The sequence below is a fragment of the Nicotiana tomentosiformis genome, chromosome 6 (genome assembly GCF_000390325.3).
Source record: "Nicotiana tomentosiformis chromosome 6, ASM39032v3, whole genome shotgun sequence".
Classification (NCBI taxonomy): Eukaryota; Viridiplantae; Streptophyta; class Magnoliopsida; order Solanales; family Solanaceae; genus Nicotiana; species Nicotiana tomentosiformis.
In genome coordinates, this window is record NC_090817.1 from 16,112,496 (window position 1) to 16,184,584 (window position 72,089).

The 72,089-nt window shown below is 36.3% G+C and overlaps 4 protein-coding genes across 8 annotated transcripts; all 4 read left to right on the forward strand.

Annotated features, from left to right (window-relative positions):
* The first annotated feature begins 1,569 nt into the window (after nucleotides 1-1,569).
* Nucleotides 1,570-2,560, forward strand: LOC104100539 (ethylene-responsive transcription factor 3-like). Its single transcript, XM_009607794.4, has one exon. It carries the CDS (start codon nucleotides 1,785-1,787, stop codon nucleotides 2,349-2,351), a length of 567 nt encoding a protein of 188 aa, XP_009606089.1. The 5' UTR covers nucleotides 1,570-1,784; the 3' UTR covers nucleotides 2,352-2,560.
* A 2,813-nt stretch (nucleotides 2,561-5,373) lies between these two features.
* LOC138893612 (uncharacterized) lies at nucleotides 5,374-5,973 on the forward strand. Its single transcript, XM_070178256.1, has 2 exons — nucleotides 5,374-5,524; nucleotides 5,717-5,973. The coding sequence occupies exons 1-2, from the start codon at nucleotides 5,374-5,376 to the stop codon at nucleotides 5,971-5,973; spliced, it is 408 nt and encodes a 135-aa protein (XP_070034357.1).
* Nucleotides 5,974-8,830: 2,857 nt separating this feature from the next.
* On the forward strand, nucleotides 8,831-23,518 carry LOC104107618 (E3 ubiquitin-protein ligase COP1-like). Of its 5 annotated transcripts, none has more exons than XM_009616475.4 (14): nucleotides 9,212-9,349; nucleotides 12,923-13,036; nucleotides 13,289-13,326; nucleotides 13,677-13,836; nucleotides 14,199-14,558; nucleotides 16,559-16,716; nucleotides 16,820-16,885; nucleotides 17,235-17,313; nucleotides 18,531-18,686; nucleotides 18,772-18,870; nucleotides 21,573-21,677; nucleotides 22,525-22,704; nucleotides 22,869-22,979; nucleotides 23,050-23,518. In XM_009616475.4, the coding sequence occupies exons 3-14, from the start codon at nucleotides 13,316-13,318 to the stop codon at nucleotides 23,218-23,220; spliced, it is 1,656 nt and encodes a 551-aa protein (XP_009614770.1). In that variant the 5' UTR covers nucleotides 9,212-9,349; nucleotides 12,923-13,036; nucleotides 13,289-13,315; the 3' UTR covers nucleotides 23,221-23,518. The 5 variants fall into 5 exon arrangements, with proteins under 5 accessions (XP_009614766.1, XP_009614770.1, XP_033514956.1 ...); XM_033659065.2 differs by having other exon boundaries at nucleotides 13,681-13,836; XM_009616471.4 differs by lacking the exon at nucleotides 13,289-13,326 and having other exon boundaries at nucleotides 8,831-9,349; nucleotides 12,959-13,036; nucleotides 13,681-13,836.
* Nucleotides 23,519-48,023: 24,505 nt separating this feature from the next.
* Nucleotides 48,024-49,863, forward strand: LOC138893613 (uncharacterized). Its single transcript, XM_070178257.1, has 5 exons — nucleotides 48,024-48,074; nucleotides 48,167-48,694; nucleotides 48,783-48,914; nucleotides 49,668-49,769; nucleotides 49,858-49,863. Exons 1-5 carry the CDS (start codon nucleotides 48,024-48,026, stop codon nucleotides 49,861-49,863), a joined length of 819 nt encoding a protein of 272 aa, XP_070034358.1.
* The last annotated feature ends 22,226 nt before the right edge of the window (nucleotides 49,864-72,089 follow it).

Genomic DNA, 72,089 nt, shown 5'->3' on the forward strand with positions numbered 1-72,089 from the left:
ATTTTTATCGATATTTATATAGTGGAATAAGGGAGGATAATGTCGTACGGTAGGATCGGGATTGCGCGGCGCAACAGTTTATGTGTTTTCTATTCCTTATTGTATTGTGTTGACCTCGGTGCTTTCGTATGAGACTCTAAGGATTGATTCTCTGGTATTTACTGTTTTTTCCTCGAGGATTGAGTTATTTCTATGAGTTAACTACCTTATTTCGTTTTCGTATTTTCCTTTCCTGTCAATATTTTATATTGCGTACAAGTTACTGTAAGTGACCCGCCTTAGCCTCGGCACTACTTCGTCGAGGTTAGGCTCGACACTTACAGTACATGAAGTCGGTTGTATTCATACTATACTCAGTACTTTTTGTGCAGATTTTTGAGTCAGTCCCAACATCGGTTCGTAGATTGCTCGGGTTGGCTATCAATACAGAGACTTGAGGTACAACTGCTCGGCGTTCACAGCCCTCAAGTCTCCTTCTGCCTTATTTTAGCTGTGTATTTTCATTCAGATAACTTTATTTTCATTCAGACCTTTATCTGTACTATTTTAGTAGCTCGTGAACTTGTGACGCCAGATTCGGGGATGTATTTACATATTTCAGTTGTTATGGTTTTTCGCATTTTATTTCAGTTCCATCTCAGTTATTTTAGTAATTAGCATCATTTAAATTTGATTTGTTTAAAAATGGCTAAAAATTTATCTAACGTTGGCTTGCTTGGCAAGTAAAATGTTAAGCGCCATCACGATTCCGAAGGTGGAAATTTCGGGTCGTAATAATACTTTAAGCCGAATATCAACAACCAACCACCCTATCACCATCAATAACCATAGTCGGTACTGCCCACCGTTTATAAACTACCACCATCCACCATCACCTTCATCAATCACAGCCACAACCACAACCACAACCACCACCATCACCCGCAATTATAAACTATCACTATCTACCATTACTATCCTCAAGTATAATTGCTATCGCTAACGATCACTACTGGCTACTAGCTAGAACCACCACCATTAGATTAATTAGTATTTTATTTGAGTTTTAAGTTTATTAACTTTTAAATAAAGATTTTTTTATATATTTAGATGTTAAAAAAATAAACAGTGCTAATCATTTAATATTCAGATCTTAATACACATCTTAATATTTATATATGTATTCAGATTCAGATGTCTTAATATTCATACACGTCTTCACATTCAGATATATATTCAGATCCAAACGTATTAATCTTAAATAAAAAATAAATGAGGCCGAAGTATAATTAGTATTATAAATTGAACCCAAATAGTTGGTGATAGAGAATAGTTGATTGGTTGGTAATACTATTGACATCATGAGATCAAGTATTTTTTTTTATTTTTAATCATATTTGACCTAAAAATGAAAATAGAGTGTTGGCTTTGATAGAAAGCATTTTAGCCCTAAATTAATTTTTTTAATAAATCCATATTAATTGATCCTCAAAATTAACAACGAACACATAAGAAGTCGCAAAAAACTATTGGCATCATATTTCGAATACTCTAAACATGAAAATAGAATCTTGGCTTTGATAGGAAACATTTCAGCCCTAAATTAAATTTATTTAGGGAATTCAGATTAATCAGCCTCAAAATTGATAACAAACATACAAGAAACCTAAAAAAACTATTGGTATCATCCTTCATAATTCTGTATCCACCAAATAAAGCATTTTCAGAAAACTAAAATAAAAACCAAAAAGAAGTCACAATGCGCATTTTCGCTTCTCAACTTCTTCTCCCCCACCCACCTTACCATGCCCCGTCGGAAAAATTCGGAGGCTAATAGATCGACATCCGCAGCTTTTCGACACCCTAAAACCGACCCGAATCGTTATCGGGGCGTCCGTAAACGGCAGTGGGGCCGGTTCGCAGCCGAGATAAGAGACCCGATAAAAAAAGCTCGGGTCTGGCTTGGCACCTTTGACACGGCGGAGGATGCTGCACGTGCTTACGACGATGCCGCACGCGCCTTCCATGGACCCAAAGCGAAAACCAATTTTTCATTTTTGCCTCCGTATGGGCAGAACCAGTTTGAAAATTTTAACCGGCCGGCTTCCAGTAGCCTGAGCAGTACGGTGGAGTCATCCAGCGGGGCGCGTGATTTGCACTCGCGGGTTGAAATTACTCGCCGGATTACTCCGCCGGTGGTGGAGTGTTACAGTGGTTGCGATTCGTCATCGACTGTGGTGGATGATAATATGGACGGCGATTCGTCGTCGTTTTGTAAACAGCCTCTGCCGTTTGATTTGAACTTGCTCCCTCCGTCTGATGACGTGGATGATGTTCGTGTTACCCCTTGTATTTTTAATTATGTTAATTAATTTGATTATGATGAAAAGAAAAATAACTCTTTTTTCTATGTTACTTGGGAAAAATGTATCCATTTGGTGGATGTTGAGAAATTAATAACCAAATGGGTTTTTAAATTATGCATAGATTAGTTTACCGAGTCATGATGTTATCTAAATCAGAAAAGAATGTATTTTTGCTATAGAACGTTGAATCTGATGTTGAGTTATTCTTTTCTTAATTTATGTGATTTACCTTTTTTTTTTTTTTTTTTTTTTGTATAATGGAAAAATGAATTGGTAATGGAAGTTCTTCCTTATGATACTGATTTTTTTTTTTTTCCTTTGTGCGTTTTTCCTGACAAAATGGGTCTGATGGGTGTGAACTAACTTGGATGGAGGTGTAGTTGACTGATTGATTGCTTCTCTTTTTTGAGAAATATTCTTGTAGTATTATGACTTCGTGCAGGATAATCGGATGAGCACGAGTTGGCAGCATTAGTGATAAACGAGGAGGATATATGCTGCCGAGAAAGAAGATAGAAGGAGTGGAGGTATCTCAAAGATTTAGCAGCCAAGTGAGTAGCAGCATTGGGCATTATAACTTGTTTTCTGCATTTTACTATTATGAGTAGACAGACTGGTCCTTTATACTTATATCTTAGTAAATAGAGTGATCACCTTCCCATAAAAACTTGGAATTTAGAGGCAACAAATATTGTTGCCAAGAAACAAATTATTGTGAATTGAACTTGAGAAATTACAAGATGAAGAACCAAAATAGTGATGGAAACATAAAAAAATCATCACCAAGGAGTGTGATGTGATGTATGGCCTCGAATTTGAGTCGGGAATAGAGAAACTCCTGGCATGGAGAGCGCTTCCACCTTTAGTGGGCCATATGCTACGCAAATCTGGATTAGTCGAATCAGTTGGTTTCAGATACCGGGTGGTTAAACTGAAAAAACAAAAAGAAACATAAAGAAGTCTAGCAGGGGCGGATCTATGTACACGGTTCGGGGTGGTACGCCACCCGCAAGTTTCGGCGAAAACTTTATGTATATATGTAAATATGTATAAGAAATAGGATATATATTTAAAGTGTCACCTGTATAACAAAAGTGGGAAAGGTGCCAGTGGCAAAGGTCTGCCTTTTCGTTCAGCAGGGCAAGAGTTTGAATCCAGACGGGAGCAAATAATTTTTTGGCTTACATTCAGTTGCAATTTAAGGAAATTAAGTACACTACACAGCACACTCTTCTATATTTTATATTAAATGTTTTACTTTTCTGTTTGTTTGTTTAAGTATAAACAAATAAGATAAAATAATAATAAAAGTACTCTTTATAGAATATTCTCTTATAATTAATACTTCTAATAGAAAGTTAAAATCATTTTTAGGATCTTTCCCAATTTCCAAAAGGTAAAGCAAAGCCCCAGTTCCCCAAGTCGCTTACGCCACTTTCCCCTTTCCCTTTCTCCAATTCTCGCTGCTTCAGCCTTCATTCACGCCACTGCTTCTGCTTCTCGCTTCTCTGTTAGACTGTTACTGTTAGCATTTATTTTGCTTTACCTTTGCGGATGCTTCACACCTTCATTGGTCACTAGTCATTGCACTACGCCCACCATTGTAAAGTTTCCTCACCTCCTCATGTTTATTTCTTAACCCTATGTGGCTATTTTTTCCCATCAAATATATGTTCTTGCTATGTTTTTGTTTTGTATTTAGTTGGATTTTAGTGTTCTTGCTAAACTTTATTGTCACTATTTTGATTTTTTTGTTATGTATTTCTTTGGTTGTGTTTGAAAATCAAATGCCTCTTAAATAGTTTCACGGTAGATTGTAGAATTTAGTATCGTGGCTAAAAGAGAAAGAACATCCCAAATAATTTTGATCAAGAAATAATCAAAATTAACTCTATTTTAACAGCGACAAAAATATTAGGGAAGGTTGAGACGTTGAGTTATTTAAAATAACTAAACTTATTGATGGTATGACCTAGTAGAAATTGTTCTATATTTCTCACTGGAATGAGCTTCTATTTTATAGGAATTGATTGAGATGGATAAATTTGTCACGAGGTTGGACCATTCTCAACCAAGTCCTAGTTGTCAATCCTTGATCCAAGCGAATGCCAATCATTCCTATCTTATAAATGAACTCGATTTGGGGTCACTTAAAGGCAATCCAGGAGAAAGAATACCTATTGCTGACTATAACCCTAGAATACGAGATGAAGTAAGGAAACATTATATTCAACATGGTCCTTGTCAACCTTCCAAGCATCAATTTCCCAAAACTCAAATAGGAGGAAGAATGCGTCAATTTTCTAAATGGTTGGAGTATAGTGTGAAGAAAGATGCGGCATTTTGCTTATGTTGTTATTTGTTCAAAAATGAATTTATTCATGGAAGTGCGGGTGAAATTTATACAAAAATGGTTTTAGGGCTTGGAATAAGGGTCTTGAAAGATTGCGTTTACATGTTGGTGATGTTAATAGTGTCCATGATAAATGTTTCAAGAAGATACTAGATTTATCAAATCATCATCAATCAATTCAAGTTGTTTTTGATAAGCACTCTGAGAAGTTGAAAAGTGAGTATCGAATGCGTTTAGAAGCATCAATTGATGTGGCAAGACTTCTATTGTGGTATGGATTGCCTTTTAGGGGCCATGACGAAAGTGAATCTTCAACAAATCAAGGCGTCTTTCTAGGATTCTTACGATAGCATGGGGACAAGCATCCGGATGTGGGAAAAGCAATATTAGAAAATGCTCCACAAAATGATACTTTGACTTGCCCTATGATCCAAAAGGATATTATCAATGCTTGCGCAAAAGAAACATTAAAGACATTAAAGGCATAAAAATGGTGAAGTGGTAGAGAGATTTGTTGGTCTTGTCCATGTTAGTGATACATCGGCATGCTCATTGAAGGAAGCAATCTACTCTTTTGCTTTCGAACCACTCACTAAGTCCGTCCCAAATAAGTGGACAAGGTTATGATGGAGCTAGTAACAGAGGGGAAAGATAAGTGGTCTTAAGACTTTGATTATGAAAGACAGCTCATCGGCATATTACATTCATTGCTTTGCTCATCAATTGCAATTAACACTTGTAGCTATGTCTAAAAAGCATTTGGATGTCGAAGACTTCTTTTGTCATGTTACTAATGTGTTGAATGTCATTGGAGTATCTTTTAAACGTAGAGATTTGCTTCGCCATCTTCAAGCTGAAAAACTGGAATAATTACTTGAGTCCGGTGAAATTCATACCGGGCGAGGACTAAATCAAGAACGCAGGCTTCAAATACCAGGTGATACTCGTTGGGGATCACATTTCAAAACATTAGATAATTTTATTGTTATTTTCTCATCTATTATTCGTGTGCTTGAAGTGATTGAACATGAAGGTTCTACCTCAAATGAGAGAAATCAAGCAAAATATCTTTTGAGTGAGATAATAACATTCAAATTTGTTTTTATGCTTCACTTGATGTTGAAAGTTTTGGCAATATCAAATGAGTTGAACAAGATCCTACAAAAGAGAGATCAAGATATTGTTAATGCCGTGAAGTTTCTTAACATTACAAAGAAAAGATTGCAAGATATGAGGGAAACTGGATGGGAATCTTTGCTAGATGATGTTTACTAATTTTGTCATATGCATGATATTATGATTCCCAAGATGGATGAATCCTATTTTCCTGAAAAGTCGAAGCGCAAGTCTTCTGGTATTTGTTATTCACACCACTTGCGTGTTGATATCTTTTATGCTATAATTGATGTGCAACTTCAAGAGCTTAATGACCGTTTTGATGTAGTGAGTAGCGATTTGCTTCTTGGGATGGCTAGTTTGAATTCAACCAATTCTTTTGCTAATTTTGATAAAGGTAGAATAATGACTTGAGCAAAATAGTACCCAAATGAGTTTGATGAAGTACACATTCGAGACTTAAGTTATCAACTAGATACTTTCATAATTCATATGCGAGCTGTCTAGGGGAAAGATAATTGTTCTAGCTCTATGATTTTGCTGTTTAAGACTTAGTATAATGTGGTTTGCGGCGCATTTTATTCTTCGGTGGATGAAAAATCGCAAACTGTTGTCTTACGACAGAATGACTCGGCTCCAGCTGTTTGAAAGTAATGGACGGCTCCTTACTGATTCTCAGTTTGTAAAAACCCAACCCCAGCATTTGCAAGATAGGAGGGATGGCAATGGGGCAGTGCGGATTTAGACACATGCGGGGCGCCAGGGCGGTGAGAGTTTAGACACATGCAGGCGCGGTGCGGGTCGAAAAAAAAAAAAAATTGTGCGGGTGCGGGTTAGAATTTAAAAATTTTACAAAAAATTAGAGCTCTTGAGATATTGCTAATTTTCTTTGGTCTTTGCTCTTCCTCTCTTGGCTCTTTATGTCTGTAATTTTCTGAAAAGTTGCAATAAGCTTTTAGTAAACAACTTTTAGCTTAAAATTTCTGATTGCTCTCTTAATGATCTGGACCGATTGGCTTTTTTGCCTGACTGCACTGTTTCTCGTTTCCTTTGCATATAAATACATACTTTACTGTGTTCAATTTCAACCTCAACAAATTAGTAGAAAATTTCTTAGAGCAATTGTGTAGCCCTTTGTTTGTTTGCTGAATGTGTATTTGTCCAGAAAAGCAAGTTCATGTCTCTTGTCACAGTCTAGTAAACTAAGATCAGGATAATAAGAAAATACCATAGGATGCTCCATTTTGAAATTCAGAAAGAGTATGGAAGAGGTTTAAAAGGTAAATTGTTGTTTCTGAAAGATGAACTTATTTTTCAGGCATGTTCTATATCATGTTAGCTTTAGACACTCTTCCGACTTATTCTCTTGTATTGTACTGCCATCAGATCGCTTTCTGTTCCCTGTATTTTGAACTATTTTTTCAACTCTATTACTAATTAAATCCTTTTCTGGTACTCCAGGAACTGTGTGCTATTCGACTATGGCTTTTTCCGAAGATGAAAGTGAAATCGTGCCTGATGAAGCCTTGTTCCACTGTTGAAAAACCTGCAATTCCCATTCAACATAGATAGTTAGCTTCCTGTTGGGATATGTTCAGATATGGTCCATTTTTCTAGGCCGGCTCTCTCTCAAGCAGATGGGATTGTGCTTTGTGATTGTCTAACCAATGCCATGTCTGATCTGAGAACATCATGTGTGAATGCGGGATGCCTCGTGTACCGGAGTGTCCTCCTTTTATTCTACACATCATCATGTGTTCATTTAGTTGCAAGCAGATGTGTAATTCTACACATCTTTACATGTTCATTTCTAGGCCCCATGCATTAGTGGATTATGGGGTTGTTTGATACATTGGTGGAATAAACAAGGATATCCAAGAGCTGGGATATTCCAGCGGATTAGTTATCCTACCTTTTATATGGGATAGCTAATTTCACCATTTTGGTATAAAATTTGTTCCAGTATTAGCTAATATCTATAACCAAACATGGGATAAGGATAATCTCAAATTCTACTCCGGGATTATCTTTCTCCGTGGACCAAACAACCCCAAAGTTTGGATGTTGTGGGTTCCAAGTATATCTGATTCAATCTATATTTGTTATTTGTGCATTTTGAACTGTTATCCTACTTAAAAGTAACAATTCTATTTCTAGGCAGCTTAATATTTTTATAAAGTTGGTAGTCCATGTATAGAAATTCATCTTAACTATTATGCCTCAATCTCAATTATTGTGTTATGAAAAGATAAAGCTTGCGTTAAGGGCAATGTTATTGGGATTTTGGTTTCACTTCTTATTACAGAAATAATAACTACATGTCACAAGTCCAAGCAAAGTTAGGATTTTGATTATATGAATATATATAATGTCCGATCCACCTTGGGCAAGAATCGTTACTGAGGTCGCATCAACACAAGTCATATAAATTACTTCTATATTGTTAAAACTAGTATGTTTAATATAGTACTCCTCATGTTGCTTTTTATGTCATAACATTCTTTTAGCCGAGAAACGATACTTTCATTTTAGATTTTTTTAAAAAACTTTAAACTTGTTATTTTATCTTGAATCAAATACTTTTATAACTAACAACAACAATAAGAAAATATCACTATATTACTACAGGTAGATAAGTGGAGGATAGTGTATATGCTTACTTTAACCCTATTTTTGTGAAGTTGTGAAGATAGATAGACTAAATTCGTACTTTATAACCTTGATATTCAAATTTTTAGAATATTTTGGGCATATGCTAAGAGTCTTTCTTTTTTTTTTTTTTTTTTTCAACTTTGTGCAGGCAAACAACAATAATAACATGACCTCATCAATCAATCCAAATAACTACTATGAATTCACGATCAAGTTACTTGAATTAAACTCATTTCAAGATTCCTCTTCATCATAAAAAGTTAAATGGAATGAGTACTGCTTTTAATATTTTTGTTTATTTTTGCAAAATACAATGAATAAAACGTTAACTCAAAACGGTTAAAAACACAAAGAGAAAAGAAGAAGATAGGACAAAACGTTGGCAGCTTAGGTTCCACAGACTCCCCGAATACTTTTCTCTGTGGGCCTGCTCCCCCTCCCACCACAAAATCCTCCCAAAAAATACAAATCTTAAGTAAAAAGTAATCCCCCCAATTGCAGTTCCTCTATTTCATTTCTACTTGAAAAATTCGAATTTGTTTGAGATCGAGGAGTAGTTAATTGATTTTAGAATATCCAATTTACTATGGTGGAAAGTTCGATTGGGGGAGTAGTGCCAGCAGTGAAGGGGTCAGTGAGGGTGGGGGGTAAAGAGGAGGGTGGTGGTAGTGTAAGGGATGAAGATGAAACAGAATGGGAATTGGATAGGGAATTGTTGTGTCCAATTTGTATGCAGATTATAAAGGATGCATTTTTAACTTCCTGTGGCCATAGTTTTTGCTATATGTGTATAATCACTCACCTTCACAATAAGAGTGATTGTCCTTGTTGTTCTCATTATCTTACCACTAGCCAACTCTACCCTAATTTCCTTCTAGACAAGGTTTGTTTTAATTTAATGTCAATGTCAATTTTTTCCCTAGCAATTATATTTATTGAGATTTTGTTTTGGAGGAATTATATTTGTTGGTTGAAATTGTGCCCAGTAAAGTGGAATGGATATTAATAACTCCCTCCGCCCCATTTTACGTGCCGTTGTTTGACTGATCGCCAAGTTTAGGAAAGAAAAATAGACTTTGAAACTTGTAGTCTAAAACAAGCGTTAGACATTTCTATGGCTATAAATTATCTGATTAAGGGTGAAATTGGAAGTTTAAAGTTAAATTTTTTGAAATATAGAAATATATCATTCTTTTTGGAACATATTGAAAAGGAAAAAATATCACATAAATTTGGACAGAGGGTTATCATTTAGCCAACGTAGTAGTAGAAGTAGTAGTTGTTGTTTAGTATAGTGTTGGTATTGATTATTGGAAACTGGAATCTAAATAGCTGAGCTGATGAAGTGTATAGTGTTGAAGTGCATAGTGAAGTTAGATCAGTACGGATATAAACAGCTTCGGCATGCTGGTTTTCTTGGTTTTCGTTATAATTATCTTAACCATGTTGTTATGTGAAAGAAATACAAAGAAAAGATAAAGTAGATGCCCATGAAAGTTGAGGGATTGCCCCAGTTGTTTAAAGAAAAGATAAATTACAGCTTTTTTATGTGACAGAAATACAAATAATCTTCGTTTCTAGTTGTTCGATATTTGTGCTGCAGTGTTATGTAGTGTTGAATATTGAATTCTACCATGAAAATTGAGTATTTGACTATTTGACTATTTAAGCTTTATTTTACACAGTTCAAGATCTTTAAAAGAAACTAATAACAGAAAAGAAATGAGTAAATGCATTCACTGTGCTCTAGAATGCAAAACCCACTGATGTCTTCTGTGCTAAGAATCTGGGCGTGCACTGATATTTTGTAAACATAATCAAGTACAAAGGTAATTATCTAGCATAATAGAAAGGAAAAAGAGAACTCAGTCTCTGGCAACTGTAGTTATTGGCTATAAGCTGAAACTAGGTATGGCCTAGGTTGATGCTCTGCCTTCTTAGACAACTCTTAGTACAAGTAAGAGGTGTTAAGACGTGCTTCTCAGTGCCCATGGTTGTTAACTTGAAGAGGGTGGCATTAGAAAATAAATGTAATTTTAAAGAGATATATTAATTGGTAAGGAAATGTTATAGATGAAAATATTTGTGATTAGGTATAAAAATAAAAACTGAGAATTAAAAACCAGTTAGTAAGTCTATATTAGACTTGCTCAGGCGACTTCACCCTTTAAGTGACAAGGGGTGAACCGCAGGTATGAATCAAATAAAAAAAGTGAATCCACATCCTTTGCCACTTTCTCTCCTCTGCTTCGAGATTATAAAGATTTTTTCCCTCTTCCTCTTCAAATTAAATCGGCATACCGAAATCGATCTGTTCACGTATTCGGGAGATGTCCAAAAATGGGCGTGATAGGAAGTTCCACTTAGTTAGCTGGGAGAATGTTACGTCTCCAAAGAAATGAGGGGGTCTTGGGGTGAAAGTCTCCGAGTTTTCAACAAGATATTATTAGGGAAACAGTTATGGAGATTCGGAATTGAGAAGCATGCACTATAAAGGGAGTTGATAGTAGAAATATATGGAATTGTAGAAGGTGGATGGAAGACTAGAAATATCGCATGTTCATTTAGTTACACACTTTGGAGGAATTTTCTTAAAGAATGGGAAGACTTTATCGGCATCATAAATAACTTTCAGGGTAGGGGATGGCGCAGAATCAACTTTTGGAGTCACATGCACTGCGGGAAAGAGACATTGAGATTCACATTCCCGAACATTTACAATATCTTGATCCAGATGGAGATGATAGTACAACAGATCCGGAGGCTACAAGAGATGGGAGTTCATTGGGACATAATAGCATGAAGGAACGTTCAGGATTAGGAAGTAGCTGAATTCCAAGGCTTGATTGAATTGCTTTACGAGCAAAGTACATCAAACACTAGTTAGGACCCATGGAGATAATAGGTGGGAAGTGATGGATCGTTCTCAATAAGGTCATTTTATCATAAGCCCTTAGTGAAGGAGGAATAGGCTCCAAGAAAGGTATGCTTTTTAACTGGGCTAGGAAGAGAAACAATCATAACAGTTAAGAATTTGAGAGAAAGAAGGATTATTTATGTCAGCTAGTGCTTTATGTGCAAATGTTCGAGTGAAGATGTGGACCACCTCCTGCTGCATTGTCAGATGACAACTTCCTTATGGGGTGAGATTTTGAGATTGTTCGGGCTACAATTGGCGATGTCGGGCACAATGAAGCAAACATTCTCTAGTTTGACATTTAGAAGAAGGAAGAGAAGATGAAGAGTGTGGGTTTGCACCAGTAGCACTCATCTAGGTACCAAGGAGGAGAAATAGAAGAGCTTTCGAAGAGACGGAGGACGACAGTTGAAGAATATCCTCTCATTCCTAGTTTCATTTTGGTGCATCCATGAAATTCCACTATATATACAAGATTGTGTGTCGTTTGTAGGGAATCATATTATGGTGTAGATTCTTTACTTTTGGTACACTACTTGTTTATAGGAAATTCTCCATTATTAATAAAATTATTTACCTTATAAAAAAAAAGATTAGAATGGTTTCTAGCAGAGACACCATTCTAGTACCTCTTGGTTTATGTTACATATGAGTGATCTTGCCTTCTCATCATACAACACGCTTTCTCTAATAGCTAGACGAGATTTTATGGAAAAATCTTTTGATTTCTTTATAGGAGAGGATAAATCTCTTTTTTTCAATGCGAGGTCGACGATTCAGAATTTATTTCAACTAAAGGGTTTATTCGTTCTATATTTGAGGTAAATTTAAAAATTATTCGAATTGTATGATCATCAATTAGCCGTTTCAAATTCTTTATGATTTTCATTCACTCTATTCTTTTAGAAATGGTTTTGAGCGTCTAGGACCTCTTTTAAAGTACTAATTAATTTTTACTTTGAACTTATGAGAAGGAGGTTTCACCCATCTCGCAAGCTTACGTCTAGGGTAGCCCTTGCCATTATATCTAGTAAATTAACTTAACATCAGAAATTTAGCAAGGACGTCTTCCGCTTTTCTGTTGTCACTTTAATTTAGTAAAGAGACATTTTCTTTGTGTAGGAATTAAGAATTGTTACTTTCAAGAAAGAAAAAAGAAAGGAAAAAACATGGTAAGCAAGTAAGCAGTTAAATCGTAAATGTGTTGTTAGCTCCCTTGGAACTGACGCAACAAAAATCGGCTTTCAGAGATGGTTTGCACAAATCTAAAGATAAAGATTAGGACGATATGCTTCCATCAGGATGATTTTTTGTTCCTTCTTTGTTGATTTTTTCTGCATCTAAATCTATCTGATAATCTTATGATGCACTCTCTTTTTTTATCCGAGCTTCTTTTACATATTGACAGGTAAGGTTTAAGTTTTATTTACTCTCAACTATCAGTATCTCTTTACAATCTAATAAACTGTTTTTGTGTGATATAAATTTAGCATAACTATGAGATGGTTACATCTTGAAATGATTTACTTCACCATGCAGCTTATTGTTAAAGGTTTCTCTGTACCACATTTGTAGCTACTGAAGAAGACATCTGCTCGTCAGATTTCAAAAACTGCATCTCCTGTTGAACAATTTCGTCATTCATTGGAACAGGTGAGTCTGTTTTCTCAATCTCCAGGTGAAGTCACTATGGATTTAGTTGCTGAAGTTTGCTTCTCGACACTACTAAATTTAATATTTTTTTATGAAGGACTTCCTTTTCAAGTTTGCTCTTTAACTATTTGATCAAAGTTTGGGTGATCTGATTTATATGTTTGTTGAGTTATTGTCTATTATGGTCTTGAAGTTGTGAATTGAAATTTCATATGGTAATTTAGACATATAAAATAGTTGCTTGTGTTATAGGTACATTTGTGGTTCTGATTCTTCTCCATGGGTCAAAGGTGGGTTGTTTGAGAGATGCTTCCTATTCAATTCTGGAGGAGTTAAAACCCCAATACGGAGGCATTCCTTACCCTCCAGTTTTACTTCCTAACCAAATAACCAAGTGTCCCTTTTCTCTTTATTATATTTTTGCCCTCAATTTAACTATGAAATTGATTGATGCAACTTCTTGAAAGATCACTTATTGTGGAGCTCTGCATTGATGTCACCGTTGGAATCAAACATAACATTTTTATATTTGCTATTTTTCCCTGTTCTTTTTATTGGTCAGTGTCATGCACCCATAAATTTTTAACTTTCAGTATCAGTTTTGTACGGAATCTTGAGATGTGACACTTGTTATGCTTAGACAGGGTTGTGATGTATCAATTAAGGAGCTGGACGCTCTATTGTCGATGTTGTCAGAGAGAAAGAGGAAGTTGGAGCAGGAAGAAGCAGAGCGAAATATGCAAATTCTGCTAGACTTCTTACAAATGTTAAGGAAGCAAAAAGTTGATGAACTCAATGAGGTTTGTGATTGTTTTAATACCACCTAGAGAAATAAGTCAAGAAGGAAAGAGCAGAGATTTGAAGTTGAGAAGAAAAAAGCATATCATGGTAAAATAGGGTATGGCAGTATGCTAGATTTTGGCTTTGCATTCTTATGTTAGTTGAGACTTGAGTCCCTTTTGCTGACTTCCCCTATTCTATTTGGTTATCCATATTAACATTGCTTCTTCTCCCTAAATCAATTCGAGATATTTTATACACAAGTGGTTCTTCACTTGGGTCATTGTGTCTAAGTTGTCCTTTTAAAGTCTTGGATAGCTGCAGTTCACTTTCTCCAAATAACATACTAATAGCCAATTTGCTGATTTGTGCATTTCATTAGGTGCAAAATGATCTGCAATACATCAAAGAGGACATAAATTCAGTGGAGAGACATAGAATAGACCTATACCGAGCTAGGGACCGGTACTCAATGAAGCTTCGAATGCTAGTAGATGATCCAATTGGGAAAAAACCTTGGTCTTCATCCACTGATAGGAACTTTGGTGGTCTTTTCTCCACTTCAAGGAATGCACCTGGAGGATTACCTACTGGAAACTTGACATACAAAAACGTGGAAGGCAAAGCTCAAATAAGCTCTCCTGGACCACATAGAAAAGATAATTCTATCAGTGAATTGAATTCACAACATATGAGTCAATCAGGTCTGGCTGTGGTGAGGAAGAAGCGTGTAAATGCACAGGTTTTGTGGTTGCGACCTCATCTCACTTACAAGTTTCTTAATTTATTTACCTTTTTGCTGTATTTTCTTTGGCATGAAATAGAATACAGCAACAACAAACCCAGTATAATCCCACGAGTAGGGTTTGGGGAGTGTAGTGTGTACGCAGACCTTACCTCTACCTTGAGAAGGTAGAGAAGCTGTTTCCAATAGACCCTCGGCTCAAGGAAAGATGCAAAAAGAATAAGTAGCAACAACGAAAGAAACATGTACTAATAGAAAATCTCGAAAAATAAAAGTACAAGACTAACACCAATACTACTGGTATGGACAAGGAAAACACACGATTACCTACTAACCTTTTACCATTATTCTTGACCTCCACACCTTCCTATCGAGGGTTATGTCCTCGATAAGCTGAAGCAGCGCCATGTCTTGCCTAGTCACGTCTCCCCAATGTTTCTTTGGCCTACCTCTACCTCTCCTCAAACCCACCAAGGTAAACCTCTCACACTTTCTCCCTGGGGAATTAATGCCTCTCCTCGCTTTCCGCATCTTGTCCTCCATAGGGTCCACGCTCACCTTGTCCCGGATAACTTCAATCCTAATCTTATCTAACCTGGTATGTCCACACATCCATCTAAGCATCCTTATTTCTGCTGCCTTCATCTTTTGGACATAAAAGAGTTCTTGACTGACCAATACTCAGCCTCATAAAACATAGCCAGTCTAACCACCGCTTTGTAAAACTTACTTTTAAGTTTTTGTGACATATTCTTATCGCTCAAAATACCGAATGCGAGCCTCTACTTCATCCACTCCGCTCAAATACGATGAGTAACATCCTTCAATCTCTCTATTATTTTGGATTACTGACCCAAGGTACTTGAAAGTTGAAACTTCCTCTCTTGAGGATGATTTGTGTATCAAGCCTTAAGTCCACATTCGCTTCATGAGTCACATCACTGAACTCACTCCAAGTATTCAGTCTTGCTCCTGCTCAACTTGAAACTTATAGACTCCAGGGTCTGTCACCAAACCTCCAATGTCGCGTTCAACCCAACTTGTGTCTCGTTAATCAATACAATGTCATCTGCAAACAACATACAACATGACACCTCTCCTTGAATGTGACGCGTCAATGCGTCCGCCAAGGCAAATAAAAATGGGCTAAGGGCTAATTCTTGGTGCAACCCCATCACAACAGGAAGTGTTACGAGTCTCCTCCGACTGTCCTCACTCGCGTCTTAGCTCCATCATATGTGTCCTTTATCACCATAGTATAAGTCACTGGAACACCTCTGGCCTCTAAACATCTCCATAGGACCTCCCTTTGGACTTTATCGTATGTTTTTTCTAGGTCAATGAATACCATATGCAAGTCCCTCTTCCTCTCCCTATACTCCTAATAAGGTGAATGACTTCCGTAGTCGAACACCCCGGCTTGGATCCGAATTGGTTCTCGGAAATAGACACATTCCTCCTCAGCCTTACTCCCACCACCCTCTCCCAAACTTTTGTAGTATGGCTTAGCAGTTTGATACCCCTATAATTATTGCTGGTATGAAATAAAATGATATCTGTAAGTGATCCAGTAGTGGGATTCACTACTGTACCCATGACATACCGGGAAAGTTGATGAGAAAACGTGCTATTCTATGGCTACCTTTTTGTCACACATTTCTTGTATGAAAGCTTCCAGTGTGATGATCAAACTAAGATGATGTAATCACATCCGAGGTTCTCGTTAACTATTTTTCAGCTACCCAACTTATTCCCGTAGTAATGGTGATCTCACATTTGCTGATTTTGAAGAAAGCTATCATGCACAATTCTTCTTGTAAGCTATTTTCCATGATTTTTCATGCTTTCATACGGAGAGATGTAAGCAGTACATATTCCTCCGTCAAGGAATTAGATATCTGAACTGCTTAATGTCTATGTTGGTTATGGGTAATCTTTCTAGCCTATCTTTCTAGTCTTTGATATTATTGGTGAATGGTTTTCATATTTGACTACAGTTCAATGATCTCCAAGAATGTTACTTGCAAAAGAGACGTCTATTGGCGAACAAATCGCATGTTAAGGAGGAAAAGGACGTAGATGTCATAAAAAGAGAAGGTTACAGTGCAGGACTAGAAGATTTCCAGTCTGTACTTAGCACTTTCACTCGTTATAGGTATAATTTATGGTCTGTTATTCGCTGAACATGCTTGATTTTAATTTCTTGCACCTTTTTTTCTTTCTTTTGTGTACTAATTTTTAGTTTTAATCTTTAACAGTCGGTTAAGAGTCATTGCTGAGCTTCGGCATGGGGATCTTTTTCACTCAGCCAATATCGTGTCAAGGCAAGTTTGGTCTTTGTGTATAATTGAAGGCTTAAAGTTCTCCTTTTACTGGTTTCCATGGTGTCAGATTTATATGGATATTAGATATTAAAGAGGAGAACCAGGGTTATGGTTGTGGCAGATAGATTTTATCCAGAGTGGGAAAATGGCTTCGCTGGAGGACCAATTTTGCTTTGTGTCTTGAATGTTGTATTTTCAGACCTGAAATTACAATCAGAGACACAACAAAAGGAAAAAGAATCAGGAAATTGTCTTATGAGCCATCCCATTTATTTGGTTCTCTTATCAGTTCGGCTCTGGTATGCAAATCTTATTCCAAATACTAAACTTGGAGATGTTTTTGTTGCAGCATTGAATTTGATCGTGATGATGAGTTGTTTGCTACTGCTGGAGTTTCACGGCGTATAAAAGTTTTTGACTTCTCTTCGGTGAGTTTATAACTTTTATCTGGTTTTATCTCTTGATTCCATTGGGTGCAATGACATTACTGAATGACATATCATGGGTCAACTTCTATTGTTTATTTTGCAAATGAGGAAGTGCAAAAGCTATTTTATTCTGAAATTATTTTTCACCTTCTGATTATTCATTAAAAAAAAAAAGCCCGAGCCGACCTGCTTTTTGGTTGTTCAAACTCAACTTCAGTATTAATGAGTGCTTCGGTTCAAATTCCAGATGAGCTTGAAAGCAAGCTCCCGCACAACAACAAGTATGCCTCAATCCCAAACAAGTTGGTGAAAGCAAGCTCAAGCACGACTTGCATAAATTTTTGTGAAACTTGAACTTTGGCTCAACTTGTGTGACAAACTAAACAAGCTGATACATCGAGTTTGAGCTCGAACCTCAATTCAAGCTCAAATTATGTATATATTAATAACACTTTAAAAGTAATAATATAATATGTGCAGATTTAGAATTAAATCGGGTGATAATATTTTTTCGCACTAATATAGATATATTTAAGTAAATAATTATTTAAAAATAAATCATCCATGAATATAAAAGAGCAGACCTCAAGTTTGTAGGAGCTCAGCTCCTTAGCATACTAGCTCGAAGTTTAATGAAGCTCAGAGACTAAGAGTTGAGCATTGTTCCAAATAGTATTGGTTCATTTACAACTCGAACATTCAATACCTTGCTGGCATACGTAATGTTTAATAGTATGTGGATGTGTGTCAATACGGAACCTTCCACAGGGAATGAAATGTCTTTCTCTAGGTCACCTTCTTTCTGGAATAGTATTTTCCTTGTTTGTTGCTGCAAATTTGGGTGGCAACAAGTTCCTGGTGGTAGACAGCACATCGCCTGGTTTGTGCATAGTGGATCTATTAAATTTCTTATATGTTCCTGCAACACATTGGAGTGGTGCTTAGATAGGAGAACAACACCTGACTGTTGCAGCTAATTTTGTTTCCTTTAATATTTACATAAATGACCTTGAGTACTATTTAGCTTCTTCTTATAATGCAACCTACATATTGGCCATTTAAGGATATTGTTAACCTTTTCCTTGCCATGATAGTATGTTTTATTTGTGTTTTCTTTTTGTGTGGACAAATATTATGGCAGAGCTCTCCTTTTGCATATTTCTCTCAAGTTACTTCTCCTAGTTACTGATCTAGCCTGTTATGCTTCTGCTTTTCAGGTTGTAAATGAACCTGCAGATGTGCATTGCCCTGTTGTCGAAATGTCAACTCGTTCTAAGCTGAGCTGCTTGAGCTGGAATAAGTATACCAAGAACCACATAGCAAGTAGCGATTATGATGGAATAGTAACTGTATGGGATGTGACCACTAGACAGGTGAATCAGCACTTCTGATAATCAGTATTAACTGTTGACTTTTTCATCTTCCTATGACTGATACTGATCCCTTTCTGGTGTTCAGAGTGTGATGGAATATGAAGAGCATGAGAAACGGGCATGGAGTGTTGATTTTTCACGCACAGACCCCTCGATGCTTGTATCTGGTAGTGATGATTGTAAGGTATTAAAGGATTATTTCTCACTTGTCAAACACAAGTCATAACCTTTTTAGGTTGGTAATACTCAGGCCTATATGATGTGACAAATCAATAGAAATAAATGACACCACTGAAGCAAAAGAGAATGCGTGACTCATTTACTAAGTAAATAAGTCTTGGAATCATCCTTTGATAATGTTTGATAAACCTTTCCTAGGTTGTCTTCTGATCCATTTCTATGCTATGTTCAATAACATACGAGCTTGCTTCTGGTTAGGGAAATGCTGATGTAAATGCTACCAATGGTGTCTTATATTCCATCAGTCGATCTTAATAGAGGCCTAAGTAGCATCCGCGTAGGACAAGGACCTCATACTGCCTGCCTGACCTAAATATTCTCTTTTCATAGTTTACTACTGTATCCTTCTCCGGTTGTCGTTCCAACAGTACTGCTCCTATTTTAATGGTCGTCTCAATGGCATACTGCCTAGACCATCTCAGTAGCTCTTCTATCCGTGATTCTACTTTCCACTATTAGTCACTTTCCAAGCAACACTATTCCGGTGAGAAGCTGTTGTTCAAATTGACATCGTGAGACCAGGGCAATGTGGAGAAGCTGGTAAATGCTATTAACATTGATGATACAATTTTGAGTGATTTTGACGATTCACTATTCCAGAGGTACTGCTGAGGCAGCCTTGTTACTACCTCTGCGACTATTCACTAGTTTGTTGTTTTTTCAAATAAGCAAATTCAAATTGGTTTTCCCATGTCCAGTGTGAGGGAGCGCGATGAATGTGAGAAATAGTATGTCACTTTATTCAGTTATATTATTTCACAATGAACAAATATAACATATGTATTGTATCTTAGTTTGTCCTACATTGGTTGAAGAAATGTAATGTAGTCGTTTATATAGTTTTGGACAACCCTTACCATATGAGTTAGATGTCGAGGTTGAGTTGGGCCCTAGGTACTTTCTTAAAATCATATCAAAGCTAGAGCCGGACCTGTTGTTCTGTTACCTAATGTTGGTCCCCCATGTTATGTTAAATCCACGTGTCCAGATGTCTAGTTGTGGGTGGACAAAGGGGTGTTAGAAACTTAGAATTGCCACATTGGTTGAGGGAGTGAACTATAGTCTCCTAAGTTGCGCGGACTCTTCATTTTTGGTGCCGCACCCGTCTCGACACGGGACGGGAGTGGGATACGTCCTGGATTCGGTCAACTAACTTCGGATACTTTGACCTTAGTCCATCGACAAATTTGGGGGGAAATTGGGATTTTGATTTCTCAAAATTAAAAATAAAACATATTTAAGACATGCGAAATGGCATACCTTCAATATTGTAGTACTTTTGTCTCATATTTGCTGCTTTGTGTTCTAGAAAAACAAGAATTCAAGGGGTCGTGTTCTAAGTTCCTACTTATAGCTCTATTTTTTATAATTTTGAATTTTTTTAGCCGAATCCCCACACTCGTATCCATAACTGGATCCGCACCCCCGAATCTTAAAATTTAGATTTTGCCGAATCCGACACTCGGATCCGTACCCGTATCGGATGCCCGCACCTGAATCCGAGCAACTTAGGTAGTCTCTTTATATGGTCTTTGGCAATCGTCATTTCATGAGTTAATATTTGAGGTTGAATTAGGCGCAAGGTCCACATTCTTAACATACCTCACACCTTTAATTAGTTATATCTTGTTATGCCCATTAGGCGTCATATAAGCCACTTCTCTTCTCTTATATCTCGCAGTAGTATCATTGTTTAGCTTGTAAATAGTTAAGTGAACTAAGTATTTTATATAGATAACCCAAAATGTTATATAGATAATTAATCAGGTCTTCGCAATTGTTAGAAATGCCTAAGCAATGAAAGCATTGATCTAGAGACCGAAACTTACAAAGAGTCAATCGTTTTATACCTTCTGATTGTTTCCTGGCATCAAGTCAGAACCTTGCCGAGAAGTCTATGGTGCCGTCTTCCAGTGGGCATAGTTCGCAAGTTAGATACCTTCTCTCAGTCCCCAAGATTCTAGTAGGTAAGTTAGCTTGGTCTGTTAGCTATTTGCTCCTCTACAAAATATTAGTACTTCAACTTTAAGAAGATTATGGACAAATATGTCTTCAGAATTATCTGTGATTGTTTCCCTCCTTTTGATTCACATTGTTTGCGTAGGGGACTAGTCACTATACTAGTAAAACGATGTAAGCAAAATTCTTGGTTCATATCAATGAGTTTCTCTTGTTAAGTCACTGCTAGTGAAATCTCAGCTACAGCAGAAGTCTGCTTCCTAAGCCCCAATCTTTGTTTTCTCCTTTCCCTTTTCTTTTTTCTTCTTTCCTAACTTTGTAATGAAGTCAGGTACCGCAGATATTTTTTAGGTGCTCAGGGTTGCTGCTGGTCTTCTAATTGGAGGCGACAAAGCATGAAATATCCTATTAAATGTGGCACATTTGTCTCATCTAAATACCTTAAGACTTTAGAATTGAACTTTCAGTTTTTCATCACGTGTCTAAGTTTTGGTCCATTAGTTCATATGGAGGAAAATCCCTGGGCATATTAACCCTTCATAGTATTTTTTGATGTTTTGGTACAAATTATCCTTATTGCTTTCTGATAGTTTATTATACAGTCATGTTTTCCACTTTCCGAGCCAATAACATTAATGCTTCGATTTCCCTAACTTAGGTTTGCATCATCATTCTATGCTGCTGCAGGTCAAAGTTTGGTGCACTAAGCAGGAAGCAAGTGTTCTTAATATTGACATGAAGGCGAATATATGCTGTGTAAAATATAATCCTGGATCCGGTGTGCATATAGCGGTAAATTCCTTATTTTATATAGAGGTCTCTTCTATTCCTTATATCTCCAGTTCTCCACTGCTGGTGAATTCCTTTTTATGATAGTGGTGGTCTCTTCTCTTCTCTACCTCCGCTGTTAAGGGAGGTGGGTTCACATTGAAGAAGTATCTTGAAAAGTTTTTGTTGCTGGCGATATGCCTGACTTTGTGAAAGAGCTGCGGAGTATTCAGTACTAGGCTCCTTGCCAAGCTAGTTCACTTATTTACTGATTTTTTTTATAACAGTTTTGCTGCATCTGAGAAGTGATGCTAGCTGGTCTGTTGGATCAAGTGGAACAAAAATTACAAAAAGCACCTTGAACTATCTTCATTGTGAATGAGCTGTGTTATATAATGGAACTATTCTCAGATTATTTTTCATGTGTTTTTGGCTTGGAACTCTAATTCCTTTCATTCATTTGAAAGACCGTGACTGATGTTATGGCTAAAATGCAATTAATGAACTCATCTTGATTAAAAATATAATGCAATAACTGAACAACCGACTGGTCATACATGCATGTGTTTGCTCTCCTGGCTCTGTTGGCTTGATATCCATGATGTGTTTTTGCCGTGATCATGCCATTGTCAAATTTGTTTTGCAGTTAGACATGGATAATGTTCCATATGTTCCTTTAGCTATGCAGACTCCATGTTTCATTATGATAGATAACTTCGTTTGTGTCCGAGATTCTAGACTCTTCATTATATGTTCCTTAAATATTTCTGGATTTGGAGCATCAATTTCTCATATAGCTCAGTCCGTGTTTCAACCCAAAACAAAAAATTAAAAAAAATCCTCATGGTGTACATCTCGTGATATTTTGTAGGTTGGCTCTGCGGATCATCATATCCATTATTATGACTTAAGGAACACCAGCCAGCCGGTTCACATTTTTAGTGGCCATAGAAAAGCTGTTTCATATGTAAAATTTTTGTCCAACAATGAGCTTGCTTCAGCATCAACAGATAGTACGCTACGGTTGTGGGATGTAAAAGAAAATCTGCCTGTAAGATATTTTTTAAATTTTACTATCCCTCATTGAAGAATTTTTCCTGCCACCAACCATTTGCTGTGGTTGGTGAGATGCTTTTTTGGTCTTCAATTCTCTTTGTTCTTTGACCAAATGAAAAAGTTATTCACGGCTATTAACACTGCTTGAGCGATTTCCAGATTCGCACACTTAGAGGACATACAAACGAGAAAAACTTTGTTGGTCTCACAGTAAACAATGAATTCCTTGCTTGTGGCAGTGAAACAAATGAAGTATTTGTGTACCATAAGGTCAGTGAAATTTTTTAATCTTTGTTGATGTGCTGATAGTATTTGATCTAACTAATGTGTTAATTTATAGGCGATCTCCAAACCTGTTACTTGGCATAGATTTGGTTCCCCAGATGTGGATGATGCCGATGAAGACGCAGGATCTTATTTCATTAGCGCGGTATGTTGGAAGAGTGATAGCCCTACGATGTTAGCCGCTAACAGCCAGGGAACTATAAAAGTGTTAGTCCTTGCAGCCTGAATTATAAAGCTGCTAGTAAGAATGCTTGATTGAACTGTAGTTGAAATCTAATTAGTAGAAATGGATTTCACATTCAATTTTTTCTGTAGATATCGATTCAACAACCATCAGATGGCATGGTTCCTCATATTTGTCAATGTATTCATATTAAAACATGTAAAAAGTTGTCGGGTTTGGTAATTAGGAGGATGTACTGCTCTTAAATGACAGAGGCAGAGTTATACAGCAATGACTTTTGTCATTGCAATCATAATTCATATCTTTAATTCATTGACAAATAATCATTTGGGCTTATTTACATTTGGAGCACTTTCAGATGAGCTACTTCAGAAAAGCAAATATACACTCTTTTATTTCACAGTTGGAACTTTGTATAGCTAATGGGCACATGCCAAAAAGACAACAAAGATTGGCATTTTCATTCAGTATGCTGTTTTACAAAGACTACACACACAGAGAAACAAACATAGAGAGAATTTGTTTTACAATATAAACATAAAAGTGATACACCACAACCTTTAGAGAAGGGTTAATGCGGAAAATAGAAAGAAGCTCAGGAGGGATAGAAAAGAAATAAGGACTCTAAGTAACCTTGCAAGCTTTAGGGGTATATGACAGGTTTCGGACTTGCAAGGTCAAGAAAACTCGAGCCATTTCTCCAGTTTTCTAAGAGATGAGAAACAAATGTAAGAAGAATAAGCTCAGGAAGGATAACACCGATGCATGGATTAAGATGATAATTGATGCATCATTTCATCGCTTTCACATAGATGAACCATAACTTTAAGCACCAGCTCTTCTTGGTCCAGTACAACCATGGATGTGAGAAGATAACAAAAATATGCAGAAAACTTGAAGAATACCATACTCCTTTTTCAGTTTACCTTAATTGGAAGATGGTATCATAAGAAATGTGAAAGTGGAGTTGGTATTTATAGACAGAAAGAGTCTTTGGTTTTGATAAGAAGAAAGTGTTGTTGAATGTTGGGATGTACATAGGTCCGGTTGGTTCGGATTTTTCAATTATTAAATCAAATCAATGGTGTCGGGTTTTTAAATTTATAAACCAAACCAAACAAACAAAGTCGAGTTTTTCAATCTCGAGTTTTCTCGGGTTTTCGGATTTTTTTCCGGTTAAGTTTTCATAGCATAAAATATGTTACTTGTGCTCCAAATATTTCTTAAGTCCTAGTAAAATACAACTATATAATATGTTTTCCAAGAAACTAACACAATAATATGAGATAAGTCATAGCATTATACTAAAATATTCAATAACAAAAATAAAATAATAAAATTACATAAAACAAATATGGCTAATTAATAAGACATAATGAAAATTAACATAATCTAAAAATACTATATAGGTCATGCTAAAATAAGTATAGTTAATAAGTACTAATATTAATTACATAACTAAGCACTAAAGAAAAAGATAAACTAAGTTATGTATTTTTATTATAAACCAATGTAAAACTAAAATAATTATCCAACACTATCGTCATTCCTAGTATTGAATTGAATTTCTTTTGTTAGCATTAGTATTGATTTGAACTTTGTTTGAGTTACTACATTTATGGACTATAAAATTTATTTATCATTCAAGAATGTTAAGTCTAAACTTGAAATAATACGTTAAAAAATAAAACTGTAAAAAAGTTTAAGAAATATTTATAAATTACATTACAATAAATATTTATATGTGTAAAATATTTTTAAAAATTATATAAATGTACTATTAGATTGGTTTGGTTTTTGGTTTGACTTTTTTTAGTTAAAAGCAAACCAAACCAATTATGGCCGGGTTTTATTTTCTAATACCAAACCAAATCACATTGATTTTTTTTTTCCGATTTGATTCAGATTATCGATTTGGTCCGGTTTATCAATTTTCTTTGTACGCCCCTAGTTGAAAGTATAATTTGGCGTTCAATTAAATGAGTGGTTGATGTGTCATTTTCTGTATAAGAAGAGACAAAAGGAGGTAATGTTCTACCAAAAGAGCATACTTTATCGTATTCTGCTCTTTCTTCAAGATGTGACAAAACGGATAGTAATGCCAAGGCTATAATTAATTAATGTGTTTAGAAGCAAAGGCGGATTTAGTATTTGATGTTTATGAGTTTTTAAAACGAACTCAAATTAATAAACATATAGTTGGGTTCACAATTAAACATTATAGATATTCAATGATTGTTTTTAAAAATATGTAGAAATTGAAAAAAAGAAAAGAAAAGGAGACATAGTGTAATTAGTAAAGTTGTTGCCATATGATATGGAGATCACGAGTTCGAACCGTGAAAACAGCCTCTTGTAGAAATATAAGGTAAGGTTGCATACAATAGATCCTTGTGGTCCGACTTTTTCCCAAACCCCGCGCGTAACGGGAGCTTTGCATCGGGCTGCAATTTTTTCTGTATATAGAAATTTTTTTAAAAAAAAAAAAAAAAAACACTACTAAGTTCACGTGAACCTAATATGTTCGGATGGTAAATATACCTCAGTGTAGAAGTTTCAAACATGAGTTTTTAACTCATGTAGTACAACACAATTATCTCTTGAATCTATAGCGGTATAGGATATTTATCATTTATTATTATGTTTATAACTTAATTTCATTTTCCTACGATCGATGGAAAGATTAAAAATAGAGTTTAAATTAAGTGTCATTTGGCAATATCTTGCTTTAAATTCTTTTCCACCGCTACATAAAATGCAAAGGCATAAGAAGACGACTTGATTAAAACATATTTCTTTTCAAGAAATAAATGAAGTGAAACTTTTTAATGCAAGTTGGAAGGTTCAAAGAATGGAGTTGACTAAGAAAGTTGTTTCCTCCAAATTAGTGAATGCTAATAAATAATTGGGTCAACAATCATTATAAGAAGTTAGACAAATATTGTACCTCCTTTCACTTTTCTTTCTATTTTTTCACCACTACTCTTCAAGCTAAGCTCTATTTTTTTCTTTTTCTTTTTCATTATTACATTCATCTTAGCCTTTGCCACAATTGTTAAGCATTAGTTTACACAATAAAACAATAACAATAAATCAATAATTACGCTTTATTTTCAAATGAATAAGGATCGGCTATATGAATCTAAGGATGATGAAACCAGCACCACGTGAAACAATTCACTAATTAAGTTCTATTTTTCAAATTTGTTTCCTAAAATTCAGAATAAGTTCGTGAAAAGTGAAGAAAAGAAAGATTGAATCGTAGAAATACTGGAATACCTAAGTGACTTAGTATAATTCAAATTGCAACCACTTGACTTAGACAAATTTTGAGTACACTTTTTTCAAAAAGATTTCACTTTTTCAAAATTAAAGTATGTAGTTTTAGTGCTAATTGTGTAAAATAAGGATGAATATGAACATAACTACCAATTTTAATTAATTGTTTGTACAGACAAAAAGAATAAATGAAGAGTGAAACAGTGGTCTTTTTAATATAGAAATCAAACTGTACTCCAAAATCCAAAAATGGCAAAAAGTTACAAGTAAAGAAGAAAGAGAGAGGGTGTGCATTAAATTCATATTTTGTCAAGATTTTGACCATTAAATAAATGGGACAGAAGAATGAAAGTGACATAACATAAACAATAACCAAAAAACAAATTCACCAAAATAGTGATTCACTTCAGGGTTTGACCATTCTTTTTGTTCATTACTTCATTTCCAAAAAAACTCATTTAGTATTTCTGATTTCCTCAGAAGCATAAGCAGATTCAGTAGTATCTGTGCCCTCTCCTAATTCCTATGTTTTAATTGCAAGATTTTTTGCAAAACTGCCCATTTTGCAGTCTCTCATCATAATGGGAGATTTTGCATTGTTATGTCATTCTCATATGGTCCAAATATTTAATGCCTTTTTGGACTATGCTACCTTATAAGAATTCACCTTAATCTTATGTATTTGACACATATGCGAATTTAGAGTTTAAGTTTTATGAGTTTAACCTTAAAATTATGGGTTCAGACCTATTATTTATTGAAATTTATGCTCTGCGTCGAAGATACTGGTTCAGATGAACCCGGTGTCTGAGTGCTACATCCGCCACTGTCTTCACGCTTTATTTTTACTATGCTAAATATTAATTGATGCATAGGGCTTATAACATATTGTCTCTCTGCCTTTATAGGGTAAGAATACGGTTTGCGTACATACTACTTTCTCCAGACTCCACATATAAAATTAAACTGGGTTTGCTGTTGTTGTTTGGCTTATAACATATTAACACAAATGCTTCGAAAGAAATGATAGTAACTTTATGTTTTATAGGCCTCATTATATTAATTAAGTTAGAAAGGGGAAGCTTCTTGTTTAGTTAACGCTTTATAGCGAGTTCGTTTAATAGAATCCTCGTTTTCGTTATTATTTTAATTTTTACCATCACAAATCATGTGTTTCAATTTAATTAGGTATAACATAATTTAAATTATAGATAAAATCATAAAAATATCATATAAGATAAAAAAGCATTACATAGATGACATAATTAAAAATGACAAGGGCAAAATAAATATTGTGTATGATAAAAGGGGGATGTTAATTATTTATAATCAATGATGAATTTGATTTTTAAAGCAAAGTCGGAGGAGTAAATGCTTTTCACCCTAAATTAAAAGAATGAGATCTTCAAAAAAAAAAAAAAGGAACTGCATAATGCCTGATTTACCCAACTTATATTGTTTTTTTTTTGTCAACTTATTTAAATGCTAGTGTCAGATTATTCCCAGTAGAGAGATGGGAATGAGTAAAACTCCATTGATTGAGTGTTTCGGTGTATTTCGCCAATCTCATACGTCATTAAAAATATAAGGGCACAATAGTCTAATCACAAACATTATACTTATTAAATGCAATATTTTTTCTCGATCAAATATGAGTTGTGTTCCTCGGTCGGTACGGTACAGTATTTGGACATTTCGGTTCGATATTTTCAGTATTCGATTTCTTAACATGGTATACCAATACCGTACCTAATTAAATTAGGTATGGTTCGATTTTTCTCCTTTCAGTTTCGGTTTATTCGTTTCGGTAACTTCGGTTTATTTGGTTTGAATACTAACTGGTATGTAGAGTCAGAAACTATAATATTCTTAATTAAAATACTCAAAAGTACAAAACTAAAAAAGTTTGTTGATAAAAATTTTGTCCAAAACCAGCAAATGTCAAACCAAAGAGAGAAAACTGTACATAAAAGAATAAATTTGATCACTAGAAATATCTTGTTACTTGCTTAGAGTTAATTGATGAACTTAGAGAATAAAGGAAAACAAAATTTTAGATTTTTTATATTTATGTTATAATTAATAATATGTGTATTGCGCAATATAATATATATTTCGGTACGGTATCGATATTTCATTTTAAAATACCAAATACCAATTTTTAAAAAAAAATTTAAACCAAATACCATACCGAATACTAAAATATCGTATACCAAATACTTTCGATTTCGATACGATAATTTGATATTTACCAACTTATGCACGGTCCTAAAAATGACTAAAGGCTAACCTGATATTGCTTAAACTGAAATTACTTACAAAATACAAAAAAATAGGTTAGCATTTAATATTTGACTGAAAAAATCTATCTGTTTAGAACAGGACGCTACAACAAAATTGAATTTTCAAGCTAAATGGCCAGAAACGAAAAAAAGGAAAGAAAAACACCCGAAGCTAGTTAACACTCTGTTTGGATCGTTGTTATTCATAGTTTTATAATGAATCGTATTGTATTGTGTGATATTGTATTGTATCGTTTTATGAATACAACATTTGGATATATTGTATTGTTTGGTGTTGTCAAATAATATTTTATTTTTTGGTTTGACTATTTCGTACTGTACTGTAATTGATAAGTTTACTAAAATACCCTCAATTGTTTAAATATTATTAAGAATTACACATAAAGTAATTAGAATTTGAATTAAAAATCAATATTATACAACTAATTGGAGATAAAGTAATTAGAATTAGAGTTAAAAATAAAAGTAGAAAAAAGAACAAAACATAAAGAAGGCAAAACATATACCTGACATTGGAGTTGGTAGTGCCCGAAGGAAAAAAGGAACAAAGACGTAGGTTATATGTTAGGAGATTTGGATTAAAATTTTTTAAAAAAAAGTAAAGGATAAAATAAAATTATAAAGTAATAAATTAAGGCATAAAGAAAAATAGAAAACAATCCCACTACACCAAATTGGTTATTCCAAAAAATGGAACTTTTCATTATTCCGGAACAATGAATTTAACAATACAATACAACCAATTTTAACTAAACAATTAAAACAAACATTATTTTCGAATAACAATACGATACAACGGAAACAACCATCACAACAAAATAACACCCCTCCAAAACAAGTCACAGCTATTATCGACCAACAATTTGCAACACAACAATATTAATTATTAGTCACAAGTCTATAATAATTAAGATACTCATGAAACTAACTAAACTATTGACCGGCGGAACGAAAAATAATAAAGAAAGTACGATAACAGACAAATAAGACTCTTGCTACACGTCACTAGAACTATTAACTAGAGCACTCTAGCTAGCGAAATTCTTGTCTACGTCAATTATTGTTGTGTGTGAAACTTAATGAGACTCTAACTCATTGAGTAATCACTCTTAAGAACGTAAAAATTAGCTAGGTTGGCCAATATTTGGGGCAGATATTTTAAATTGTAATGAAAAAGTAGCCACTAATCTAATTAAAAATGAACATCAATAATGATTCACCCTAATTGGGTGGATCATTATTGATGTTCATTTTTGACGAGTTTGCGCTCAACTAAAACACGAAACAAAACTCCAGTGTACTGGAGTTCGAAAGTTTGACAAGTAGAATCCTAGTAAACTATGCTGGAATTTAAAACTTTGCTGAATTTTCAAACCTAGGAATGATTCTTATTTTTTTTTAACTTTTACTAGTGCAAAATTCATGAGTGATTCCTAATTTTTGAATTCATAGTATATTTTAACAATTTTGAACTTTTACTAGTACAAAAATCCAAACTCTATGAAAGATTCCTAATTTTTGAACCTTCACTATTTCAAATCGAGGAAAACTCAAAAATGATTCAAGCCTTTTGAATTCACATTATACTTAGCAATTTTTAATCTTTAAAAATAAAATCCATGAAAAATTACTAGTCTTTGAACTTTTACTAGTACAAAATCCAAAAAAATACAAGAACGATTTATATTTTTGAATTCACATTACTTCAGTAATTTTTATAACTTTTAAATATAAAATTAAGGAAAAATTATTGATTTTTGAATCTTTATTAGTGGAAAATTTAGAAAAATCCAAAAATAATTCATGATTTTTAAATTCACATTATACTTAAGTAATTTTTAACCTTTAAATACAAAATTCGGAAAAAATTACTTATTTTAAACATTTACTAGGATAAAATCCAGGAACGATTCATGGTTTTTGAATTCACATTATACTTCAAAAATTGAGAGCTACTACTTCAAGTCATTCACACTCCAAGAACAATTCCTGGATTTTTGAACTTATAAATATTTAAAGTCTAGAGTTGTTCCTAGAGTTATTCCGCATTTAAGAGATGGGTATTTGTATTTTCGCATTAATAGTAGCTACTTTATCAATATAATTTAAGATAGAGTTAATACCATAAACCCCCTTAAACTATTATATTTTTGTCAGTTTCCTACTTAAACTATTCGGTATCCTCAAAATCCCCCTAAACTATATTGCCCTACATATTAAAAATCTCTCGTTACTGACATAGCATAACATGTGTAAATACTCGCTTGGGAGCGCGTGACAGCTGAAAAAAGCCATCAAAATGGCCCACCTGTCAGAAAATAATGGATAATTAGCCTAATCCTCTTTCAAATTTATTTTTAAAAAAATAAATATTCTCCTTATTTTAGTTATGTGCATCTTTCTTCCTCAATTTTCACTATTCTTCCTTATTTTTTCACCTTTCTTCTTTATTTTTCACCTTGTTCTTCATTTTTAACCTTTTTCTTCAGTTCTCCATATTGGTTTTCTATGAAAAAATTTCCCCCTCTTGTTTCCTCTGAAATGATTTATTCTCTTTCTTGTTTTAGTCTTCTTTCATGTCTTACACATATTGTTGAAAAAATACCAATTTAAATCTTCTTATTAAATTCAACACCTTGTAGAGAATAAAGTTGAATCTCTTGAATCTTGTTTATATAATCTGGAATTAGAGAATATATTTGCTGGCCAATAAATATTTTATTTGCGAAATTTTATTTTGTGTAATCTTTTTTATGTAATATAAGATGAATTTTAAGAAATGCAACACTATATGCCTTTATTTATATTTTTACTGTACTACAAAGTGAATATAAATAAGGACTTATCAATTAGAGTCTAGTATAAAGTACAATCACAATAAACCTAAAATAAACACAGTGCATAAGATATTATTTTGGCCAAAACTTCTAGAATTAATCAGTCATTTGAGAGTAATACATCATGAGTAAAATATATTAAAAAATTTGTACAAACCATACGTTAATATAATTAGACAGACGTACCTTTAAAAGTCCAACATGAGGTTTAAATATATAGAGAAATATAGTTCAGGAGAATTTTGGGGACACCAGATAATTTAAATAGGTAACTGACAAAAAAGTGATAGTTTAGGCGGGTTTTAGACTGAGTTAAATAGTCACGTGTAGTGTTACATGACACGTTTTTTAGACAATTAGGAGCGTGTACTAGACGCACCTCTAAGAATGCAATGGGGGGTTTTTAATATGAAAGACAATATAGTTCAGGAGGTTTTTGGGGACACCGAATAGTTTAAGTAGGAATCAGATAAAAATGTAAAAGTTTAAGGTTTTTTTTTAGGGTATTAACTCTTTAAAATATGGCTAAACTCTAATGGCAGACCTAAAAGGTGGCTATTTATCAAGATCATCCCTTAAGAACTGGTATACAGGCCTAGTGAAAATCACAGGCCCAGTTAAGCATCTACATTGGGCCTCTGGCTGCCACCCATTTTAAATTATTTTTGGCTGATTTCCACAATTAATCACTTGTGGTCTTGTATCTAAAAGTTGGCCCTTTGTTAAAATTAAACTGGTGGTCTGAATTTCAAAAGTGGCCACCCGGTCTGAAGTTTATAATTCAAAACTAAATTAACCCAAATGGTCGTCCGCCTAATGGCTTAAACTAAAAATAGCCGGCAGATGGATAATATATGTATAATTCATGTATACCGGCTAGAGAAAGTAAACATTGAATCTGGCCGGTTATTTGTGTAACAATCCCTATCCAATATCCAGACCGCCGATCTAATGTTTAACAAATGGCCACAAAAGTGGCCGCTCGGAATAAATAACACCAAGTTTTGTCCTCCTCCTAAGAAAAAACGTGAATTAATTCAACAAAGAGTTGATGAAATTACAAGTAACCAACCTAATTTGAGTCATGCATAAATCGTTGTAAGATGTTCGTACTAAAGATTTTGCTCAAGCAAATGTTGATGAAGTTCGTAACCAACTTAATTAGAATTTTTTGTCTTATTCTCCAATGTCTTTTGATCTAGATTTAATCGAAATATTAAAAAATAAATTCTAGATATACAAGGAGGATGGTGCATGAATGACAACTTCAAACATCATTTTCAGAATTAGACACACAAAATTGTTTAAAAACTTCTTCAAAATTCGCTTTATGAACGGTAAATATCACACTCAATAAAACTATATTTAAGAAAATTTTATACTCTTAGGAAAAACATTCTTCTTTTTGTTTTTTGTTTTTTGTTTATTCAATGTTTTTAATTTGTAAGTGGAGGAAAAGAACAAGATGGAAAGTACGCAAGTTCCATTACTCATATTGTCTAACCTTTTTAACAAAAATAAGTGAAAGTTTAGTAATCGAGAAACTACACTTGATTAAGAAGATTCTTTCTCTTTGGGTTGCGTAAAGAATATGAAATTCTGATTAATGGAATTATTTCCTTGTTTAATATCATGCCAAATTTTTTTTTTTTTTTTTTTGCCAAAATATATATATATATATAAGGGAAATTGTAGTAGCACACATTCAATGTTTTTGTGTTGTAAACACCGTTTTGGAAATCACATAAATGAAGAGCTTTGTTTTCTTGTAAACTTCTAAGTTCTAATCAAGTACCTAATAGATAAATTAAAATTTCTTAGGTTTGAAATAGATGGTAAGGATTTGAAATAATGAAATTTGTGTTTGAGTAGAATTACTTATAATCGAAAGAGAAATTGTGAATTTTGTGTTTAAGTAGAAAATATCAATGATCGAAAGAATTATTAGAGGAATTGTTATACAGAGAAAATCCTATGCTAGCTAAATTATATTTTTTATAGTAATACAAGTTTCATTAGATTTGGCCTATGAAGTCTCGCTCAAGCAATTAAATTGAAGTGTTGTAAGAGAAGGCGTTTCACTCGTCTAATTTCCTATGACTAATTCTATATTAATCTGTCTAAAAGTTTAAATATTTTCAAAAATGATAATTCTCTCAAATAATTTAAAATGATATATAATTATATTCTTATATTATTTCAGACGTGAAGTGACCTTTTTACAAACTTATCAACTATTTCACTGACAAATAGTCTTTTAATAATTTTTTCAAACTAATGGTAAGCCAATATCGGATATTCTAACATTTCTGTTACGCCCCCGAGGGAAGAACACCATCTTGAACATGAAAAATATTACATTTTAGGACCTAACATTAGGTAAATAAAAATATATGGATGGTTTGCCATTTATTTCAATTTGAGGCGAGATCTAATTGACCAAGACCTTATACCAAGTCAATAGCTCATTCTCTACACTAATGTGGGACACTCTAACGATTTATGATAATTTATTTAAATATCACTTTAGTCCTAATTTTCATGTAGATTAAATGGCTAGTAAGAAAATGAAAAGAAGGAAGAAGAAAGCAATGGATTTTACTTTAAAAGAATGCATACAATATGATATTTTTATAAATCAAAACTTTCCAAAAACAACAGAATTTGCTTGGTTGGGTAATGCACATGCAATGAACATAAAAAACAACAAATGGAAACTAAAACCAAACTTGATAAAGGCAATACACAAAAAAACACACATGGGGGCAGCATGTCATGTTTTGAGAATTTAGTGAATGGATGAACAGAGATAAGATTGAAAATGTTTTTAATAAAAAACACATGATGCCTTCACTGTGTCTTTTGTGCATTACATGTGATTTGGTTCAATCCTATACTTACTTGTACACCACATACTCCATATAAAGTTGGGGCATTTAACATGCACGATTATAATTAATTGCATGACGAATATGCAATATAAGTATGAGGCTGGAGAGATTTAAAGTTGGTACGATTTTTTATTTAGATATTTGAACTTAGGGGTGTTTCTAATGAGCGCGTACATAACATGAACTTTATTCCAATTAGGCAATTCTTGCTGAGTTGGCATATAGAGTGAGTTTTATCCAATATAGGCGCCTGAAGAGCCAAAAAAAACAGATTTTTTTTTCTTTTTTATTTCCTTCTTTTTCTTCTTCACCACCATTTCCACCATTGCCTCCTCCACTTTCACCATTGTTGTGCCTCCACCATTGATTTAGCTCGAAAGTTTGAACCAACAATTGTCCATATTGATTAAAACTGAAATGGGTCCGAGTTCTTCATTTTAAATCGAAACACCATTAATGGGGTCTTTAAAAAGCTTGAAGGTTTAAAATGGGTTACTTGATTTGATGAAAGTTTAAGAAATTAATGTTGGGTTGTCTTCGGGTCGTCGTGGGGAATCTTTAGCTGAAGTTATAACAAATTTGGAGGAGTTTCTCATAAAAATTTGGATTAAAATCGTGGTTGGAACAAGAACACACATGAAGATAGTGAAGAACACCAAGAACACTGATTTCCAAAACACCAATGTCTCATTTTTTTAAAATGTGTTCTTTCCTGATTGGGTGTAAATTAAGTTTTTCTTTTCTTTTTGAAAATGTTATTTTTATTTTGTTTATTAAATAGATTTAAAATAGTTTTTACTCTTCTTCTTTTTTTTTTAACTCAAAAGAGTGTATTGCACACACTTTGTAAGTTTTGCTAATTGTCAAAAAGAGTGTCTAATTAGAACAAAATTCATGTAATGTCATGCTTGTTAGGAGTACCCCTAAGTTCAGGTGTCAAAATGAAAAATCGTGTATCTTTTAAGTGTCTTCGTATATTCATTCCCATGTATTCAGCCTAATTATGAAAAGGGTTTGGTGGAAGATACATCATAGTATCATACAATACCCCCTCCCCCCTGTTTACCCCCCTCCACACAAAAAATTTCAACCCCACCATAGATTTAGAGACTGATTTAAAGTAAGTTCACTATATTCAATAGAACTTATTCATCTCGAATATATATATATATATATATATATATATATATATATATATATATATATATATATATATATTCCTTGTACATTTATTGTCTCTAAATTCTAGAATTATTTTTACAAACAAATAATTTACAATTTTACTCCGCTGGTTACGGAAAAATAAAAGAAGGTGGGGGAGAGAGGTATAGAAACATCTGGTTATTATGACAGCTTATCCATTATAAAAAATTGATGACCTTAAAATTTTTTAGAAGTTAACTTTTATATATTGTCCGTGTGAAATTTTTAGAGGAATATATATAGTTTGACCTCTTTATAACAATTCCGTAAGAGTACTTCACCGCAATGGTCAATTCTTTTTTTTGCAATCAATTTTACATGTTATGTTATAATGTATGTTTTCTATAACACTTCTGTCACGATCCATTTTCACTTATAGGTCATGATGGCGTCCAACACTACAGCTAGGCAAGTTAACTAATAAGTCAATCGTACATTGGTTAAACTTTTATTCCAAGAAAATAATAAAATACCAACTTCTACCAATGTGTGTGCCAAGACCCGGTGTCACAAGTGCATGAGCATCTAGTGGATTATACAAAACTCCAAATACTGTCTGAAATGAAATAGACAGAATATAAATATTAGAAGAGACACTGGTAACTGCAGAACGACTCAGAAAGGCAGCTCACCACTATGCCTCGGGATGACGTGGGTATGTGATGATAGGTCCTCCACTAGTACCTGTCTCAGGTCCTGCACAAAAGTGCAGCAAGTGTAGTATGAGTACGTAAACAACGTGTACCCAGTAAGTATCAAGCCTAATCTCGAAGTGGTAGAGACGAGATGGCCGACTTTGACACTCACTATGGGTCAATAATAACTGAAATAAAACTAGGATATTTAAATCAGCATGATTTACAGAATTCACAATAATTTATTTAATCAGCAAAAATAATCAAATTCCTTCAAATGTAACAATTCTCAATATACTAATTAAATTCCTTCAATTCAAATAGTTTTCAATTTATCAATTAAACCTCATTTACAGGAGTAACAATTAATTCCTTAACAAGAAAGAATAATAATTCATTAAATCCCAAGGATTTTTTAATTTATTAATTAGCTTCACAAGCTGAAATAAATTATTAAAGTATCGTGTAATTATTATTATTAAGCACAATTTCTGCCGAGGACGTACGGCCCGATCTAGAGTATCGTGTACACTGCCGAGGGACGTGCGACGCGATCCATAGATGCATCTATCCTGCCGAGGCGTTCGGCCCGCTCCACAAGAACGGAGGACATTTTCTTATGTGCCTCCTGAAGGAGAGTATAATTATTATAAGGTAAATTCGGGAGGAGAACAATTTCTTTTAACAATTAATTGATTTAAACAGACAATCAAGCCTATGAGATTTTCATCCTTTAATATCTTTATCTAACAATTCACAATATATTCATATAGATATCAATTAATATAAATAAATCAAAGAATACAATTTACACAAGTAAGGCATGCTTTGAGTCATAAACTACCCGGACTTTAGCATTAATAGTAGCTACACACGGACTCTCGTCACCTCGTACGTACGTAGCCCCCCACAATTAGCAACAATTATTTAATTTTAATCACCTATGAGGTAATTTCCCCTCACAAGATTAGACAAGAGACTTACCTCGTCTTGCTCCAATTTAATCCACTATAAGGCCTTTTCCACGATTATCCAACTCCGTCTGGCTCGAATCTAGCCAAAATAATTCGATAAAATCACTAAATATTATAGAAATCAATTCTATAAAAAAATACTATATTTTTAAGAAAAGATCCCGAAATTAATTAAAAATTCGCCCGCGGGACCCACATCTCGGAATTCGGCGAAAGTTATGAAATCCGACAACCCATTCAATTACGAGTCCAACCATATCAGTTTCACTCAAATCCGACTCTGAATCGATACCGAAATCTCAAAATTTCGTTTGTATGAGATTTCTAAACTTTTTCAAATTTCAATCTCAAAACACTAATTAAATTGTGAAAATAATGATATACTTGTATATGTTGACCAAATCCGAGTTAGAATCACTTACCTTAATGTTTTTCCCTTGAAAATCTGCCAAAAGTCGTCTCTGCTCAAGCTCAAGTTCGTCAAAAATGGCAAATGGGACGAATGCCCTCTTTTTATAAAACTGCCGAGCAGCCTTCAGAACTGGTCCTCGAACTGGGCCTCGATCGCGGCTTCGATCACAGGCTCGAGCCTGGACCTCGGTCATGGCCTCGATCAAGGCATCGAGGTTGGGTCTTCGATCAAGACATCGAGGTTGAGCCTTCGATTGTGACCCTCGATCTTGGGTCTCTATCCTGGCCCTCGAGCCTTGCCTTCGATCATGGCCCTCGAGATGGACCTTTGATCATGGCTTCGATACACTAGCTCGAGCCAGTACCTCGTCAACTCTGGGCTCGATATCTGGCTCGATATTTGGGCTCGATCACAGCCCAGAATGTCCAACAGAAGAGGAAAAATTACAGCAGCTTTTTAACTCAAATTTTTAATCCGTTAACCATCCGAAACTCACCCGAGGCCCTCGGGACCTCAACCAAATATACCAACAAGTCCTAAAACATCATACGAACTTAGTCGAACCTTTAAATCACATCAAACAACGCTAAAACCACGAATCATACCCCAATTCAAGCTTAATGAAACTAAGAGTTTTCAACTTCTACATTCAATGTCGGAACTTATCAAATCAACTCTGATTGACCTCAAATTTTACACACAAGTCATAAATTACATAATGGAGCTATAAAATTTTCGGACCTGGATTCTGACTCCAGTATCAAAAAGTCAACTCATCGGTCAAACTTTCAAACTTAAATTCTTGTTTTTAGCCATTTCATGCCTAATTTAACTATGGACTTCCAAATAAAATTCCGAACATGCTCCTAAGTCCAAAATCACCATACGGAGCTGTTGGAATCATCAAAATTCTATTCCGGGGTCGTTTTCACAAAATGTTGACCGAAGTCAAACTTAGCACTTTAAGGCTAACTTAAGGAACCAAGTGTTTTGGTTTCACCCCAAACACTTCCAAATCCCGACCCAACCATCCCCGCAAGTCATAAATTATTACAAGCACTTACAGGAAGTTTTATTTTAGGGAACGGGGTTCTAAAAGTTAAAATGACCGGTTGGGTCATTACATTCTCCACCTCTTAAACAAACGTTCGTCCTCGAACGGGTTTAGAATTGTACCTGAAGTGCTGAATAAGTGTGGATATCTGCTCCGCATGTCTTACTCGGCCTCCCAAGTCTCTTCCTCGACTGGTTGGCCCCTCCAATGGACTTTTACTGCAGAAACCCTCTTGGACCTCAACTGGCGAACCTGTTTATCAACAATAGCAATTGGCTCCTCTTCATAACCCAAGCTATTATCTAGCTGAACTGTGCTGAAGTCTAACACATGTGATAGGTCGGCATGATACTTCCAGAGTATAGATACGTGAAAAACCGGATGAACTCCCGATAGGCTGGGAGGCAATGCAAGCTCATAAGCAACCTCCCCAACTCATTTCAACACCTCAAATGGGCCTATAAACCTTGGGCTCAACTTGCCCTTCTTTCTGAATCTCATAATTCACTTCATCGGCGAAACCTTCAAGAGAACTTTTTCACCTACCGTAAATGATATATCACGCACTTTCTGATTCGCGTAACTCTTTTGTCTGGACTGTGCTGTACGAAGTCGCTCCTGAATCAACTTTACCTTTTCCAAGGCATCCCTTACCAAATCAGTACCATATAACTTAGCCTCATATGGCTCAAACCATCCGATAGGTGAACGACATCGCCGACCATATAAAGCCTCAAATGGAGCCATTTTGATGCTGGATTGGTAACTATTATTATAAGCAAACTCGGCCAAAGGCAGGAAACGATCCCACTGACCTCCAAAGTCAATCACACATGCCCTGAGCATATCCTCCAAAATCTGAATTGTCCTCTCTGACTGTCCATCGGTCTGCAGATGAAAGGCTGTGCTGAGCTCTACACGGGTCCCCAACTCACTCTGTACTGCTCTCCAGAAATGTGAAGTAAACTGAGGACCTCTATCTGATATTATGGAAATTGGCACACCGTGCAACCGAACTATCTCCTAAATATAAATCTGGGCCAACCTCTCTGAAGTATACGTAGTCACAACAGGAATAAAATGTGCCGACTTAGTCTACCTGTCAACAATCACCCAAACTGCATCAAACTTCCTCAAGATCCGCAGCAACCCAACTACAAAATCCATAGTAATTCGTTCCCATTTCCACTATGGTATGGTCATCTGCTGGAGTAGGCCACCTTGCCTCTGGTGCTCATATTTAACTTGCTGGCAATTTAGACACCGAGCTACATACTCAACTATGTCCTTTTTCATTCGTCGCCACCAATAATGCTGTTTCAAGTCATGATACATCTTCGTAGCACCTGGATGAATAGAATATCGAGAACTGTGTGCCTCCTCCAGGATCTTTTTCCTCAGTTCATCCACATTAGGAACACACAGACGATCCTGGAGTCATAGAACACTATTTGCACCAATAGTGACTTCCTTGGCACCACCTTATAGTACCGTCTCACGAAGAACCACCAGGTGTGGGTCATCATACTGGCGAGCCTTGATCTGTTCAAATAGTGAAGATCGGGCCACAACACATGCAAGAACTCGACTGGGCTCTGAAATAACCAACCTCACAAGTCTGTTAGCCAAGGACTGAATATCTGAGGCTAATGGCCTTTCCTCTGCTGAAATGAAAGCCAAACTACCCATACTCTCCGCCTTTCTGCTCAAGGCATCTGCAACCACATTTGCTTTGCCCGGATAATACAGGATAGTAATATTATAATATTTTAGTAACTCCAGCCATCTGCCCTGCCTCAAATTTAGATCCCTCTGCTTGAACAAATGCTGCAAACTGCGATGATCAGTGTAAACTTCACAAGACACCCCATAAAGATAATGCCTCCAAATCTTAAGAGCGTGAACAATCGCAGCTAACTCCAAATCATGTACCGGATAATTCTTTTCATGGGGCTTCAGCTGACGTGAAGAATATGCAATAACTTGCCCTTCCTGCATCAATACACAACCCAAGCCAACGCGCAAAGTGTCGCAATGCACTGTATACATCCCCGAACCGGAAGGCAACACTAACACTGGTGCTATAGTCAATGATGTCTTAAGCTTCTGAAAGCTCACCTCACAATCATCGGACCATTAGAATGGAGCACCCTTTTGGGTTAATTTGGTCAAAGGTGCTGCAATAGATGAAAAACCCTCCACGAACCGTTGATAATAACTTGCTAAACCCAGAAAACTCCTGATCACAGTCGCCGAAGTGGGACGATGCCAATTCTGAACTGCCTCAATCTTTTTTGGATCAAATTTAATACCTTCGCCCGATACGATATGCCCCAAAAATGCTACAGACTCTAAACAAAACTCACATTTAGAGAACTTAGCATATAGCTTTTGTTCCCGCAATATCTGAAGCACTACTCTCATATGCTGCTCATGCTCCCCCTTACTATTCGAGTAGATCAAAATGTCATCAATGAAGACAATGACAAATGAGTCAATATATGGCTTGAATACCCTGTTCATCAGATCCATAAACGTTGCCGGGGCATTAGTTAAACCAAAAGACATTACCAGAAACTCATAATGACCATATCTAGTAAGGAAAGCAGTCTTCGGAACATCCGAATCCCGAATCTTCAACTAATGGTACCTCGACCTCAAGTCGATCTTAGAGAATACCCTAGCACCCTGCAACTGGTCAAATAGGTCATCAATACGCGGTAACAAGTATTTGTTCTTAATAGTGACTTTGTTCAATTGGCGATAATCAATACACATCCGCATTGCTCCATCCTTCTTTTTCACTAATAATACTGGTGCACCCCAAGGCGATACACTCGATCTGACAACCCCTTTGGCTAGTAACTCTTCAAGTTGTTCTTTCAATTCTTTCAATTCTTTCGGAGCCATGCGATACGGTGGGATAGATATAGGCTGGGTATCTGAACCTAAGTCAATACAGAAATCAATATCACGATCAAGTGGCATACCTGGAAGATCTGACAAAAATACATCGGGGAACTCCCGAACTACAGGCACTGAATCAATAGCTGGAGTCTCTGCAATAGTATCCCGAACATAGGCTAGATAAGCCCAACAACCCTTCTCAACCATGTGTTGTGCCTTTATAAAAGAAATAAATCGATTAAATGAACTAACATGCGAACCCTTCCACTTCAGCTTAGGCAATGCTGGAATAGCCAAGGTAACAGTCTTGGCATGACAATCTAGAATAACATGATATGGAGATAACCAGTCCATACCCAGAATAATTTCAAAGTCGGTCATCTCAAGAAATATGAGATCTGCTCTAGTTTCATAACCACAGAATGTAATAATACAGGTCCGGTAGATCCGGTTCACAACAACAGAATCGCCCACAAGAGTGGACACATAAACAGGAGTACTCAAGGACTCACGAGAAACGCCTAGGAATGGAGCAAATAGAGATGACACATATGAATACGTAGATCCTGGATCAAATAATATTGAGGCATCTTTGCCACAAACAGAAATAATACCTATAATCATGGCATCTGAGGCCTCTGCATCTGGTTTAGCCGGAAAAGTATAGAACCGAGCTGGAGCGCCAACTGTCTGGCCTCCGCCTGGCTAACCTCCACCTCTAGGATGGCCCCTACCCACCTATCCTCCACCTCTTGGTGGTCGGACTACTGGTGGAGTAACTGGTCCGGTAAGCATAGGCTGATGACCCTGCTGTACTGGTCTACTTCGAAGCCTGGGGCAAAACCTCCGCATGTGACTGGGATCCCCGCACTCGTAACAACTCTTCGGTGTGATGGGGTGCTGACTAAGTGTCTGGCCCTGGGGACCTGAATACCCACTAGGAGGACCCTGAATAGTTGGTGGGCGGTAAGAACTCTCTGGGATATCACTGAGATAAGGTCGCACTAGAGCACCTCGAGGAGGTGGTGGTGCTGGATATGGGGGTCTGCTGGACTGTCCCCTCACGAACTGACCTCTGCCCCCGAACGGAGCACCTATGAACTCTCCAGAGTACCTGAAACGCTTATCTCTCATAATCTGCTCTCGGCTCCGCTGACGTACACCCTCAATCCTCCGGGCTATCTCCACAAATCGCTCATAAGAAGTACCCATCTTAACCTCTCGAGCCATAGTGGCCTGAATACCAGTATGTAAACCGGCTACAAACCTTCGCACTCTCTCCGCCTCAGTAGGGAGTATCATTAGTGCATGGCGAGATAATTCAGAAAACCTCGCCTCATAATCAGTCACTGACATCTGACCCTGCTGGAGCTGCTCAAACTGAAACCACAACTCTTCCCTCTGGGAGGGTGGAATATACCTGTCCAAGAAGATACGGGTGAACCTGTCCTAAGTCATGGGAGAAGAATCTGCTGGTCTGCCAAGAGCATAAGACTGCCACCATCTACGAGCTCTACCCTCTAGCTGAAAAGTAGCAAAATCAACCCCATGAGATTTCAATATCCTCATGTTATACAGTCTATACTTGCAACGATCAATAAAATCTTGTGGATCCTCATGTCGCTCACCCCCGAAGACAGGATGATGTAGTCTAGTCCATCTATCCAATAGTTTCTGAGGATCGGCGGCTACAGCTGGCCTGGGCTCAGGTGAAGCTGCTGTCACTGGCTGGACTCCACCCACGGGTAGTGCACCCTGGGTCTGATAAACAGCAGCTGCCTGTCCATGAGCCTGCGCGGTAGGGGTCTGTGCTCCCCCGCCCGCCTGTGATATGGCTGGGTCTACCGGAAATAAACCGGCCTGAGTTATATTATCCATGAATTGCAACATATGACCCATGACATCCTGAAATCCCGGTGCAGATGTGAAGTCCACCGGAGGTGGCTCTGCCACAGGCACCTCACCCTTCTCCTCAATAATGGGATTCTCTGCTGGATCCACTAGCGGCATAACCGGAATAGTCCTGGGACGTTCTCGCCCTCTACCACGGGCTGGAGCCCTCCCTCGGCCTCTAGCAACTGGGGGAGTAGCCCTTCCCTGGTCTGGAATCTCATTAGAGCGTTTTCTCACCATCTGTGAGAGAATAAGAGAAGGATATTTAGTACTACATCAATTGCACGATGGAATATGAAGAAAGGTAGTTTCCTAACACCATATAGCCTCTCGAAGATGAGTACAGACGTCTTTGTACCGATCCGCAAGACTCTATTAGGTCTGCTCATAACTTGTGAGACCTACGTGAACCTAGTGCTCTGATACCATGTTGTCACGACCCATTTTCACCTATAGGTCATGATGGCACCCAACACTACAGCTAGGCAAGCCAACTAATAAGTCAATCGTACATTGGTTAAACTTTTATTCCAAGAAAATAATAAAATACCAACTTCTACCAATGTGTGTGCCAAGACCCGGTATCACAAGTGCATGAGCATCTAGTAGATTATATAAAACTCCAAATACTGTCTGAAATGAAATAGACAGAATATAAATATTAGAAGAGACACTAGTAACTGCAGAACGACTCAGAAAGGCAGCTCACCACTATGCCTCGGGATGACGTGGGTATGTGATGATAGGTCCTCCACTAGTACCTGTCCCAGGTCCTGCACAAAAGGTGCAGCAAGTGTAGTATGAGTACGTAAACAACGTGTACCCAGTAAGTATCAAGCCTAATCTCAAAGTGGTAGAGACGAGATGGCCGACTTTGTCACTCACTATGGGTCAATAATAACTGAAATAAAACTAGGATATTTAAATCAGCATGATTTACAGAATTCACAATAATTTATTTAATCAGCAGAAATAATCAAATTCCTTCAAATGTAACAATTCTCAATATACTAATTAAATTCCTTCAATTCAAATAGTTTCCAATTTATCAATTAAACCTCATTTACAGGAGTAACAATTAATTCCTTAACAAGAAAGAATAATAATTCATTAAATCCCAAGGATTTTTTAATTTATTAATTAGCTTCACAAGCTGAAATAAATTATTAAAGTATCGTGTAATTATTATTATTAAGCACAATTTCTGCCGAGGACGTACGACCCGATCCAGAGTGTCGTGTACACTGCCGAGGGACGTGCGGCGCGATCCATAGATGCATCTATCCTGCCGAGGCATTCGGCCCGCTCCACAAGAACGGAGGACATTTTCTTATGTGCCTCCGGAAGGAGAGTATAATTATTATAAGGTAAATTCGGGAGGAGAACAATTTCTTTTAACAATTAATTGATTTAAACAGACAATCAAGCCTATGAGATTTTCATCCTTTAATATCTTTATCTAACAATTCACAATATATTCATATAGATATCAATTAATATAAATAAATCAAAGAATATAATTTACACAAGTAAGGCATGCTTTGAGTCCTAAACTACCCGGACTTTAGCATTAATAGTAGCTACACACGGACTCTCGTCACCTCGTGCGTACGTAGCCCCCCACAATTAGCAACAATTATTTAATTTTAATCACCTATGAGGTAATTTTCCCCTCACAAGATTAGACAAGAGACTTACCTCGTCTTGCTCTAATTTAATCCACTATAAGGCATTTTCCACGATTATCCAACTCCGTCTGGCTCGAATCTAGCCAAAATAATTCGATAAAATCACTAAATATTGTAGAAATCAATTCTATAAGAAAAGATCCCGAAATTAATTAAACATTTTCCCGCAGGACCAACATATCGGAATCCGGCGAAAGTTATGAAATCCGACAACCCATTCAATTACGAGTCCAACCATACCAGTTTCACTCAAATCCGACTCCGTATCGATACCGAAATCTCAAATTTTCGTTTCTATGAGATTTCTAAACTTTTCCAAATTTCAATCTCAAAACACTACTTAAGTTGTGAAAACAATGATATACTTGTATCTGTTGACCAAATCTGAGTTAGAATCACTTACCCCAATATTTTTCCCTTGAAAATGTGCCAAAAGTCGTCTCTACTCAAGCTCAAGTTCGTAAAAAATGGCAAATGAGACGAATGCCCTCTTTTTATAAAACTGTCTAGCAGCCTTCGGAATTGTTCCTCGAACTGGGCCTCGATCGCGGCTTCGATCACAAGCTCGAGCCTAGACCTCGGTCATGGCCTCGATCAGGGCATTGAGATTGGGCCTTCGATCAGGACATCGAGGTTGAGCCTTCGATTGTGACCCTCGATCTTGGGTCTCGATCCTGGCCCTCGAGCCTTGCCTTCGATCATGGCTCTCGAGCTGGACCTTCGATCATGGCCCTCGAGATAAACCTTCGATCATGGCTTTGATACACTAGCTCGAGCCAGTACCTCGTCAACCCTGGGCTCGATACCTGGGCTCGATATCTGGCTCGATATCTGGGCTCGATCACATCTCAGAATGTCCAACAGAAGAGGAAAAATTGCAGCAGCTTTTTAACTCAAATTTTTGATCTGTTAACCATTCGAAACTCACCCGAGGCCCTCGGGACCTCAGCTAAATATACCAACAAGTCCTAAAACATCATACGAACTTAGGCGAACCTTTAAATCACATCAAACAACGATAAAAACATGAATCATACCCCAATTCAAGCTTATTAAAACTAAGAGTTTTTAACTTCTACATTCAATGTCGGAACTTATTAAATCAACTCCGATTGACCTCAAATTTACACACAAGTCATAAATTACATAACGGAGCTATAAAAATTTTTGGAACTGGATTCTGACTCTGGTATCAAAAAGTCAACTCATCGGTCAAACTTTCAAACTTAAATTCTTGTTTTTAGCCATTTCATGCCTAATTTAACTATGGACTTCCAAATAAAATTTCGAACATGCTCCTAAGTCCAAAATCACCATACAGAGCTGTTGGAATCGTCAAAATTCTATTCCGGAGTCGTTTTCACAAAATATTGACCTAATTCAAACTTAGCACTTTAAGGCCAACTTAAGGAACCAAGTGTCCTGGTTTCACCCCAAACACTTCCAAATCTCGAACCAACCATCGCCGCAAGTCATATATCATTACAAGCACCTACAAGAAGTTTTATTTATGGAAACAGGGTTCTAAAAGTTAAAATGACCAGTTGGGTCATTACAACTTCACTGTAGCAATCAAAAAAATATTGGAACAAATTAACGAGGTTGTTATAGAGATATATGACTTTATTTTTACCTGCTCTTAGAAATAGTAGTAGCAAATAAAATGTATATATATATATATATATATATATATATATATATATATATATAATAACATAAACATATTTTATACACTTTTGGGCTAGCGAATACAATTAGATTTCGGCGGACCGATCAATTTTATATTTGCCCTAAAATTTTTACCATTTATTCATCTAAAGGGTTATTGTCGAAATTAAGTGAAGCTAATAACCTATGAAATATGGCAAGTAATCTTCTTTAGTAGGATAAAGTGATAATGTAAAAGTGATTACAAAATTAAATTCTTCTTAGAATTTATTAAAAGAATGCTTGATGTGTATTCTCTCTCCATATGAAATTTATATTCCGTTTTGTTTGACCTACTTATTATTTTACTTTTCCTATTGACACAACTCTTTGAATTGTATATCGTTTGTTAATTTTAAGATCTTTATTTGATTGCTTTCTTAATTAGCTCCACGTCTTCATCAACAGCCAATGATTTACTTTAATTTCGTTAGCTCGAATGTTGTATATCTCGTCCTTGAAAATACTTTTTTCTCATGTAAATATTAAAATCTTGGAAAGAACATTACATTTCTCTCTATTTTATGGGTATTTCTCAATGTCAACTTTGTTAGTGTGAACATCAACTTAAGTATATTTGTGATATGTGTCTTATGGAGAATTCACTGTTGATCTCGTCCAGTGTCGTCCCCCTTCTTTCCTCGCCCCCTTTCGACCTACTAAAATAATAAAATTATTGAAATTTTATTATTCTTAATTAGGGGTATGTTCGAATCTTAAGAATATAAAACTTTTTAGTAGGAAACATATATATTAGGCTTATCTAATACGAGTTTAATCTAGAAATGTTGACATAGAAAAGCCCCATATGATTGTGGATCGATTTTGCTCTATGAAGAAGGAAGATAGTCTCTCTAATGAAGAAGAAAGGACGACAATAATTGACTGATAAATAGCCACTGTCTGAAAGTATAGAACAGTACAATAACCGAAGGAAAGAGAGAAGAAGCTAAACTGTATATGAGAAGAAGCAACTGTATATGAGAATCATTCTAGATGTTTCAAGTGTAAATAAGAATTTTCTTTTACAGTAATTTGCTTGTATATATGCTCAGTTGAGTGATGAATACAATCAGAGAGAATTCTCACATTTCACAGTCTTTTTCTTACATGGTATCTGAACAGCAGTAGCTCGATCCATATACCTTCAACTATCAATCATTTTCTCTGTTTCTTCCATGTTATTTCACCTTCAGCCATGACAGGAACCGAAGCTTCACACTCTTTTTCTAGCTGGTTCATCTAGTAGTGGAGTCACAGCAGACACAAACCATCCTTATTTTCTACATTCATCTGATGCACCAGGAATGACACTGGTGAATTCACCCTTTGATGGAAGAGGATATCCAGGTTGGAGAAGGCCTGTTTTGATTGCTTTGTCAGTCAAGAATAAAATTGGCTTCATCAATGGGTTTTGTGTGGAACAAGATATGGGATCTAAGGATCATCCTCAGTGGACCAGAACAAATGACATGGTCATCTCTTGGTTGCTAAACTCACTCTCCAAAGAGATAGGAGACAATGTGATTTACTCAAAAACTGCACCAAGCCTTTGGAACAACCTTGAACATAGGTTTGGGAAATCAAATGGTGCCAAACTTTATCATCTGCAAAAGAAAATAGCAAAGTCAGTTCAAGAAAATAGTAACATAGCAGGATATTTCACAACACTCAAAAGGTTGTGGGGTGAGCTGGATTCTCTCAACTCTCACTTAGGTTGTACCTGCAACTGTGTATGCGAAGGGAAGAAAAAGATGGCCAAGTTCTTGGAAGATCAAAGAATTATTCAATTTCTCAGGGGTCTAAATGACTCCTACACAGGCAAGGGGACACATATTGATGATGAACCCACTCCCTAGCATAGATCATGCTTACTCAATACTCCTACAAGATGAAGGTTTGAAGGAGGTATACCTCAGCCTCCACTGTCCAAAAGATGGAGCAACATTCATGGTAAATGGACAGAACAAAATCCCACAAAGAAATAACAATCAGAAAGGATGGAATCTACCACAAACGTATGTGAATCAACAACATAAATTCAAGGGAAGGAAGACAAAATTCAACCCTTATGTGATCTGTACTCACTTCATGATGATAGGATATGTTAGAGCATATTGCTATAAATTGATAGAATTTTTTGAAGATTTCCAGTTTACCAAATCAGGCAATTACCAAGGAGCAGTCAAAGAAAATGTTGTGATGAGAAGTCAAGAATGAGCAAAAATGGATGTCACTTCCAATGAAGCAACTCAGAGCAATCAGAATCAATTTTTTTTTAGCAAAGAGCAGGTTTCAGAACTAGTGAATATGATAAAACAGGTGCAAATTGGAGGAGCAAAAAATACAGGAACATAAATCAATGCATATATATTAGCTGATACTATACTTACGTATTCTCGCACTTGTCTTGCTGCTTTTAACACTAAAACGTGGATAATTGATTTTGGTGCTTCAGAGCACATGTGTTTTGATTCAAATTCTTTCCTTAGTTTGACACCACTTCCCATCCCTTTACATATTAGCTTGCCTAATTCTTTTTAATTTCATGTCACACATATAGGAAGTGTTTACATCCAGCCTGATATGACACTTAACAGAGTCCTTTATGTTCCTTCTTTCATATATAACTTATTGTCTATTCATAAGTTATGTGCTCAATTTAGTTGTTCTTTAAATCTCACTTCTAATGCATGTCTGATGCAGGTCCCTTTAATGAGGAAGGGACAAGATATTGATGAAGTAAGGGATGTTTTATACCTGCTCCAGCCAACTAGTATAGAGTCTAGTTTTCTATCTAATCAGAATGTAGTTTCAATTCCAAAAGGAAGCAATTCCACTCTAGTTTTTAGTCTTGTTTCTCTTTAAAAAGCTGTGTATGCGAATGCTATTTCAGATGTAAAGGATTGGCATGTAAGGCTTGGGCATTTATCCTTTCAAGTAATGAAGAAATTTAGTTTCATTTATTTTCCCTCAAACTTTGATTATGTGTGCAATGTCTGTCCTCAAGCTAGATAAACTAGGCTTCCTTTTCCTATCAGTCAAATCAAAATATGTGTTGTTTTTTATCTAATTCAGATTGACACTTGGGGTCCTTTCAAGAACACAATATATAATGGTTTTAAGTATTTTTTTTTAACCATTGTGGATGATACAGTAGGGGAACTTGGACTTTCTTGTTAAGTTCAAAAAGTAATGTCTTTTCAATATTAAAATCATTTCTGTGTTTGGTGGAAAAATAATTTAATAATAAAGTGAATAAGATAAAATCAGATAATGCACTGGAATTAGGCAAAGGTACACAAGAATCCAATTTTCTACTTGAACAGGGAATCCTACATGAAACTTCTTGTGTTGCTACACCCCAGCAAAATAGGGTAGTTGAAATGAAATATAGACACCTTCTTGAAATTGCAAGAGCCTTGATGTTCTAGTCTAATGTTCCTCTACAATACCAAGGTGAGTGTGTTTTAACCTCTACCTATTTGATCAATAGGTTTATATCTAGAGTTTTAAAAGGGGAAACACCTTACGAGGTTTTATTTGGTAAGCCACCTGCTTATGAACACCTCAGATCCTTTGGGTGTTTGTGTTATGTGTCCACTTTGGGACACAACAGAGGGAAGTTTGCGCCTAGGGAAATAAGTTGTGTGTTCTTGGGAGGGTAGGACCATTTTTACTATTTCATTATTCGACTTCTCATTACTCTCCAAGTCAAACTTTGTCAAGAGTCCTCGACCTCAACCTTGATGCTTGTTGACTCCTTGACTTCAGCTCTTATTAACTCTTCGACTACAAACTTCACCGCTTCATAAATCATTTTGACAAACGACGACCTGGGAACATTTTTCCCAGTATTATCTTGGCTTAAATATTCTAAAGATAGATTTTGACCCATATAGTTAGTCCTTCCGCTTATTGAGGCCGACTTTGCGGGCGAGTTCGATGAGAGGATCATATTGTTTATGGTTGAGCTAATCAAGTGAGCTACGCAGGCCATGATGGTTGGTGCGAACAGGCAGCGTGGCCCTCCTTGGGCCGCACATTTTAATTGCTTCAATTTTCCTAGGTGATTTGCTGGAGTTATGTTGTCCACAAGTTAGGATGACGCCATGATATGCGTCATTATGACGCTTATTCTCTATGCATCGCTTTGTTTCACGTGTGACCTCTGATTAGACTTGCCGCTTCAGTTTCGGTGCCAATAATAATGAGCCGGTTTTGGTTTCGGTGCCAAGATCTTTATAAATAGAGATATTTGGATACAATTTTGAAGTTTAAATTTTTTGTTGTTTCGAAATCCCATACCTTCTTGCTCTCTTCTCCTCTGAACTTCTTTTCTATGTTCTAGTGATTTAGATTGTTCTTTACTCCCCCTCATTTGATAATTTTCCTTTTTATATTGAATCATGTCTAACGTATTTTCTGAGTCTGGTGAGGGGAGTCGTGTCGCTCCCTTGGAAGTGGTGTTTCCCTTTCATGGGGAAGGTGCTTCCGCTATTGCTGAGGATGAAACATTCCCGTCGGTGGAGGAAATAATCCCGCGCAATCTCGATTCTAGGTCCGATCTTACCAAAGTACCGGATGCTGCACCTGGAATTTTTAAATCAAGGATGACGCCTAAAGAATTGGCGGAGCTCAAGGCCAAATTCGTCCTTCCCAACCATGTTGAGATGATCCCGACTGAAGGGGACGTGGTACAAGTACACCGCCCTGGGTACTCTTCCCTCTATGCCTATCCTTTATTCATTAGCTATTCTCTCCCTCTCCTCCCGCAAGTGAAGGAATTGTGTCGCCTCTACAGTGTTTGCCCGGCTCAGCTTGCACCGTATGTCTACAAGGTGATTAAGATGTTGGCCAAGTTCGTCGAGCTAGCCGATGTCAAACTGACGCTACGACATTTGATAAATCTGTTTTCCCCTGGCTTTTATAGGGGACGATATTGAACCTTCGCCACCGAGGAGGCAAGTGCTTGGTGGTAAAGATGGACGATAAATGTAATCGTCACTTTTAACTTAATTTCTTATTTATCAGGACCGAGGACGTCGTGGCCAACATCAACATTTTTTTTGTCATCCCTTTTGTAGCCAACGGTCAGCCTCCTCCTCTGGCCTCTCATTATTCTGACTGGGTCGAGCTACTCCCCCATCACATCAGAGGAATCCGTGATTAGCCAAGTTTTTTCAAGAAATTTGTGCATATTCTCTCTTCAACTGTTAATTTCCTTTCTTTGATCATGGACACTCCATCTCCTATTATATGCAGATTCGTTTTGCTGACTTAGTACTGCCTTTTTCTCAGGTAGGGGTTCTCGGAGGAATCGGGCACCAGTGCCTTCATTTGGTAAGGCTGCTGTTTTCTCCTCGACTTCGGCTCCTATTGCGGCTACTGCATCTTCTGTTCCAATCTTGACCTCGCCTATCGTAACTTGGGAGCCTATCTCTGTTCCTTCTATATCTCTTGCCGCCGAACTTTAGAGGATGACGTTTTGCCTGAAGACAATAGTTTAATGCCTTGTAAGAGGAGGGTCATGGACGGAGGGGGAGAGAGGCTGGCAACCGTCGATGTGGGAGATTATGGACTTGTCTTTCAGGAAATGGCCACAGTGCATATCAGGGAGAGCCCAGAGGCAAGTCCTGAAGCCCCTCGTTTTGAGGATATGAATATGCGTCCTATGAGGGATGAAATCGAGGGCGTTGTGAGCAATGATGGCCCTATTCTTCCGAGGCGCGAAGAGGCCTCACCCTCCAGGGTTGCGGCGGGTGTGCCTTCTTCCACTGATAATAGAAGGAAGGTTGTCTCTGAGGAGGATGTTGGATCTGAATATGACATAGATGTAGACGGGTTGAGGATAATCGACTAGGGGCTTACTTAACTTGAAATGAGGCTGGAAGGGGTTTCAAGAACTATTGTGATCCTGATGGATCGTAATCTTCTTATGGACACCGAGAAGATTATCCACTCCCTTGTCCCTCTTTGTTCTAAAATTCAGGGTACGACCCTCAAGACTATAGGTGACAACGCCCTGTCAAATAATATTGCTAGTCTCACCTTTCGGGTAAGTAAATATGTTGTCCGTTATTTTCCTTAGGTTTTGTTCTTTCTTAGGCTCTAACTTCCTTCATTCGTTTTGTAGATGACCCTCTTGGATATTAAAAGTGCTCGTAGGGAGAAGCGACGTAAATATATCTATGTGAAGTTTAAGGACAAGTACTTCAGATGCCTTGAGAAGTACTGGGAGCTTCGGTGCCGGCTTCGTGAAGGCGGCGATGTGCGCCAACTGAGGGAGGACTTGAAGCCAAGAGACGAGGAGTTGGTGTAGGTAGTGGGGAAGTGCATCATCCTGGAGGGGGCGTTGAGGAGCAAAGAGGAAGAGCTCGAGCTTAGCAAGGGGGTCGAAGCCCAGTGCAGCGATCTTTAAGCTCAGGTAGTCTTGTTGCGAGGCCAGCTTGAGGAATGTCAGTTTAGGGAGGAGGCTCTTAGTGGTGAGGTCGATGAGAAGCAATGTGAGCTAGAGAAGGCAGATTTTGTGCGATCGGAGGCTTTTAGGAAGGAGGAGTCCCTTGAGGTTGTGATCTCTACCTTTCGTTCTGATTGATAAAATGATTTAACAACGGCAAGTCTAAAAGAAGAGCGGCTCGATGAACCGATCGGGGAGTTGGAGAAAGAGAATTCTGATCTCTACGATCAAGTTGCTGCTCTGGAGGCCGAGAAGGCCAAACTACTTGATCGTCCCTCTTCATATGTGACTTTTGGCTTCCTTAACATTCCTTGTGATTTCTACGAGGAGTGGATTCACGTCGAAGCTTGGCTAGATATGCTTTGCGAGTTGCATGTAGCAGGCTACGTTTTTGCTGCAGACTTTAAGGGTGCTCATGACAAAGATCGCGAGGCTCGAATTGCGTGTGGTTATGATCTGACTACTCCTAGTCCTGGTGAGGAAGATGAGGATGTTATAGATTGCCTCGAAGCCAAGTCTTGGTATGATTCCGTATACTCTCCGATCGAGGATGGCGAGGACGCTAGGGGCCAAGATGGTAAGGGTGTTGATGGTCAAGGTGGTGATGCCGTTGAATATCGAGCTGGCGTGGGCACTGAAGGCCATAATGGCGATGACCAGTAGTTTTCTTTTTGACTTTTTGTGTATTTTTGCCAGCGTCTTCACGAGCCTCTGTAAAAAGGTTAAGTATGAAATATCAAAGTTGTTCCTTGCATCTTTTTCCTTTCCTATGGTTTACTTTCTATACTTGTATATTTCTTGCTTCTATTGTTTGCTAGTTTCGCTTTTGTCCTTTTTGTTGTTGTTGACTTTTAGCTTGACGTGGCCTTGTAGCTGAATATTCATAGATTGCGTGCGTTTCTTTGTTGAGATGTTGCCGAGGGATGATAGGTGTTTGTTCGAACGAGGTAGAACATAATATTTCGTTAGATCGCAGTCGTGGGCCGGTAGATGTTTGTTCGAGCGTAATCAAACATATCCTTTAGTTAAATCACGATCGATGACCGATGATAGTAGGCTAGAAACACGTGTTTTAGCCGCATTTTGCACTCTAACTACTGCACTTTGAGCATGTTTGAGCTTAAATGATAGTGATTTGTACTTATTACGTGTTTTATGCCTTGCAGGAAATGATTCTCAGTTAAGAAGATAAATTGGAGCTAAATAGAATAATATTAAGCTTTGAAGTCTGAGTAAAAGCCAAGAAATTAAACCGGGATCGCATCCGGGGCTCGTGGACCGGCGTTGCATACAAAAGTTGGAAGAAAGAGCAAGGGATAGAGCAAAATGTACTAGTGCGTCGTATAAGGCATGGTATTAAGCGTCGCATTAGTAAAATATTTCGTTAGAAGTTTGAGAAGTTCAGATAGTTGGAGTTTTTGGATCTGATAGAAAAATACACTAATGCTAGGCATAGTGTGTGGCATAGTGCATAGCATCAGTACAAAATTTTGTCAAACAAGCTAAGTTCAGAGAGTTTACAACCGAGCAAAATTGCACTAATGCTACGCACCCTGCGTAGCATAGGGCGACACTGAAGTGTAAAAAGTTTGTAGGTTTTCCCACTTCGCCTCAAAGAGGGTAGTTTCATCCGGGTTCATTCCTACTTGGTATAAATACATTAGAAACACATTTTTGAGAGGACTTTTGGCCTTGGAACCTTTGGGATAGCATTGGAGGCTACAAGACACGGGATTCCATCATCTTTCCATCAATTCAATACGAGAGTTTGGATTGTAAAGTTAGATTGATACTTTCTTATTCTTTAATTATAATTAAGATGACTTCCTCCTTGATTATGGAGTAATTTCCCTTAGGTTTGACGGATATGGTGTTTTGATAAATATTTGAGTATTTGAACTCTAGTTCTTGCTTGAATTCATTTATGGAGTTTTGAATTGTTGCAACTTTATTCAACGGTTTATTTAATCGAAAGAGGAATATCTTGGTAATTATATTTGTATTATTTTGTTTGATTTAATTCATTGATTCTCTTAAGTAATCAGAAGAGATTGTTGAATTGTGATTAAATCAAGTTAGGAGAATATTCAAGAGACGTTTTCCTAAGGACGAATCCATCAACGCATGCTTGCATACTTCATAGTGCTTATATTAGTTCATCTCGTTGAGTTAAGATTTAATCGAAAGAGGAGTCTTGACTACGCATTTGAAGTAATCATCGAGGGAATTCGTGAGAATCATTAGAACATTAGAGTGAATTAAACTAGAGTTAAATTCCAAATAGTTATCTTGCACATATCATGTCAACCCCTTATTCCTCACATTGATAAGAAACCATCTTTGTGATTCTCTAATTCCTTGCTGTCAATTGTCAATATCTTTATTTCAATAGTTAAACTTAGTTCATAATCTGTTAACTCAAGTGTTGATCCTCCTGATTAGTAATTAACCAAAAAATTACTCAAGCGTTGTTTTAAACCAATCCATGTGGAGACGATAATTATACTATACTATCTTTGGCTAGCGAGCATCAATTTCGTGTTGTGTTTTGCGCTCGTCAAATTTTGGCGCCGTTGCCGGGGATTGGCAATCAATAGTGTTCAAAATACTTTTTGGTGCTAATTCAGGAATTTATTTTATTTTATTTTTCTGCATTATTCTTCACGGGTTTCCTCTTCCGTGTGCAGGCAACAAATTGACTTCTCTGGTGTATGACTCGATCTTCTTCAAAGGAATTGATTCCATACAATACAGAGGTAGAAACGAGTCTGCGATAGTTGAGGAAAGAGAAAGAACTTACCAGAAAGTTCTTGGGGCAACCTTCAACCCAAGAACACATGGCTAATAACGATGAAGATGAGGTAGAATTAGCTGCAAGAGAAGCGGCACAACAAGAAGTTGTACATATAGCAGTTGAGGCAACCCGTAGAGCTATTGATGAGACCGTCAACGATGATGGGGGTCGAAGATTCAATATAAATTGGCCTTTGATTGAAGACCAGTTCGAGAATACAGTACCCAGGCCTGGTAGAGCATTGAATGATTATGCCAGACCAGTTTATAATCAGGGATTGTTCAGTGTCAGACCTCCACCAATAGCAGCAAATAATTTCAAGTGGAAGCAAGGCTTGCTCCAAACTATCCAGAGCAATTATGTCTTCAGAGGGAAGGTGAATGAAGATCCTAACACTCACTTGATGGATTTTGAGAAAATCATGAACATCTTCCAGTACAACGGAGCGTCAAAAGATGAAGTATACTTAAGGGCATTCCCTTTTTCACTGAAGGATGACGCGAAGCACTGGCGTCGTAGCTTACCAAAGGGGTCGATCTGGACATGGGAAAACATGACTAGAAAGTTTCTTGATAAACACGTCTCAGCTGCAAAAATAGTGAAGTTCAAAAGGGAAATTCACAACTTCTGCCAGACGGACACCAAAACCGTTTTTGAGGCTTGGGAAAGATTCAAAGAGATAATGAGTTAGTGTTAGCATAATAGGATTGAATTGTGGATGCAACTCCAGGACTTTTGGGATGGACTGATAACCCCCTAACGACGAACTCTGAACACTGCAATGGGAGGTCCTTTAATAAAGAAGACTTACAAAAATTTGACGAGCTCGAAACACATACTTAAATTATGCTCGATAATCAAATATAGTAAAGTATAATATCGTATCCACAGGGATTGGAGTTAAATAATATTCTCGTAGTTTCTAGCTTGATCGCTATCCAAGAGAATTAACAATTGAGGTTTATATGATTTCTAACTATAATTAACTAAGAATCTAAAGCTATTGACTAATGACAATCGAAACAAAGATAATCATGGAAGTTATCAGTGGGAGGAAATAGGGGTTGATAGGATAGGTACAAGATAATTATTTGGGATTTAACTCTAGATAATTTACTTCTAATGTTTAAGTGAGTCTCTCAAATTCACTCAATTATTAGTTCAACCGTTCAGCAAAAAACTCCTCTCTCGATTAAGTCTTAACCTCACAAGATTAACCAATTTAAGCACGTGAAGATATGCAAGAATGCGTAGTGGATTGGTCTTTAGAAGAACCTCTCTTGATTATCCTCCTAACTAGGTCTAATCAATAATTCAACTAACCTCTTTTGATTACTAAGAAGCATTAATGAACTCAACCAGCAATATAATGCAAAGATATCACAAGTTATGTCTCTCTCGATTACATGAACAAGTGAATATAGATGCAACAATTAAATCATCCAAAAATACTTCAATACATAACACTAGAGTTATAATCCACAAAAAATCATCAATACACCAAATCCATCAAACCCTAAAAGGAACTACTCCATAGATATGGAGCAATTCATCATAAATAAAATTAAAGTAGAGGAAAATATAAATTCAATCCAAACTCGGTCCTTGAGTGAGGAAGGAATGATGAAATCCTTGTGCTCGTGTTCTTCCAACTTCTCCTTATCCTCCTTAGGTCGAAAGTATGTCCAAATTCCAGGAAATAACATTTTCCCATGTATTTATACCAAGTAGGGTCGAGCCCAGACGAAATCAACTTTTCCTAACCGAAATAAGATATTTACTCTGTAAAAAATGCACAGACGAACCGCACGGGGTGATGCTCCATGCAGAGCATTAGTGGGAAAATATAGAGAGTTGATTTCTAACAGAAAGTAGAGATTTGCACAAGCCCGACGCCCCACACGCCTCCCCACATGCCACGACAAGCCATTTTTCTCAGAGTATGAAGTTTGCTTGAGTTTTGATGTCTAGACTTGGTCCTCGATCCATGAACACGATCCTGACTTAATATATTGGGTTTTTACTCAGACTTCAATTCTCCAAATTGCTTGATTAGATCCATAACATCTACATCACTCGGAATCACTCTTACAAGGCATAAAACACACAATTAGTGCAAAACACTATAAATTAAAGATCAAAACAAGTAAAGTGCAGTAAATTAGAGTGTAATAAGTGACTAAAATACGAGATTATAGCCTACCATAAACACCCCACACTTAAACCATTTCTCGTCCTCGAGCAATCAAAATACACTTCACATAGAACATGGCCTTTTTAACAACTCTCATAACCCATCACACCAAGAATAATTAAAATAGATTAAGCACTCTAACGTAACATCCTCGCCTCAAGATTTGACTCAAAGCACCATGCATTATTTATAACCCACTCACATACTCTAACAAGGAGGTCAACGCCGTTACCTTTCCTTCATGAATTAAGTACCCTCACACAACAATAGAGAGTAGTTCTGCACACAATAGAAATTAAGAACAATTAGGAACTCAAGACAGAAAGAATTCACTCACTCTCAGAAGTAACATTCATATGACACAAAAGGCGTACCATAGGCTTGCCCGTAGTGTAATACTCTACTAATTGAGCTCATTCAGTCAAGGATTAAGTAAGACTTTAACTGGTTGTGATGTAGGCTGCGGGATGAGTATGATACAATTAGATACAAGAGTGACTACACCTCCCTAAGCACTTTAATACATACAATTAACCATTCAAAACCTCACACTTATGTCAAACAAAAACTCCACCTTCACATCAATATACATATTAACTCCCTACTTCATAAGCACAATTATATCAAGAGTCACCACTATCAAATAATATTTTGCACAACAATACAACATTTTTTGTTTTCTCTTTCAATTCAAGTGGCTCTTACTTTTTCAATACAGTGCACCTTTCTCCTTATTTCATTAGTTCCACTTAAAAGCCAAACCAACCACCCCACACTTCAACTTTTACAAAGTTCATAACAAATTTAAGTGCTCACGAGAGGTAAATGGTTCAAATAGATGGTCAATTCAAACAAATGGGTAAGGCTTGTAATGTGGTTTCCAAAGAAACATGATTAAAATCTCAAAAGGGTTAATTAGGATACATAACAATTAGGTGGATAAAAACTTATAACTGGCTCAACAAAGAAACTCCTAAATCACTTCCAAGACTGAATAAAACTACTATTTCACTTTTCAAACACACGGGACAAGTTCTAGACATCAAATACAATGCACTGAATACCCAAAACCTCACACACACATGCCACATAACTCACTCAGGGTTGGAGTCATCAAGCCACTCTAGTCAAAGTAGTTAAGAAAAGTTAAAATCATACAATTTAAAGTACTTATACAAGAGTCAAACACTGAGCCTAAGCTTCACAACTAAAGCACTCACTATTCTCAAGGTATAATAGAGTCAAGAGATATTGCCTTCAATTCAAATCATAGCACAATGTTTTCTACTCCTAATAAAAAACTAACTACACTCGTTCAAACAAAAACCTTGGAAAAGAACCGCGACACAAAGAAAAATCAAGGGGGAATTATTATACTACCTAACAAAAGAAAATCTTTTTATTTCGACTTTAATCCCTCAAGAAACCGGTCGAATGATATCCATCGTCGGGAAAAATCGATTTAATTTTAATGATTTTTTTCAATTATTTTCTATCTCTAACTACTAAAACAATAAAAACTAAAACTAATACACATACATACATACAACATATCCCCCACCCTACACTTTAAGTTGTGGCATGTTCCCATGACACATAATTAAAAATCAACAGATAAAGGAAACTTCCCTGAATTTTCTTCTTTTCTAAGATCTTATGAACTCTACCCCTAATTCTGAATTCATTCCTCGTTTTCGCTCCTTGGGATTTTTTGTGGAGCTCATGAAACCCAATTCTTCTGAGGATACCTGCAAGACCCGCTCTTTCTTTTCTTTTTTGTCCTTATCTTGAGCAGTGAATTACTCGTTCATGATGATCTTTAACTTATTTTTGCATTTTTTCACAGGTTCAATCCATACATATTTCTGTAAATTCTCAAAAATAAAATCCACATGATCAAGGTTAGAATAAGGAAACAAAGAAGAAAGGTCAAGTGAATATTCCTCGGATATGTCCAAGACCATTTATTTTTCATTCTCTTCTACTAAAGGTTTCAAATGTGGAAAGGTGGATGAACTCTTCTTCCGTTGCTTCACACTCAACCACAACCGTATTTTCAATCATCTTAGTTGAATCAGAGTCCTCTTGAACAGTGAAAATCTCTCTCTTTGGATGCTCATCCTCTTGAGTAGGCTCGTTCTCACAAGGTATCTCCTCCATATATTCACCATCACAACACAATGAGATTTCTGAAAGTATACTTACTAATTGTCTCACTCATGTTGTTAGGTTCTTAATAGATTCATCATTTTGCATAAACTTTTCTTCAACACTATTCATGAACCTATGCATAAGCGCTTCTAAAGTACCATTCTCCTCTTGAGGTGGTTGTCTCGCTTTGCTTTCATTCCAGTTATAATAAGGGTATTCATCCCAACCAGGCTCAGAATTGTGTCCATATGAATCCTTATACCTGTACGAACTAGAAACAGAGTGAGACTACTCAAAATACGAACCATAGGAAGAATACATACTTGCTTGACAGTCAACCCATAGATGATTTTCACTGCATTTAAAACACATAGCATACTACTGATAATGTTCAGTTGCTAACTCTTCAACCGTTTTCTTAGGCTAGTTGTACTCCATCTTCTCAACATTTAGAGTTCAAAATCTATAGTGTCTTCTCCATCTTGTTAGTTACTACAAAACAAATCTTGAAAAAAAGTTAACTAATAAAGAAAACAAAATAGAAAAAAAAATAGAAAATAAAAGAAAAGCTAAAACCTAATTCCTGAATTATAACCAAAAACTATTCAAATAATATTGATTGCCAATCCCAGGCAACAGATCCAAAATTTGGCGAGCTCGAAACACACACTTAAATTATGCTCGCTAATCAAATATAGTATAGTATAATATCGTATCTACAGGGATTGGAGTTCAACAGTATTCTCGTAGTTTCTAGCTTGATCACTACCTAAGAGAATCAATAATTGTTTATATGATTTCTAACTACAATTAACTAAGAATATAAAGTTATTGACTAATTACAATCGAAACAAAGATAAGCAAGGAAGTTATCAGTGGGAGAAAATATGGATTGATAGGATATGTACCAGATAATTATTTGGGATCTAATACTAGATAATTCACTTCTAATGTTGAAGCGAGTCTCTCGAATTCACTCAATTATTAGTTCAACCGTTCAGCAAAAAACTTCTCTCTCCATTAAGTCTTAACCTCACAAGATGAACCAATTTAAGCACGTGAAGATATGCAAGAATGTGTAGTGGATTGATCTTTAGGAGAACCTCTCTCGATTATCCTCCTAACTAGGTTAAATCAATGATTCAACTAACCTCTTTTGATTACTAAGAAGAATTAATGAACTCAACCAACAATATAATGCAAAGATATCACAAGTTATGCCTCTCTCGATTATATGAACAAGTGAATATAGATGTAACAATTAAATCATCCAAAAATACTTCAATACATAAAACTAGAGTTATAATTTACAAACAATCATCAATACACCAACTCCATCAAACCCTAAAAGGAACTACTCCATAGATATGGAGCAATTCATCACAAATAAAAGTAAAGTAGAGGAGAACATAAATTAAATCCAATCTCGGGTCTTGAGTAAGGAAGGAATGATGAAATCCTTGTGCTCGTGTTCTTCCAACTCCTCCTTAGCCTCCTTAGGTCGAAAGTATGTCAAAATTCCAGGAAATAACATTTTTCCATGTATTTATTCCAAGTAGGGTCGGGCCTAGATAAAATCACCATTTTCTAGCCGAAATAAGATATTTACTCTGTGAAAAATGTACAGGCGCGCCACATGGGATGACGCACAATGCAGGGCATTAGTAAGGAAATCCAGAGAGATGATTTCTGACAGATAACAAAGATTTGCACAAGCACGGTGCCCCATGCGCCTCCCCACATGTCGCGACAAGCCATTTTTCTCAGAGTACGGATTTTGCTTGTCTTTTGACGTTCAGGCTTAGTCCTCGACCTCCGAACACGATCCTGACTTAATCCCTTAGGCTTTTACTGAGACTTCAAAGCTCCAAATAGCTCGAATTAGTTGCATAACATGTACATCACTCGCAATCAATCCTACAAGGCATAAAACACACAATTAGTGCAAAACACTACTAATTAAAGCTAAAAAAAGTAAAGTGCAAAAAATTAGAGTACAATAAGCGAGTAAAACATGAGATTATAGCCTACCATCAACTCCTAAGGAGATTGTGGCAATTCTTGATGAGCTATCTGAAGATGCTAACTAGTGGCCGACTGAGAGTAATGATAGAAGAAGATCGTTGGGTTCATCAAGTAGATTCTAACACCGCAGTGCAAGACCAATTAGAGGTCATGGCCAAAGAGATAAGAAATTTGACCTTAGCCAAGGTCTAGAGCCAACCATCACCAGTTTGTAATTTTTGTGAAATGGGTCATCCAACGCATGCGTGTCAGGCCGCAGCTGCAGATGAAATGGTAAATGCTGTGGGAAGCTTTGATAGAGGCAACTACCAAAGTGGTAACAATTTCAATCCTATGGGATAGAGGCACCCAGGATTTTCTTGGAATTCACCAAGTGGTAGCCTGAACTCATGGCAGCAAAATAACTCTAGATCCGAGGAACAAGGAGCTTCAGGCTTTCAAAATCAGCAGAGGCAGCAATATCAACCTCCACAATCTAATCAGTCTAGCATGGAAGATCAATGAAGTCCTACATTATCAAGACATATGAGAGTATTTACACTCATGGTGCAACTATAAAAGAATTGGGTACATCTTTTCGAAACCTAAAAAGACAGGTTGGGTAAGTAGCTACTCTATTGTCTGAGAGGGTTATAGGAACGCTCCTTGCTGATACAGAAAGAAATCTAAAAGAGACAATCAATGGAGTATATTTGAGGAGTGGGCACGAGTTGGAGGATCCCATAGTAAAGCGAAAGGATGAGCCGGTTGAAAGACAGGTGGAGATTGTGGAGGAACAGAAAATCAACAACATTCAAGAAAGTGAATTCAGGGTAGATGAGGATTTGAAGAAGAAGGGGAATACAAGATCTCAGAAAAAGAACAAGGATGATAATGCAACCAATAAGGAGACTGAAGAGAGTAAATACATACCTGCTCTACCTTTTCCCCATAAGCAAAGAAGAGAGAAGCTGGATAAACAATTCAAGCGCTTTCTAGAAGTGTTCAAGCAGGTGCATGTGAATATACCCTTCACAGAGGTGCTTTCCCAGATGCCAGCTTATGCTAAATTCTTGAAGGAGATATTTTCCAAGAAGCGAAAAGTGGAAGAGACATCGGTTGTCAAGCTCATAGAGCATTGTAGTTTCATATTGCAAAATAAGCTCCCGAAAAAATATGGAGATCCAGGGAGTTTTACTATACCTTGCTTTTTAGGAAGAGAAAACCGGAAAGAGTGAAGATGATAAGTGTGGGGTGTACCCAAAGAAGACGGAAAAGAAGCTCTCTGCATGGATGTATGCATTAGGTCAGGCATGCAAAGGATATCCCGACTTCGATTCAGACCCTGACTAGATGAATTAGGGAAGTTTTCTTTACCTCTTGCGTTTTATTTATGTGTCATGGGGATATGACACAATTTAAAGTGTGGAGGTGTGGAATGTAATATGTATATGTGTGTTTGTAATCATTTCTTTTGATTTAAAAAAATTTGACTTTGCCCGACGATGGATTTCCTCGGCTGTCTTCTTGAGGGATTAAAGTCGAGGAAGAAAAACATTTAACCTTTTATTTTGTTTTGTTTTCTTAGGTAGTGTAACAATTCCATCTTGGTTTTTCTTTATGTCACGGTTCTTTTTTAAGGGTTTTATTTGAACCCGGTGTAGTTAGTTTTTTTTATTAGGAATACTGAAGTCTTGTACTATGTGTTAAATAGAGATAACTGCTCTTAACCTTGTTGTGCGTTGAGAGTAGTGAGTGCCTTAGTTGTGACGCCTAGGCTCAGTTCTTGACTAATAGATAAGCGCCTTAAATTTGTTGATTGTGACTTTGCTTAACTGCTTTGACTAGAGAGTCGGGATATATCCGGTCCTAAGTGAGTTATGTGCCAATATGTGAGTGAGGTTGTTGATATTCTGTGCATGTCAGTTGATGTATAGAACTTTTCCCGTGTGTTTGCAAAGCGAAATAGTAGTCATGTTATATGCATTTCTTTGTTGAGCAAATTATATGCTTTTACTCGCCTAATTGTTGGATATCTTAGTTAGTCCCATTGAACCTGTATTCCTATTTCTTTGATAACCACACTACTAGCTTGACCTCTTTGGTTGAATTGTCTATCTGTTTGAACCTTTTACCTCTCGTGAGCACTTGAATTTGTATGAGCCTAAAGAGAGGTATGGTCAGGTTTTTAAGTGAAACTATTGAAAAAGGAGAAATGTGCATTGTTTGAAATATTATGAGAGCCACATGTAAGGAATTGAAAAAAAAAAGGAAAAAGAAAAATCAATCAGAACTTTGAAAATAAGAAAAAAAGAGTGTGTATATAGTAGAAAAGAGAAAAATTGATCCCTTGTTATTGGTAGTTCTCATCTTGTTTGTGCTTAAAGATATGGGGAGCTTAATGTTGTGAAGGTTGGGGTTTGGTTCAACACAGGTATGGGGTTTGAACTGTTAATGTATACATATTAAAGTGCTCAGGGAGATGTAGTCATTATATCCATATGTATCCTACCCGCCCCGCAGCCTACATTACAACCAATTAAAGTCCTACTTGATCCTTGACTGAATGAGCTAAATTAGTAGAGTATTACATTATGGGCAAGCATATGGTACGTCTTCTATGGCACATGAATTTTATTTCTGAGAGTGGCATATGGTTATTGAATTTTATTGTGTGTGGAACTACTCTATTATTTGCGTGAGGGCACATAATTTGCGAAGGTAAGGTAAAGTCTTTGACCTCTATATTAGAGTAAGTGAGCAGGTTGTGAAAAGTACGTGGTGCTTTTGAGTCAAGTCTTGAGACTAGGATGTTATGATATGATGCTTAGCCTTCTTTAAATAATATTGGCATGATATGTTAGGGAAGTTGTCTAATAAGAAGGTAATTTCTATGTGAAGTGTAGTTTGATTGCTCGAGGACAAACAATGATTTAAGTGTGGGGTGTTGATGGTAGGCTAGGAATACATATCTTAGCCGTATTTTGTACTTTAATTACTGCACTTTGAGCATGTTTGAGCTTAAATGATGGTGATTTGCACTTATTACGTGTTTTATGCCTTGCAGGAAATGATTCTGAGTTAAAAATATAAATTGGAGTTAAATAGAATAATTTGGAGCATTGAAATTTGAGTAAAAGCCAAAAAATTAAACCGGGATCGCATTTGGGGCTCGTGGACCGGCATTGCATACGAAAGTTGGAAGAAAGAGCAAGGGATAGAGAAAAATGTACTAGTGTGTGGCATAAGGCATGTCATTGGGAGTCGCATTAGTACAAAATTTTGTTAGAAGTTTGAGAAGTTCAGAGACTTGGAGTTTTTGGGTCTCACAGAAAAATACATTAATGCTAGGCATAACGTGTGGCATCAATACACAGTTTTGTCAGACAAGCTAAGTTTAGAGAGTTTACAACCAAGCAAATTGCACTAATGCTACGCACCGTGCGACGCATGAAGTGTAAAAAGTTTGTAGGTTTTTCCACTTCGCCTCAAAGAGGGTAGTTTCATCCGGATTCGTTCCTATGGTATAAATACATTAAAAACATATTTTTGAGAGGACTTTTGATCTTGGAACATTTGGGAGAGCATTGGAGGCTACAAGACACGAGATTCCATCATCTTTCCATCAATTCAATACGAGAGTTTGGATTGTAAAGTTAGATTGAACTTTCTTATTATTTAATTATAATTGTGATGACTTTCTCCATGATTATGGAGTAAATTCCCTTAGGGTTTAACGTATATGGTGTTTTGATAAATATTTATAAATTTTAACTCTAGTTCTTTCTTGAATTCGTTTATGGAGTTTTGAATTGTTACAACTTTATTCATCAGTTTATTTAATGGAAAGAGGAATATCTCGGTGATTATCTTTGCATTATTTTGTTTGATTTAATTCATTGATTCTCTTAAGTAATCGGAAGAGCTTGTTGAATTGTGATTAAATCAAGTTAGGAGAATATTCGAGAGACGTTTTCCTAAGGACCAATCCATCAACGCATGCTTGCATACTTCACAGTGCTTAAATTAGTTCATCTCGTAGAGTTAAGATTTAATCGAGAGAGGAGTCTTGACTACATGTTTGAACTAATCATCAAGTGAATTCGTGAGAATCATTAGAACATTAGAGTGAATTAAACTAGAATTAAATCCCAAATAGTTATCTTGCACCTATCATGTCAACCCCTTATTCCTCACATTGATAAGAAACCAACTTTGTGATTCTCTAATTCCTTGCTGTCAATTGTCAATTGTTTTTTTTAGTATTTAAACTTAGTTCATAATCTGTTAACTCAAGTGTTGATCCTCGTGAATAGTAATTAACCTAAAAATTACTCGAACATTGTTTAAAATCAATCCCTCTGGAGACGATAATTGTACTATACTATCTTTGGCTAGCGAGCATCAATTTCGTGTTGTGTTTTGCGCTCGTCAGCCGATAGGTGTTTTTTCGAGCTTAGTTGAACATAACCTTTCGTTAAATCGCGGTCGAGGGCCTGCAAGTATTTGTTCGAGCTTAGTTGAACATAACTTTTTGTTAAATAGCGGCTGAGGGCCGGTAGGTGTTTGCTCGAGCGGGGTCGAACATAACATATCGCGAAGTCGCGGTTGAGGGTCGGTAGGTTTTTGTTCGAGCTTAGTCGAATATAACCTTTAATTAAATCGCAGCCGAGGGCCGGTAGGTATTTGTTTGAGCGGGGTCGAACATATCCTTTCGTTAAGTCGGGGCTGAGGGACAATAGATATTGTTCGAGCGAGGTCGAACATAACCTTAAATTTAAAAAGGTGTCCGGATAAACATAAGTTTCTTATTGCTTTGACATTGTTGCTTTGGTTACATACTCGGAGAATAGTGAATAACGAATGATAAAATAAAAACTTTGTTACACATTCACGTGATGGAGAAACAAAGGCACGTGACAATCAATCTAGTCTTGCTAGTGACACCCTTTGGAAACATCTAGATTTTAAACATTATTGAAGGATGGCAGCTTTACTAAACACAAATGTTGGATTCGTTTCTTCTCTTGTGGGAGCAATTAGAGGGCTGGTTTTCTGGCTTTTTGGACTTTAAAGGACTGCTTTTTAAGTGTTCATCGACTAGATTTGTATAAAAAAGTTAATCCAGTTTGAAGAGTCGGTCGAATCAAATCTAAAAGTGAATGAAAAAGGACGTAATTAGAATAATGTTTACAAAGTAGAACATTTTACAAAAATATGAGCTGGTAAACTGGTAGTGACTCAGCTATTTGTCTTCTAATGTCTTTTTGTCTGTTTGGTTTGGATCATATTTATATATAAAAAACATCCATTTATTTGCTACATTATATTATTGCCTTTTTACTTCCCCATTAGGGAAGCCAAAATAGCTAAACTTTTCTGTACCTCCCTTCCCTCCCCCCTTCTCTGTTTAATCATGTGGTATATATTCGACATATATACTAGCTTGACAAATTTTCTTCTTTTTTGGTTTTTCGTATTCATGTTAGACCCATTAAATTTAAATTTATGTAGAAAATCTCATGTTAGGAGGAGAATAAAACGCTCCCTAATAAAGACGACTTTAAATTTAGAGCTTGAACTCGAAACATTTGATTAAAGATGAATGAATACTTACTAATTAACCATAAATCTATTATTCTAGATAATTCCAAATCAGGGTAAAACACTTCGTATCCAAATATTTTCTATTTTTAGACAAACTCGAAGTTATGGTTGAAAGTGAAGAAATCCCGACCATTCCACTATGCCCTATGGTAATTAAACACCTGTGGTACTTAGTATAATGAAGTTCGACCCATGTTCTAAACCTAATGAATGTCGGTGAATAATTGTTTAATATATCTCTCTTCCTTTTTTATTTTTTATTGTTTTTACACTTCAATGGATTTAAAGTAGCGGAGGAAAGAGCGACAATTTGTCTAGCAAAGGAAAGAAACGGAAAGAAAAAGAAAACAAAGTTTTTAAAAAAATGTCTAAATGTTGATAGGGCAATAATGTGCTAGACCTTTTTGCATTAATAAGATTTCTTTTTAAGATGGCATTCTTCGAAACTCTACATTTTTTCCAATCAAGAGGCATGTGGTCCTATGTGGCCTTTTCATAATTTCATGTGCTATGAAATTGAGAAACAGACAACCACTTCATTTTTTTTTGTTTTTCCTGGACAATTTTCTACCCAAATGAGCAGAAATTCTGATGATGAAATTACTAGAAAGATTACGGAAAATTACGCGACACAATAAATATACATTCTTTATTTATCATTCGTAATTGTACTTTCATAAAATTATAATTTATAGTACTGAAACAAGAGATCAATTGTTTTGATCTGAAATAAGAGTGCAACAAGTACTTGTAGCTCGGTTGGTTAGAGTACCTACTTATTAAGCGGAGATCTTGAGTTTGACTAGCAATGAGAATATTCTATTTTTCTGTATTTTTTGTATTTCGCCTTCATTGTGTTCGTTGCGCGAACAAATATAATTGATACATGTTTACAGAGGCGGAGCTACAGTAGTGGTGCGGGTTCGGGCGAACCTAGTGAATTTTTTCGGAACCCTTTATTTGTATTAAAATATTTACTAAATCTATATAAATATATACTGTTAAACCTAGTAACAAGAGGGGTCTTGATTCAACGGTAAGATACGTGGGTTAGCCGAGAAAGATGGAGCTTTATGCAATTCCTCAAAGATTAATGCATTCATAACCCGTTGGATATTATGAAGCTTTAAGCCGGGCCTAATTAGGGAGTATAAACTTTGATGAAATTTTGGCATTTCCAGAATTACTAACTAATGAAAAACTGAAGACGGATCTCTTTTCTTCATATTTTAAAACTATATTTTGGATATAATTCCGGACGATAGTGCAACATTTAATCCTATTACATATATTTCAAAATTCAAATGAAATCCGTCTCACTTACTTTCTTGACTATATAAATAATTTATCTTAGCATTCGTTTTCTTGCTTATTAACGTTGTGTTTTTTATGGCAGATAACATGCTTCACTAATAAAACATGTAAATGATTTTTCTCATTTGTTTGAAGTCACATAAGGCTTTCTTCAATCGACATCAAAGAGGAAGTATATTTGGTCAAAGATTGTAGTTCGGGCTGCTATTTTTATTTATTTTAAAGGAAATTAGTTAGATGAATTTTCCAGAATTTATTATGTTAAGTTTGGTTGATGACGAAATGCATGAGAAACCAAAAATACAGCAACTATGATCTGTTCAAAGTTCAAACATCTAGTCAATTACTACAATTTTAGTTGGATTAATGTTAAGGCCCGAAAATTCTCGGGACCGTGATGACACCTAATATTCCACTTGCTAAGCAAGCCAACGTTAGAATAGTTTATCCATTTTTAACAGTTCAAATTATATAATAATAAAGAAACCGAAATAGCTGAAATGAATTCTGATGTAAAGTGCGAAAAATCATACATCTGAAATATCTAATACAATCCGAATCTGGTGTCATAAGTACACGACCTACTAGAAGTTCTACAAATAGAGTCTGAAACAAATACAACTATTTCGAATGAAATGAACAGTAAAAGAGGAAAGAGGAAGGGGACTTCAAGGTCTGTGAATATCAGCAGATCTACCTCAAGTCTCCGAACGATAATCCAAGCTAGTGCACCTGACGTACAGCTGGGATCAGTACCAATATATGCACAAGAAGTGCAGAGTGTAGTATGAGTACAACCGACCCAATGTACTCCATAAGTATCGAGCCTAACCTCGACGAGGTAGTGACGAGGCTATGACAAGGCACTCACATAATTAAACCTGTACAAACATAGATATATGTACCAAACAACAACACAATAGAGATTTAATATGTACAGTTGGGAAGGGACATGCAAACGGGGAAAAAGATACGATAAATACAATAGGAAAGACAACATGGACAGCCAAACAAACCATCAACCAAAGAGGACGAATAACATACGATATGATAATGACACTGTATCACCATTCGTGCTTTTACTCTCGTTTTCACCATGTAACGGTGAATTAACTGATATAGATTAGCACTGCATCATCCTTCGTGCTTTAATTCTCTTCATCACCATGTATTAATCAGTAAATAAAGAAATATAATGGAATGACATCACCATTCGTGCTTTAACACTCTCTCTTACCATGTCGTAATGAATACACAAATTCGGGAGATAAATAATGCAAGGGATGTACTTTACGCCAATAATGATTCCAAGATACCAAATCTCAATTTCCAAAATACTCAACCATCTCAATTAATCCATAAATACCGAAGGAACGATCAAATAATTAATAATCTACTCTAAGCATGTAGAATTAAAAAGGCAATAAATCACAAGGAAGCAAGTTCTACCCGCATGCTTTAAGCCAACAACAACGCATAAGTACTCGTCACCTTACATATATGTTGTACTCACATATTAAACACGTAGAAAAATAGGAAAACAAGTCCTAATCCCTCAAGTCGAGGTTAACCATGACAGTTACCTCGTTCCGCAATCAATTCAAAGTTCAAATACGGCTTTGCCTTTCGAACAAGCCTCCGAACTAACTAAATCTAGCAAATTATCAACCAAACGATTCAAAATAACCTTAGAAACTACCCTACGAATGAAAGAGGTTCAATTTAGATCATTATCGAAAAAGTCAACAAAAGTCAACTACCGGGGACCGCTTGGTCAAAACCCGAGGTTCGGACCAAAACTCGAGGTTCGGACCAAAACCCGATCACTTATTCACCCCCAAACTTCGGTCAAACTTATTAATTCTTTAAACATTTAAGCTTTTAGTTTTCAATCAATTGTGATAATTCGAGCTAGGGACTTCCGAATTCGATTTCGGGTATACGCCCAAGTTCCAAATCACTACACGGACCCACCGGGACCGTCAAAATACTGATCCGGGTCTGTTTTCTCAAAGCATTGACCGAAGTCAACTCAAGTGAGTTTTAAGGCATGATTTCACATTTTCATCAAATTTTCACATAAAAACCTTTCGGAAAAGACACAGACCACACACGCAAAACGAGGAAGGTTAAACGGAGCTAATTGAAGTTTCGAAACATAGAATTTAAGGTTAAAACTGTAAATGACCTATTAGGTCATCACAATTAAACGAAATAATAATTAAGAAAAATGACATTGTATAGCCGCTCTCAAAATAGCAGAAAAAGTATATTTTATGTATATATATATACATTTTGAATGTTATATACAAAAATTATATAAATTTTAAATACTTTTTTTGGCTACCAAATATAAATAATTACTTGCGCGGGTTAAAACTAATAATACCCCAAATAATTAAATAACTCGTGATTCCGATGTCTAATTCGATCATCAACTGCTCTTCTTCTTTTCTTTCTTTCCTTTTTTTTTTTTTGTAAGCTCAAATTAATGCATTTTTCACGTCAAAATTAATGTAATAATCACGTGGCCGACTTATATTCATGTATCGCATTGCAGAATATTCTTCTCTTAGCCAAACAAAATAATATAAAACGGGGGTT

Bases quoted from the DNA above. Each gene is read 5' to 3' on its own strand.
- LOC138893613 (XM_070178257.1), top strand. From the start codon at position 48,024: ATGAATACAATCAGAGAGAATTCTCACATTTCACAGTCTTTTTCTTAC. The intron at 48,075-48,166 runs GTATCTGAACAG...CAGCCATGACAG, and splicing joins CACAGTCTTTTTCTTACATG to GAACCGAAGCTTCACACTCT. The intron at 48,695-48,782 runs GTATGCGAAGGG...ACTCCTACACAG, and splicing joins TAGGTTGTACCTGCAACTGT to GCAAGGGGACACATATTGAT.
- LOC138893612 (XM_070178256.1), top strand. From the start codon at position 5,374: ATGAAAGACAGCTCATCGGCATATTACATTCATTGCTTTGCTCATCAA. The intron at 5,525-5,716 runs GTAGAGATTTGC...GTGTGCTTGAAG, and splicing joins CATTGGAGTATCTTTTAAAC to TGATTGAACATGAAGGTTCT.
- LOC104100539 (XM_009607794.4), top strand. From the start codon at position 1,785: ATGCCCCGTCGGAAAAATTCGGAGGCTAATAGATCGACATCCGCAGCT.
- LOC104107618 (XM_009616471.4), top strand. From the start codon at position 9,053: ATGGTGGAAAGTTCGATTGGGGGAGTAGTGCCAGCAGTGAAGGGGTCA. The intron at 9,350-12,958 runs GTTTGTTTTAAT...CCACATTTGTAG, and splicing joins CTAATTTCCTTCTAGACAAG to CTACTGAAGAAGACATCTGC. The intron at 21,678-22,524 runs GTAAATTCCTTA...GATATTTTGTAG, and splicing joins GATCCGGTGTGCATATAGCG to GTTGGCTCTGCGGATCATCA.